This window comes from Lepidochelys kempii, chromosome 25 (assembly GCF_965140265.1).
Source record: "Lepidochelys kempii isolate rLepKem1 chromosome 25, rLepKem1.hap2, whole genome shotgun sequence".
Lineage (NCBI taxonomy): Eukaryota > Metazoa > Chordata > Testudines > Cheloniidae > Lepidochelys > Lepidochelys kempii.
This window is the reverse complement of record NC_133280.1, coordinates 5,766,834-5,837,255: the sequence shown is the minus strand read 5'-3', so window position 1 is coordinate 5,837,255 and position 70,422 is coordinate 5,766,834. Positions and strand designations below refer to the sequence as shown.

General features: G+C 52.0%; 1 protein-coding gene across 1 annotated transcript; it reads left to right on the top strand.

Moving 5' to 3' along the window:
* The first annotated feature begins 25,518 nt into the window (after positions 1-25,518).
* ATP8B3 (ATPase phospholipid transporting 8B3) lies at positions 25,519-69,683 on the top strand. The gene is made up of 27 exons (XM_073324681.1): positions 25,519-25,573; positions 26,479-26,570; positions 27,815-27,928; positions 30,335-30,433; positions 32,671-32,732; positions 33,573-33,645; positions 33,773-33,843; positions 36,858-36,940; positions 38,143-38,301; positions 41,189-41,277; positions 43,948-44,141; positions 45,446-45,654; positions 47,886-47,914; positions 49,988-50,144; positions 51,856-52,047; positions 52,617-52,729; positions 56,056-56,220; positions 56,792-56,903; positions 57,279-57,354; positions 58,432-58,564; positions 59,886-60,150; positions 60,646-60,869; positions 62,238-62,321; positions 64,586-64,825; positions 67,005-67,143; positions 67,624-67,754; positions 68,678-69,683. Exons 1-27 carry the CDS (start codon positions 25,519-25,521, stop codon positions 68,954-68,956), a joined length of 3,639 nt encoding a protein of 1,212 aa, XP_073180782.1. The 3' UTR covers positions 68,957-69,683.
* The last annotated feature ends 739 nt before the right edge of the window (positions 69,684-70,422 follow it).

Genomic DNA, 70,422 nt, shown 5'->3' with positions numbered 1-70,422 from the left:
TTTTTTTCTGGTTTCCTGGAAGTTCTGAAGAAGGAAGAAGAATCGGTTCAGCTCAAACCACATCCAAAAATTGCAGAACAGGTTTTGGCAAATGAAGAACATCTGCTTTGGGCTGATCGGAACGAACTACCGGCAGCATCGGCCTCCCACATAGCCTGGAGCCGGTGTTGGGGCACTCACCTGACGCGGTGGAGGGATTTGAACGTGGGCCATTCTTAGCGGCAATTCATAGGACTGCAGAATGACCCTGACTGGTCACTGGGCCTGGCTGCCTGAGTGAGAATGACTCTATGGATGGGTGGCTCGGGCACTTGCCTCGGAGCGGGGAAGCCCCAGGCTGACGTCCCTGCTCCAGTGCCGGCTTAATTAGCTATAAACAGGGGCACAGCTTCACCAGGAAGTGCCCCGTAGCCCAGCCATTGGGGCTCACGCCTGCCTTTATAGGAGACCCATGTTCAAATGTCTTCTCCCTCTTGCGATGGTGTAACTTTTCCTGGAATAACCAATCGATCAAAATTTCTCCAGGCTTGGGTCTCGTCCGAACTGGAGCTAGAAAGCGGGTCCCCTTTTGATGGTGTCACGGCTGGAACCAGACAGTTGGGTGGTGCCTGAGAATTCCCAGGTGAATTCCCTCCCATCTGAGGAGTTCAGATTGCCAGTCCTGGCTGTTTGGGTTTGGACCTTTATTTCCACCTGGTAAAAGGCCCCATTCTATCGTGGGCAGGGGAGGCAGATGGGGCAGGAGAGGGAAGGAGAGAGAACGGGCCCAGATGTGCTTGAGAAGCACAGCGCACATTGATTAATGACCTTAAAGGGCAGGCAAGGAGCGTGCTTCGATCTGGCCTTTGGAAGGGTGGCTCTGTGGGGAGGAGTGGGTCCTGTCGATACCTTGGAGGGTTTAGGAGTTGCAGCTCCTAGCTTGAGAGCTTTTCTTGCCCTTTAATGCTCCTCCCTAGCTAGTCTCCATCCTTTCTTGGTCCCTGCCATGCCTGTGAGGTTCCAACCAGCTGGGCTGGGCAAGCAGAGAGACATTTGCTGTGATGTTCCTTTCAGGCATGGCTGTGCAGTGATTGCCTCACCAGGCATTTTCTTCCCAGGGCTCGGTTAATTACATCCCCGGGTTTCTTTGGTTAATTGCAGGGAGTAATTGCTTGGCAGAAGTTTCATCTCATTGGCCCAGGCCCAGGGTTGGTAGGACGACCTCAGAGGTTTTCCACAACATTATTGGTTCGTAAACTCGCCTGTCAGAATTGCTTGCCATTATTTCCCCCCTCAGGCTATTTAACAAAAAAGAGCAAGGGGGAGGAAAGGAGATAGCAAGTGATTTTGGTTTCCCCTGCATCCTACCCTGTGCTGCTCCCAAAGGCTAAGGAGTGGGGAGAATGGCTTGGATAGTGAGGGGAAATGGGGTGAGAGGAAAGGTCCGTACGGGGCTGCCTGTTCGTGGGTATCTGGCAACTTCCCACCATCTGGTGCCTGATCATCTTTTGCATTGACTTGGTTTTTTAGACTCCTAGACTTTAAGGCCAGAAGGGATGATCATGGTCATCCAGTCTGACCTCCTGCATGTCGCAGGCCACAGACCCTTGTCCCCCCGCCACTCCTGTAACAGACCCCAACCTCTGGCTAAGTTACAGAAATCCTCAAATCACGATTTAAAGACTTCAAGTTACAGAGAATCCACCATTTACATGAATTTAAATCTGCAAGTGGCCCGGGCCCCAAGCTGCAGAGGAAGGTGAAAAACTCCCAGGATCTCTGCCAATATGACCAGGGGGAAAATTCCTTCCTGATCCCAAATATGGCGATCGGTTAGACCCTGAACATGTGGGCAAGCCCCAACAGCCAGGCACCTGAGCAAGGATTCTCTGTAGTAACTCAGAGCTCTCCCCACCTAGTGTCCCGTCACTGGCCGCTGGAGAGATTTGCTGCTAGCAGTCGCTGATTGGCTACGTACCATTGTAGGCAGTCTCATCGTACCATCCCCTCCAGAAACTTAGCAAGATCAGTCTTGAAGTCAGGCAGTTTTTTTTGCCCCGACTGCCCCCCATGGAAGGCTGTTCCAGAACTTCACTCCTCTGATGGTTAGAAACCTTCATCTAATTTCAAGCCTAATTTGACTCCTTTAGGGTGTTTATAACTGATAGGCAGACTCGGCACTTCTCCTTAGGTTTGCAGTGTCTGATACCTCATGGAAGGTGCCTCTTCCTTCTCTGGGCTGTTTTGTTCCATGGGGGCGGAGAGGCGGATCAGAGGAGATGTGTGGGGAGAAATGGGAGCAATAAATTACAGTAGCTTTGCTCTCGGTAGCTCAGCCGTGAAGCCACGGCAGCATGGGCTGTCCAGCACCCGTCACGAGATGCTGCCTATGGACTTGTGCAGCTACTGGGCTGCCATGTCTTCATTGCCGTTGGTCCCCAAGCAAGCTAGATGGGAGCTAGCTTGGGTACGTCTACACATGCTGTGCCTTCCGATTGCAGTGTAGACGTATCCTAAGTGATGTCGACTCCCAACAATCACGTGACTTCAGGAGCTGGGGCTTTAAGAAGAACACCAGAGATCATGAGCCCTATGGGTCTCCGCACCTCCTCTTCCCCTGAAGCCCCGCTCCCACACCTCTTTTCCCCACCAAGACCCTGCCCCCTGTTTGCTCCTCTCCATCCTCTTGCCCCCCCCCCCGCCGTTGCTCACCATTATAGCTGGTAAAAAGTGGGAGGGCCATGGCCGCCTGGCCGCCCTGTTCCGGCACCCCTAATTGTAGACCATGTGGCTCAGTGGGAGTAACTCATACATCCAAGGCTGTTAGAAACTTGTCCTCTTGCTAATCCCACCTTCTCTGCAACAATCACGTGCTGCCAATTTTTGAACACCCAGATCCCACCCCCCTTAGCTGTGATACTCCTGGTGAGTTAGGGAGCAGATCATTGTATGCGCTGATTCATTTGTTTTCCCATTGAACCCACAAGATTTCCACATCACGGCCATGACTCAGGCAGCCCCGCTGAGCAAATAAAGTGGCATGAAGCTGCACTTCCCTGGCTCTGTTTCTTTTCCAATTCACAAGAAACCACTTGTGAATTTGCATAGATGTGCATGGATTTGCATAGAGACAGGCACAAAGGAGACCTTTTGCAAGTATGTGAAAGATTGTCTTGTAATTCAGGCATTGTCTTAGTTCAGGCGGTCACAGGAGCTGACTGCATGGGTGCTCTGAGGCTGGAGCACCCACGGGGAAAAAAATAGCAGATGCTCAGCACCCACCAACCACAGCTGATCTGCTCCGCCAAACAGCTGATCAGGGGCGTCCCTGCCAAACAGCTGCTTGGCGGCTTGGGGAGGGGCTTGGGGGAGGGCAGAGAGCAGTGAGTGTCAGGCAGGTGGGGGCCTTGGGGAAGGGGCAGAGTGGGGGCAGGAAGAAGTGGAGCGAGAATGGGGCCTTGAGCTAGGGAATTGGAGTGAGGGCGGGGCCTCAGGGGAAAGGGGTGGAGCAGGGGCAGGAAGCGGTAGAGCGAGGCGGGGCCTTGGGGAAGGGGTGGGGCTTGGAGCAGAGGGAGGGTGGAGCTAAAACTGAAGGGAAACTAAAACTAGGGAAAACTAAAAGTCCGCACCTATGCAGGCAGTGTCTTCCATCCCAAGCACTGAAAAACCACGAGTCAGACCTACTCCCGCTCCCCCAAAATCGTGAGATCAGTTTAAAAGTCATGAGATTTTACAATTCGCGTGCAGGAGCTCTGGGATCAATACTTCCTGTCTGACCGTAGCATATCACCTTGCCTCTGTTTCCCCTCCCACCCTTTGTCTACATTGAGTGGAAGCTCTCTGGGGCATCATGTAAGCCTGGTCCATCCACCATCTCTCTTTGATTTCACAGGCTGCTGTGGAGTGAGAGCGGGCTGGCTGTCTCGGCTCCTACGCCTGAAAGCCACGAAGCACCCGGCTTGCCGGGCTGTCTCGGCAGGGTGACTGGGGATGTCTCGGCAGTTTCATTGTAGGGGGGTCTGTATAGTTCCTAAGTCATTTGATTGATCATAAAGGGACCTGGGATGACACTTTCCCGTGGAAGAAGAGCTCTGTGGAGCTGGTAAGCTGGCCTCTCTCACCAACAGAAGTTGGTCCAATAAAAGATAATACCTCGCCCACCTTGACTTGCCCCCGGATACATTTTGCTCTCCACCTGTCTATCCGACATCCATTACCAGCGTGTCTGAGCTCTGCACAGCCCATCTGTTTATCCACCCTCCCCTCCAGGAGGCTGGGCGGTGCTGTTACCCCCCCGTGTGTAGAGAGCGGACTGAGGAGACAGACTGGGCCAGGTGACACAGGGGAGTTTGCAGCAGAGGAGGGAACTGAGCGCAGGTCTCAGTCATAGGCCAGTGTAACCCCTGGACCATCCTCCCTTGTGGGTGGTGCTATGGTCTCTCCTGCCTCCCCCCATACATGCAGCATTGCCAGACTCTCCCCAAGAACGGGATTCTGGCTCTTGCTGGAGCCTGTCTACCCAGGTGCCGGAAGCTCCAGCCTTTGCTGATTTTCAGACTGCCCCAGGGAAAACCCCTCTGATTGGCTGCCGTCCCCACTTCCCAGCCCCCTCGGGAAGAACAGCCAATTGCAGCTGCTGTGGCAGGCAAGGCAGGGCTCCGCCCTCCCCAGAGGAGCTGAAAGACGTTTTTGTGTCGGGGAGAGGGAGCAGCCAATGTTGTTTTCAGAGGGAGGGCGGTGCACTGGGCAGCTCCGCTCCCTTCTTGCCCCTCCTGTCTGATGCTGCAGCACCAGGGCCTGGCGAGGGGGAGAGGAGATTCCCCTTTGGAACTGCTCCGCCCCCCAGGTCCCCCAGGTGCAGGAGGAACATCGGTGCTGGGAGGCAGGGGGCAGAGGTGGGGCAGAGGGGTGTGTGTGAAGAATTGTTGCGAGGCTGGATGGATGCAGTTGATGTGGGGCTGGGGCAGATGTAAAAAGCTGGGCGGGGCCCCCAAAACTTATTTGGTTGGGGGTCCAGGGTTGATGTGGGAGCTGGTGCAGAAACTCAATTGATGGGGGGTGAATGCAGCACCCAAAATTGTATTTCTCATTATCATTTGCCACCACTAACTGCAGTACACACACGGGGGAGTTTTTTTTCAAAAATCTGGAGACAACTGAAAAAAATACGAATTAAAAACATTCTCCCGATTTTCGGGCCAACCCCGGGATCTGTCAGGTCTGAGCCGGTATTTGGGAGCCTTTGGGCTTGGCAAAAATAAACTGGCAGCTTCTAAGGCTAGAAGGGACCACGGGGATGATCTAGTCTGACCTCCTGGCCAGCCTGGGCCATAGCCCTTCCCTGAATGACCTTCCTGCTTGCACCGAACACAGTGCCATGCATGGAGCTCCCCATAACATTCCATCCTCCTCCCTCCAGCCGCGCCTGAAAACTCCCCTGCCACAACCTGGCTGCCTTAACCGCTTTGCTGCAAAGCGCTCGGCAGTGGTTAAGGCAGCCGGTGAACAGTGAACAGGCGGATTGCGATTGTCTTGCTCTCACCTTGTGCTTCTCCCCAGCCCATCTGCTATATCCAATTGCTGTCTCTTGCCTATGCTTAGACCAGAAGCTCTTTGGGAGCAGGGAGAGTCATTCCGTGATTGTACAGCGCCTAGCCTGACCCCTGATTGCAGCGTCTTGATGCTCACTTAGATAAAGCCTGGGTGAGGCAGAGGGGCTAGATCCAAACAGTCGGGTGGCCTTTGGTTGCAGGGGGGTGCCTGGCTGTGGGGCAGGGGCTGGGTGGTGGTGGCGCTCCAAAGGCGTGGCACTGAGCCATGGATCCCCTGTTACGCAGAGCATCCCGATGGGCCGGCAAGCTCATTGCCAGACCCCGTGGCTGCTGGCCTCAGGCAGCTGAACACAGCTGGGGAAAGTCTATTGCGTAAAGAAAAATCAACACCCATGTCCCAGCGGACGTTGGCTAGGGAGGGCGGGGGGTGGTTCTTACTGCGTTTGTGGAGTGCCACCACAAACCCCCTGGCTCCCTCTGCTCTGGCAGGAGCTCCAGCCCTGGCCTGGAATGAAGGAGGTTTTGTTTGGGGGCAGGTGAGCCGTGCAGGTTCGACAGCTGCCTCTGCTTTTGTACAGATTCTGGGAGGAGCCCGACACGCCCCGCTCTCTGCCTCCCTCTGACTCGCCGTTGCATTGAAAAGCTCTGGGTGCCACCGGGTATCTTTTCAGTTCTCCTCTTCCACCCAGTTCCAGGTAGCTTCAGAACACGGGAGGCAGAAGGGCTGCGACCCAGAACGGGACCCACAGAGACCCAGGAGCCGGTAAGAGCTGTGGGCCCGGTTGCTAGAGAGTCGTTCGTGGCTCTGTTGTGATTTGCGTGTCTACTCGATGACATCCAGCAGCCGCCGAACAAGGCCTGTGGGGAATGGAGCGGGGAGGTAGGGGCTGGGCCACCTGGCTGGTTTTCTACTACTATAGCAATCGTCTCAGTTGTGTTGGTAAGAGGGAATGTTTGGGGCCGTCTCTGCAGGAGCCTGGGGGATGTCACTCAGGGCGGGACACCCTGAAATCAGTGGAGTGAAATCAGAATTGCAGCTATGCCCGTGAGGCTGCAGGGGAAAGGGAAGGCAGCTACCGAAGAGCCAGAGACTGGCATTCACTGGGTGGTCATGTCAGCTTAGCCAGGGAGAGGGCAGAGAAGTCAAGGAACTCTGGTAAAGGACAGCTGTGTGAGAGGGTCTCACCATCTAATCCAGTGAATGAAGAGGTAACCATGAGCTGTCTATCATCAGACACATTATCTATCTATCTATCTATCTATCTATCTACACTCCTTTCTGTCTGTCTGTCTATCTAATCATCACCCACTCTCCTCTGACTGTACATTCGCCATTACACGTTCCTCTATATCTGTCTGTCCATCCATCTACACCATCTGCGATGAGGATCCTTGTGGTGGTATCAGAACACCTGAACTGACAAGTTTTCCGTCAAAATTTTCACTGACGGGTGGGGGGCTTTTAACAGCCACTGTCACCACCTGCCCCTGGCACAGGACAAATCGGGACGCGTGAGAGGGTAGAGGCTGGCTGAACGGTCTGACCATCAGCTGTGAATCGCCCGGACTCCCTGGCTACTACGGGATAAGATCGCTGTCGAGTTCAGTCGTCCTTTTATCCTCCCATGATGCTGCAGATCAGCCAAGTTCCGTGACTTTTGTCTTTTGGACAAGGCCATAAAAACCCAGGTGCTCTCTGTTCCTTGTGGGTGTTAAAGAGCCCCTGGCACTTTTAATAAGAGTAGGTGTTTTGTCCTATTGCTTTGGCCTTCCCGCCTGCAGTGCGACGCAGGCCGCTGTGCACCGCTTGTCTGCCGAGCTTGTGTTCAGGGTGCTTTAAATCCTATATCTGAGGTAGGAGTCACAGGGCATCCCTTCTGGAGCCGCAGTGCAGCTCACAGTAAAGGGTGAGCCATGTGGGGATAGGAGGGCTGGGTGAATGCCCTCCTCAGAGGTGTGGGTAGCGCAATACACTGGGACTCAGGAGAGCCGGCTTCTATTCCTAGCTCTGCGACTAGCCTGCCGGGTGACCTTGGGCAAGTCACTTTGTGCCTCAGTTCCCCCATCTGTAAGATGGAGTGATGATACTGACGGCCTTTGTGAAGCCCTTTGAAGTCGACTGATGAGAAGCGCTAGATGAGAGCGACGTTTTATTCTTATTTGTATTTTCTGGTCCTGTTATTCTGATAATGTGCAGGAACTCTGGAAATAATGGGGCTGAATTGTAAGGGAAAGGGAGTTGAGGGGAAGTTGGGGGAGAACTGCAGCTCAGTGGGGGGCACTGAGATTGCATTCATTTATTCCGAGCAGGAGAATCCCAGGTGTCTCTCTGGTGCTCTGCGTCAGTCAAGCTAGCCGTAGCAGAGATCCTGCCTGCAGTCCATCAGGTACCTGCATCTGCAGGTCCTTCCTCACAGGAGGCCTTAGTCATGCGAGTAGGAGCAGTCACCCTGAAGTTAACATACCTCCTCCCCGGAGCACCAGATTGGACCCTAAGAGATCCCAGCTCTGATGCAGAGGGCTTGGCGGCTGCCTGGGGACAGCCTGCTGCCCTGTGTCCCTGCCCTGGTGCTGCAGCCAGGATTACACTGGTTCCATCTGTTTTAAGAGCTAAGCCCAGATCTGTGTTGTTGATGCACCAGCATGTCAGTGTGACCGGTTTTCTCAGAAGCTTGGTCCCTCGGGCTGTGTTAACTCACCCGTGCGGCACACAGGAAGGTTCTGCGGGCTCATTCTACATTCCTCATTCTACATGTGACCCCCATGCAGTGGGTTAAATGCCCCCTTACTGGGCTCCCCGGACCGCAGGCCATAGCATTTGATGGAGAGCGGCCCGGGACTCCCTCACCCCTTTTGCAGCTGGCTGGGGAGGGCCAGAGCATGGGTGGAGCTTTGGCTGCTGAGACAAGACCTAAGGGTAAAACGCAATCTGTCCCAGGTACCGCATTGTGCAAGGTTCAGAGATGACGCGTTCAATTGAAAGGTTCTGGTGACAGGCCGTGGGGTCCAGGGCAGGGCTTATAAACACCTGGTGTCGCCTCTGCCTAGGTTCACTAGGCTGCACCGTCCTTGCTCTGGTCCCGGCCTTTCAGAGGGCAGGGGGCAAACCTAGCCCGAAATATGTGTGTCTGTGTTTGATACACTTGATAACATCAGAGGAGCCGTGCTATGCTTAGGCACCAGGGCCGTGTTTGCACCCACCATGAGCACCATTGAACGGAGTCCGATAAGAGACTGAAAAACCCACTGTCTTACTTCTGCCGCGAGCCGGGAAGGGGTAGGACGGGACCGGGGTTACAGCCATGAAATCCCATGGTTGCACCAGGCATCTGTAAGCTTTGATTTAAAGTATATCAGTTTAAACTCCTTTGAGTCTACCTAGCCCTCATTACTGTAGTGCTGGCACATGTCACAGTCCCCACAACAATCCCGTGAGGCAGGGCAGCATTGCGCCCATTTTACAGACGGGAAACTGAGGCATACAGCTGGTGAAGTGACTTCCCCAAAGTCACAGTGAAAGTCAACGGCTAAACCAGGAACTGAACCCGGCTTTCCTAAATTGCCAGCTTGTGTCCTAACTGCCAGGCCACTCCTCCTGTCTTTGGGGCAGGCACCACCTTTGTGCTAGGCCCTGTACATACGCAGATCTTACTCAGGCCCTGACTGGAGTCTCTAGGCCCTGTTGCAATCCAATAAACAATAGCAATGAGAATACAACCTGCTGTTATTACTGACTGGCTTTGCGTGGGCAGCACAGAAGAAGGAAGTGAGTTGTAAGGCTGGATCTGAATGCTGAAGTGTCTTGGCAGGTCTCAGCTGGCTGGGCACTTTGTGCAGAAGAGGGGGCTGGTAAAGGCAAGGGGAGGGTTGTGGGGACAGGGCACCGAGGCTGGCGTCGCTGGTGGAGCAGGACGTGCTGCGGTAGGAGACTAGGGATAAAATTTTTCAAAAGCACCCAAGTGACTTAGGAGCCTAAGTCCCAGAGTCACTTTTGCCATCAAAGGAAAGGGAGTGGGGTGTAGTGGGTAGAGAACTAGACTGGCATTCCGGAGACGTGGGTTTAATTTTGGCTCTGTCACTGGCCTGCTGAGTGACTTGGGCATGTCACTTCCCTCCCTCCCTTCCCTCAGTTTCCCCAGTTGTAGAATAGTGACAGTGATGCTCACCTCCTTTGTAAAGTACTTTGAGATCTACTGAGGAAAAGCTCCATATAAGAGCTAGTATTATTATAGTTCATTTAGATGCTTTGAAAATTTTACCGAGGTGGCTAATGCAGATAGTTGGGTCCCCTACCTATTCGTCATTGTCCTATGACCCCTTTGTGCCAGCTGGGATGATGCAAAGGGGCCACAGAGTAGGTGCAACCCCCTATTAAGGAACAGCCCCTGGCCCCATGAGCCTTGGTAGCCTCTGAATAGTGGGGTTCCAGCTTCCTCCCCTCTGTCCCTGCGCTGGTGTGAAGTGAATTCCCTCTCCCATCCCCTTTGTGGAGGGATGTGATCTGGCTTGGTAGATGGGCCACTAGACGGGGTTCAGGAGATGTGGGTTCTCTGCCATTGACTTCCTGGGTGAGGTTGGGTAAGCCTGCATTTTTCCTCCTGACTTTGGCCTGTCATGTCTGTGTTGTTTGTAAACTCTTTGTATATGTACAGCGCCTAGCACAATGGGGCCTTGGTCTTGGTTGGGGCCTCTGTGCACTGCTCTAAGGATAATGTTGGGTTCTCACACTTTCTACGACACTCCTGCAACAGGTGTTTGCCTGGTGAGATTTTCTTTCCTTCTGTTTATTTTTGACACATTCCTTTCTTCAAGTCTGCGGCATCTCTCTCCTCACTTCGTGAGCCGTTTGGATTTGCTGCTCATTGTTTGATTTTTCCGGCTGACAGGACTAGACTAGAGTATGTTTGAAATGTTCTGCTTGGTGCGATGCCAGGCGACGAGTGTTGGCCTGGGCCCGTCTATGTCGTCTGTTGCCTTAGCTCTGGTTAGCAACGGGCTTCTTTGGAACTAGTGAGGTGGTATGTTAGCACACAGCTTCTCTGGTCACGTGGGGGGATCCTAGATCCCAGCCATGTGCATCTGTGCAAACACCAACTCTCCCTCCACGGGGGACAGCCTGGAACAAGTACAAAGCTTAACAGGAGAAGGACGTTTGTGTCTAACCCAGCACTCGGTCTGCTGCCCTCCGTCTTGTGCAAAGGAACGTAACTTGCTCAGATTGAGGGCAATCTACATGCGCTGGGTGTCAACAGCCCCCAGTGCAACGCGCCTCTCTCCAGTAAGAACGTTCGTTAGGAATGAGCGGCTTTATATCTGGGAGAGTGCGCTGGAGCAGATCAGTGTTATTTATACATTAGATCAGCGATTCTCAAATCGTTTTAATGGGGTCACCGGGGCTGGCATTAGACCTGCTGGGGCTCGGGGCTGAAGCCCAAGTCCCAGCCCCACCACCGGGGGCCGAAGCCAAACCCCAAAGGCTTCAGCCCTGGGTGGTGAGGCTCAGGTGACAGGCCCCCCTTGGGCTTTGCCCCCCTGCCCGGGGTGGTGGGGCTCAGGCATTGGCTTTACGCCATTCCGGACAGGGGGCCTTGGCCAGGCTCAGGTTCGGTCCCCCTCCTGGGGTCATGTAGTAATTTTTGTTGTCAGAAGGGGGTCACCAGCATTGGATCCTAGAGACTCCAGTCAGGTTTGCAGTCCCATTGTGCTAGACACTGTACAAACACGTCGAGACAGAGGGTCCCTGCTCCAGAGAGCTGCTGTCAAACAGACAAAAGTTGGGGGTGGGTGGCGAGAAAGTGACTTGCTCACAACCATTCAGCAGATCAGTGGCAGACCTGGGAACAGAACACAGCTCTCCTGGTTTGAAGTCACATGCCCTAACCACTGGGTGACACTGCCTCCCCAGGTCAGATTGTGACAGATGGACCTTGTGCTGAAAATCCCCACACTTTCATGTTTTTTTTGGTCCCCTTCTCAACTGTCCTGAGAACATCCCCTCTAGATGTCAGACCAGGATTTTGGAACAGTCGAAGAAGAGATGGGCGCCCAGAGAATCCATCCCGGATGGATTTTACCGAGTCAGGACTTTGGCACTGAGACTATACAGTGAGACATTGTGGGGCAGTGAGTAGGGTACTGCCTTGGAGTCAGATGTCTGTTTCGATTGTAAGCTCTTTGGGGCAGGTTCTGTCTCTTACTCTGTATGTACAGTACTTAGCACAGTGGGAAACCATCTCAGTTGGGGCCTCTAGGTGTTACTGTCATATAAGTAACGCAGCGCAGGTCTGAGTGACAAAGCTCAGAGTGATGGTGCCTCGTTGCTGAGGCTCAGTGCCGTTGTTTCACACTTTTCCTCACCTTTATTTCCTTCTTTCCCTGCATAGGTTCTGTTGTAACAAATCCATTAATTGCAGCCATTACGCTGTAGCTCGCACACATGCTTGCTCTGTAGGGAGCCAAGGCTATCCGTCTAGCCAAGGTATTTCATTGCTCCCCCTTCCTCCATTACCATAGGAGCTGAGCATGTCGTAATTTGTAATGTTTTATCCCCATTGTACAGATAGGGAACTGGGGTACAGAGAGCCAAAGGGGCTGGCTCCAGGTCATGCAGGAAGTGTGTGGGAGAGCAGGGAACTGAACCTAGGTGGGCACCTAATCATGGGCCATTCTTCCTTACACTGTCTCCAGATAAAAGTCCAGCTCAATGCTCTGTAGCAGCTTGTGGCAGCTGTTGGGTCTGGGGTTTTCAGTAGGGCTGTCGATTAATTGCAGTAAACTCACGCAATTAGCTCAAAAAATGAATCGCGATTAATTGCAGTTTTAATCGCACTGTTAAACAATAGAACCCCAATTGAAATGTATTAAATATTTTGGATGTTTTTCTATATTTTCATATACTTTGTATTCTGTGTTGTAACTGAAATCAAAGTGTATATTATTTTTGATTACAAATACTTGCACTGTAAAAATGATAAACAAAAGAAATAGTATTGTTCAATTCACCTCATACAAGTACTGAAGTGCAATCTCTTTATTCTGAAAGCACAACTTACAAATGTGGATTTTTTTGTTACATAACTGCATTCAAAAACAGAACAATGTAAAACTTCAGAGCCTTCAAGTCCACTCAGTCCTACTTCTTCTTCAGCCAATCACTCAGACAAACAAGTTTTTTTACATTTACAGGAGATAATGCTGCCCTCTTCTTATTTACAATGTCACCAGAAAGTGAGAACAGGTATCTGCATGGCACTTTTGTAGCTGGCATTGCAAGATATTTATGTGCCAGATATGCTAAACATTCCTTTGCCCCTTCATGCTTTGGCGACCATTCCAGAGGACATGTTTCCATGCTGATGACGCTTGTTAAAAAAAGAACATGTTAATTAAATTTGTGACTGAACTCCTTGGGGAGAATGGTATGTCCCCGCTCCGTTTTCCCCACATTCTGCCTTATACTACAGCAATCTCGGATGATGACCCAGCACATGTTGTTCATTTGAAGAACACTTCCACAGCAGATTTGACAAAATGCAAAGAAGGTACCAATGTGAGATTTCTAAAGATAGCTACAGCACGCAACCCAAGGTTTAAGAATCTGAAATGGAGTCCAAAAGCTGAGAGGGACGAGGTGTGGAGCATGCTTTCAAAAGACTTAAAAGAGCACCACTCCAATGCGGAAACTACAGGACCCGAACCACCAAAAAAGAAAAATGACTCAGATAATGAAAATGAACGTGTCGGTCCGCACTGCTTTGGATTGTTATTGAGCAGAACCTGTCATCAGCATGGACGCATGTCCCCTGGAATGGTGGTTGAAGCATGAAGGGACACATGAATCTTTAGCGCATCTGGCACATAAATATCTTGCAACACCGGCTAAAATAGTGCCATGAGATGCCTGTTCTCAGTTTCAGGTAACATTGTAAACAAGAAGCAGGCAGCATTATCTCCTGCAAAACTTTTTTGTCTGAGCGATTGGCTGAACAAGAAGTAGGACTGAGTGGACTTGCAGGCTCTAAACTTTTACATTGTTTTATTTTTGAATGCAGTTATTTTTTTGTACATAATTCTACATTTGTAAGTTCAGCTTTCATGATAAAGAGATTGCACTACAGTACTTGTATTAGCTGAACTGAAAAATACTATTTCTTTTGGTTTTTTACAGTATAAATAATTGTAATAAAAATAAATATAAAGTGAGCACTGTACACTTTGTATTCTGTGTTGTAATTGAAATCAATACATTTGAAAATGTAGAAAACATCCAAAAATATTTAAATAAATAGTATTCTATTATTGTTTAACAGTGCGATTAATCACGCGATTAATTTTTTTAATCACTTGACAGCCCTAGTTTTCAGGTTACACTCGGATAGAAGCCATGAAGGGACAGATCATTACACATGCAATTGGGCTAGTATAGGCCAGTGACCTGTCTGGCCAGTGGTCAGAACCTGATGTTATGAGAGAAGGAAAAACATCTGGCTCTCATCATGACCGACATCTAGGTGAACGCCTGGTATTTATTTCAAATACAATTCAAATTGCACATAAGATTTGTCTGCAGATTGATTTTATGGCATAGGTATCGTCACCCCAGGGTGTTTTTTTGATAACAGAGGGGAAACCCTTTGAATGCAGATCTCCTGTGACCCACAGCAGCTGTCTGTGTCCACCAGCCTCAACACAGAATCCACTTTAGGTTCATTCCAACCTAGGTCAGCCCTGTGGGTCCTTCACCGTGAGCAATGTTACAGATGGCACCTCATGGGGCTTTTTCAGCTCTACCCTCTGTGCTTCAGTGTCAGGTTCACATTACATCATGGGGACAAATTCAGAGTTGATTCTGTGGATTTTAAACAAAAATGACAAAGGTGGCCGGCCACGCTCAGAGTGCACAGCCCCATCCAAAGGCTAGAGAAATGGACATTGTCCAGCTCTCTGCTTCTTCCCACTCCGGCAAGAAGAGGATGTTGGGCCTTTCAGTTAAAACTGATGCAGGAGGGCAAGCGAGCTGTAAGTGGAATAGCTAGAAGACGCTATGCGGATTTGAAAGGCAGCTGCTGTTTCTTCACATAGCCCTGGTGTTGGTGCGGTTTCCTTACTCTGTTATAAATCAAAACTTGACACACAGAAGTACTTTTTGAAGCTCTGCTGTTAGTAGAAGGGTAGGAGGCAAGTCCCTGCTAGAATCCTCAGTCACAAGCAATGGGCATCAGTGTGGAGAAAAGGTCGAAAAATCTCCGAACTGTTATTAGTGGGACAGCACCGGCCAGAGACCCCAAGGCACTGTAAATTGTAAGGGACAGTCCCTGTCCTGAAGAATGTACAATCTAAATAGCCAAGACAGAAGAGGATTACTATCCACCCTTTGCAGACACAATAAGGCAAAATGATTTAGGGGCAGTTCTAGGAATCGAACCTACCTCTCCAGAGTCCACCCAGTGCCTTAACCTCAGGATCAGCCTCCATTTTGGCCTGCATTACTGACACATGGGTGACGAGGCTTGAGAAATGTGAGCTGTTGATGAGAAATAATGACTAATCCATGATGTTTTCTGCAGAAGGATTCCCCTCCTGCAGCCACCCAGGGGTTAACGCAGATCGAACCAGGAAACTCTCTGCACCAGGAAGCAGCGGTTCCTCCCCTAATCTGGGGGAGGGTTGTGTAACTGATCCCCCCTGGGAGTGCTGGGGCTCACCTGTCCCTCTCGGTGTCTGGCCGCAGGCTAGGTATGCCATGCACGCTGAGAGTTCCCACAAAATGCTCTGGCTTCCTTTGCTAGGGCGGCTTGAAAATCAAAGGTGCATCTACCCTGGACACGGTTTCAGCAACTATCCACCCAACAGCTCCTAATCCGGCCCCTTAGGGGCAGCCCAGTACAGGGGTATAAGGGTGACAGCACCCTGTGGGTCTCTTCAGGCCTAATGCCAGGGGTACCCCCTGCAATCCACCCCTCTCCCAGAGGCAATACAACTGTAGCTTGCAGATCCCACTGGCCAGAGCTCAGGTCCTTTGTTCATAGTCTTGTCGTGGCATCCTCCTCCTGGTGCCCATGTAACTCCCCCGCCCCCCCGACCCATAGCTACTGCTGCCTCCCGGCTTCCCAAAGGCTGCTGCCCAGCCTGGCTTTTGGCTTTCTGGGCCCAGCGCCGAGGCTGCCCGCTACCTGGCCTTGCCCCCGCAGCTGGCTCCCACCTGGCTGGTCCCAGCCTGGCTCTCTCCCTGGCCTGCCCCCCCTTCCCTTTCCTGGGGATTGTGGGATCCTGGTTCCTTTCCCTCCAGCTCCTTTGGGCAGGGGGCAGGTACCCAGCAATGAGCCAGCAGGTGCATGCCATGTGGGGAAACCGTGGGGACTTGCCATGAGTTTTTGCCCTTACTAAAAATGGCTGCAGGCCTCCCCATTGTTCTCAATGGATGGTGAAGCTCACAGGCTGCCCACCATCAAGATGGCCACCATCAGCCCCCTGGCAGGTGGCAGAGAGGCTGCCCTGACTGAAGATGGATGCCATTGCCTGCTGTTTGAAGCCAGGCTGCCCTCAACGAAGATGGCTGCTCCTCCTTCACCATGTGTGTCCCATGCAGGAGACAGGGTGGGGTCCGGCGAGCATGGAAAGGCGGATGTGTGTCTGTGGGGGGAAGTGGGGCGCAGGGGAAGCTGTCGGGGCAGAGCTGTGTGGGGGCGGTGGGATATGGGGGCAGGGAGGGAGATTGGGGCAGTGGAATGGTGGGGTGTGCAGGGCAGGAGACGGGGGGGGGGGGCAAATGAATACAGGGAGGCCCGTCCAGGGTCTGGGGAAGGGGGAGGCTGCAGAGGGAGGGGAATGTAGGGGAAAGGGAAGGAGACAGAAGGCTGAGAAATGTGGGGGAGAGAGAGGTGGGGTGGGGGAGGAGAGACTTGGAGATTATGGGGGGCAGGAAGCGAGGTGATTTGAGGAAGAAAGCGAAGGATGAGAGAAGGAGGGGACAGGGAGGGAGGATGTTGGAGACAGGAGCATGCTGGGGGCAGAGACTGCAGGAGATCTAGGGAGGGGGTCCGGAGACTGAGGGAAATGGAAATGTGGACAGAATTTGATGGGTGGGGTGGGGAGGTTGGGGAGGAAGGAGGTTGATAGGGGAGGGCAATGGGCTGAGTAGGGGAAGGATCTAGAGGAGAGGCCTGATTTTTTGTGGGTTCCTTTAAGCCTGGATTTTCACCCTGAAATAGTCACATGCAAATTGTGGGTGGGCAGCTTCTCTCTACGGCAGGTTGCTCTCACAGCGATGTCTCACTGTTGCAGGAGCGGGGGCTTCCTGTGTGCCCCGCTCTGTTCAGTGTTGTTTTATCTTGTGTTCCTGCCTGTGTCCTATGCAGTTTCCACTCTGCGACACCGGCGTGTGGGGTTCTGTGTTTATCCATAGCAAAAATGATCCGTTTAGCAGCCGGCCCTGCAAGCCCTGGACTCTGAGGTCTTGTCTGCCCTAGAAAAACTAGTGGATGAATCATGCTCCCCTTGCCACCACTGGGGTTAGTTTTAGGGGTAGAAGTGGGATAAGAACTCAGACGTTTTCGCTGCTGTTCTGAATGGGTTTCCTGAGGCGGTGGTAAAGATGTTTGAGCCCTGTCTACATTAATAGCTAAGTATGTGGGCCTCTTCACCACCCCCCTTGCTGCTGTAATATGGGTACTAATTTAATTTACTCTGAAACCTGTCAATTTTTGTAATGTAATCTATCATCATCAGGAGTAAAGACTTTGCTGGCCAAATTCTATTCTCAGTGACCCCTGTACAGCCTCATTGTGGTGTTGCTGACTCTTGTGAGTTTATTGAGAGTCTTGTAATTTTCTGAAAGCCCTGGCTCCTGGAGTCCTGGGAATAAATGAGAATCTTGGTTTTCCTTAAAAAAGAGAATGGTTTCTACAGAGAAAATCTTGGAAATGTGACCCAAGGGTAACCTAAAGCTAAGAAACCAAAATCTCACCATTTTTTAATGATAATCTCCTGATTTGGAGTGGGTGATACTGCCATTGCTGTCAATGGGTTTGCACAGGTGTAGCTGGTCAGAACTTTCAAAACAATCCTGTTAATGCCGCATAAGTTGGCACCGTTGTTTGCCTTGATGGCATTGACAGATGCTGGCTCTGCTGATGACCGCTGCAGGGTCAACTGCGAATGAGCAGGCATTCATAAGCAGTCCGCTGCACAAAAGCTGGACCTGAGGAATCAGTGGGATGGGAAGTCTCCTTTCTGGAACCGTGCTTAGCAATAAGACCTGCCGGTATAGCCCCGCCAGTTCACACCAGGACTTACACTCCTAGAGGAAGGAGCTTCGTCTGTCCCAAAGAGCTGTGCCAGGCAGAGGGGGCAGCATGACAAGAAGCAGAAATGGGAAAAGAAGTGGAAGCAGGAAGGCAAGAGGATTGGGAAGAGCATAGAGGGGAGATGGAGGAAGTTCACAGATTACAAGGCCAGAAGGGACCATTGAGTTGATTTAGTCTGACCTCCTGTGTAACATGGACTGGGGAACTTCCCAAAATAATCCCTAGAGCAGATCTTTTAGAAAAACATCCAGTCTTGATTTCAAAATTGTCAGTGATGGAGAATCCTCCACGACCCTTGGTGAATTGTTCTAGTGGTTAATTAGTCTCACTGTTAAAAATCTATGCCTTATTTCTGGTCTGATTTGTCAAGCTTCAACTTCCAGCTATTGGATTTCTGCTAGATTGAAGAGCCCATTATTTAATATTTGTTCCCCATGTAGGTACTTATAGACTGTGATCAAGTCCTCCATTAACCTTCTCTTTGTTAAACTAAATAGATTGAGCTCTTTGAGTCTGTCACTATAAGGCAGGTTTTCTATTCCTTTAATCATTCTTGTTGCTCTTCTCTGAACCCTCTCCAACATCCTTCTTGAATTGTGGGCATCAGAACTGGACACAGGATTACATCAACGGTCGCACCAGTGCTAGATACAGCGGTAAAATCACCTCTTTGCTCCTATTTGAAGTTCCCTGATTATACATCCAAGAATTAGCCCTTTTGGCCACAGTGTTGCACTGCGAGTTCATATTCAACTGATTATCTACCACGACCCTCAAATCTTTTTCAAAGTCTGTGCTTTCCAGGATAGAGTCCCCCTGTCAGTATGCCTTGCATTCTTTGTTCCTAGATACACCCATTACACTTAGTCGTATTAAAATACATATTGTTGGCTTGTGCCCCGTTTACCAAGCAATCCAGATCACTCTGCATTGTGACCTGTCCTCTTCATTATTTACCACTTCCCCAATTTTTGTGTTATCTGCAAACTTTGTCAGTGAGGATTTTATGTTTTCTTCCAGGTCATTAATAAAAATGTTAAGTAGTATAGGGTCAGAACCAATCCCTGCAGGACCCCACTGGAAACACACCTGTTCAATTATGATTCCCTGTTTACAGTTACATTTTGAAACCTATCAGTAAGACAGATTTTAATCCATTTAATGTGTGCCATGTTAATTTTATATCTTTCTAATTTTTTAATCAAAAGACCATGAGATACTGGGTCAATTGCTTTACAGAAGTCTAAGTCAACACTATTACCTTTATCATCCAAATTTGTAATTCCATTCAAAATATCAAGTTAATTTGACATGCTTTATTTTCCATAAACCCATGTTGACTGGCATTAATCATAGTACCCTCTTTTTATCCGTTATTAATCAAGTCCCATATTAGCCTCTCCATTATCTGGCCCAGGATCAATGTCAGAGTGACAGGCCAAAAATTACCTGGGACATCCCTTTTACCCTTTGTAAATATTGACACAACTTCAGTCATGTGGAACTTCTTTGGTGTTCTAAGACTTATTGAAAATCAACGTTAATGGTCCAGCAAGTTCCTCAGTCAGCTGTTTTAAAAACTGTTGGATGCAACTTATCCAGACCTGCTGATTTAAAAATGTCTGACATCCTCTGGAGTTACTAGTGAAATGGAAAGAGTTTTATCATGTAATATATTCCCATATTCATTGAACACATCTGCTTTTTCTGCCTTTTTTTGGATAATTCTACCATTTCCATCTAATAATGGACCAATACCATTGTTAGGATTCTTTCTGTTCCGAATATACTTAAAAAGATCCTCCTTGTTGTCCTTAAGTCACTGGCCATAGACGTTTCCTTGTGTCCCTTTGCTTCTGTTTATCAGTTTTCTATAATTCCTAGCTTCTGTTTTATATTCATTATCTGCTTCCTATTTTTTCTACTTTTTTTATATATTGTTTGTTCTTTATAGTGGCCTTCTCCTTCCCTCTAAATCAGGTTGTTTTTTGAACCAATAAAGCCTTCTTCCTCGATTGTGAGAAGTGAGAGCTGAGTCTCGAGAGGAGCTGGATTATGCAAGTGGTGGCTGGGTTGTAATTTTTATTTGTAATTACCTGGGTGATGAATGATATTTATGGCAGGCTGAGAGTTTTCTTGGAACCAAACTTGCTGTGTATTTTTTTCTGTGGAAATATTTCATGGATCATTTGAACTTTGTTCTTTCTCCCCTGCCCCCACTTTTTTTTGGGTTTTGACTCCGGTTTCTTTTCCCCAGCAGCAAGATTTGTGTTGTGCCCATTCTGGGGGCTGGTAATCCCGATGCATTTACACGCGCAGACACCCAGCTTCCATTTCAATGGTGTGCCTCAAATTCTGCCAGCTGCAGGTGCTTAATTAGCTGTGCTGTTTGTTTGGGGTTTTTTGGCAGCAGCTTGGAACATCGGTATTTCTGAGCTGCTGAGCAATCCAAGCAGAAAATAATAACACAAAAATTATTCATTGGTACAATGGGGCTCAGAAATGCCAAGTGCATCAGGGAGATGCTATATATTAGAACTTTCTCTGAGCACAAGAGGCCCCTTCTGAAGGGGCCAGTCATGTCCAAAGCAGGAACCACATGGCCCTCCTTATGCATTCCAGCTTGAGTCAGTGAGATGTATGATCAGATCCTCTCTAGGGTTAGTTTATTTCTGGAGAAACCCATTTTTTTTAAAAAAAGAAGTGCTGTCTTTGCCGGTGAGATTTTTGCCATAGCCAGTGTCAGGAGTGGGAGGGGCAGGAGCAATTCTCCCCCTCCTCAGGGGCTCCCAACTGGGGAAGGTGGGCACTGCCGCTGCACCAGCCTTAGCAGGGCAACATGCCTCCTGCCGCACCCACAGCTGACTCTGGGCCACTAGGAGGACCACTGGGCCTCGGGTGCAGAAGCTGAGATCTGACAGCTGTAGGGATGAGGCAGGGCTGTATTGTATTCAAAGGGAATTCTTTATTGAGGCTGCTGGACACAGACAAGCCTTGTGGTTCTCTCTGGCTTTGAAGCGCCTAGCCAGTGCTGTCCAGTGTCACTGCACAGGGATCCCCTACACTGGGGTGTTAATTCACACCTTTGGGATTTTGGGGAATGCTTATTGTGGAGTAAAAGTGTCCTATTTTGGTAACAAAAGATATGACCTAAAACAGATTCACTTATTTGGTGCAAGTTTGTATGTACACCAGCCCTTGATCTGGACTCAGCAGCCATGCCCGAATTGGAGCTGCACTACAGAGAACTGATGTCCCCAAAGTTCAGGCGAGTTTGGATCTGGGGTTGTCAGATGTCGCCTTGCCTCAGGGGTGTTGTGAGTGTCTACCTAAAGTGTTTGGTGCTCATGTGTGTCGGGGCAAACAGCATCCAACTAAATTGCACTGTGTTGTAATCAGAGTGATGGGAAGAGGAAAAAAGGAAAAGAGAGAGAAAGAGACAGTGCAGGGAAAGAAGAGAGAAAAATAAGGAAAAAAGGGAGGTGATCAAAGGGAAGGCATAAAAAATAATGACAGGGAAGACTTCTGTGTGGGATTATTACCTAATGAGGTAATTAACGCTTCACGCCTCGCTAGTTCCTTTCATCTAAAGATCACAAAGCATTTCACAAACAGTAATTAAACTACACAACATACCTGTGCAGAAGGTCTTTGGATTACTGGGCATAAAGCCAATCTTGTAATTGACCAAGGCACTTGCTCTCTGGGCATGACAGACACTTGGTTGGGATTGCAGGAGGGGACAGAGTTTCTCCTACATAATGATGGTCCCGAACAATTTCTTGTAACCCTTTGAGGGGGGAAATATCAAGGAGTTGTTCTGAGCATCTGGGGCTGGACTAAGGTGGGGCTAGAAGATAATCCATGCTGATGCTGCTGTGTCAACTGTTAGTGCTGGCTTCATCTTAAATACAGGTTTGGTCACCTCATCCCAGAGAAAACCACATCAATGTTGGGCCAGATCCCGGAGCCCTTCTTTTGGCATTGGCCACTCTGATTTGAGTGGGAGTCCTGTCCCTGCAAAGTCTGAATAGCTGTAATGAATTCATGAGCTGCAAAGCTATGATTAACCACTGGAACGAACTCCCAAGGGCAGTGATGAACTCTGCATCTCTCAATGCCTTCAGATCCAGACTGGCTGCCTTTCTGGAAGAGATGTTTGCTCAGATCTAAATTATTGGGCTCAATGCAGGGGTAACTGGGTGGAATTTTAGGATATCCCAAGGATGTGACTTGGAGCACTGAAAGTCAACTTCTTCCAGAATAATCTGCTCATGCACTTGGGGAATCATTGCTAGATTTTGCTGTAAACATACAGGCCTTTACTACTTAGGCTAAGCTAGACTTCCTGTAATTGATGCTACTTGCAGGACCTGTGCTGTATCCGAGAGTGCTAAAGGAGTTGGCGGATGTGATTGCAGAGCCTTTGGCCATTATCTTTGAAAACTCATGGCGATCGGGGGAGGTCCCAGACAACTGGAAAAAGGCTAATGTAGTGCCCAACTTTAAAAAAGGGAAGAAGGAGGATCCTGGGAACTACAGGCCAGTCAGCCCCACCTCAGTCCCTGGAAAAATCATGGAGCAGGTCCTCAAGGAATCAATTCTGAAGCACTTAGAGGAGAGGAAAGTGATCAGGAACAGTCAGCATGGATTCACCAAGGGCAAGTTAGGCCTAAGTAATCTAATTGCCTTCTATGACGAGATAACAGGCTCTGTGGATGACGGAAAGCAGTGGATGTGTTATTCCTTGACTTTAGCAAAGCTTTTGACATGGTCTCCCACAGTATTCTTGCCAGCAAGTTAAAGAAGTATGGGCTGGATGAATGGACAATAAGGTGGATAGAAAGCTGCCTAGATTGTCGGGCTCAGCGGGTAGTGATCAATGGCTCCATGTCTAGTTGGCAGCCGGTATCAAGTGGAGTGCCCCAAGGGTCGGTCCTGGGGCCAGTTTTGTTCAATAACTTCATTAATGATCTGGAGGATGGTGTGGATTGCACCCTCAGCAAGTTTGCAGATGACACTAAACTGGGAGGAGAGGTAGATACGCTGGAGCGTAGGGATAGGATACAGAGGGCCCTAGACAAATGAGAGGATTGGGCCAAAAGTAATCTGATGAGGTTCAACAAAGACAAATTCAGAGTCCTGCACTTAGGACGGAAGAATCCCATGCACTGCTACAGACTAGGGACCGAATGGCTAGGCAGCTGTTCTGCAGAAAAGGACCTAGGGTTGACAGTGGACGAGAAGCTGGATATGAGTCAACAGTGTACCCTTGTTGCCAAGAAGGCCAATGGCATTTTGGGCTGTATAAGTAGGGGCATTGCCAGCAGATCGAGGGACGTGGTCGTTCCCCTCTATTCGACATTGGAGAGGCGTCATCTGGAGTACTGTGTCCAGTTTTGGGCCCCACACTACAAGAAGGTTGTGGAAAAATTGGAAAACGTCCAGCGGAGGGCAACAAAAATGATTAGGGGGCTGGAGCACATGACTTATGAGGAGAGGCTGAGGGAACTGGGATTGTTTAGTCTGCGGAAGAGAAGAATGAGGGGGGATTTGATAGCTGCCTTCAACTACCTGAAAGGGGGTTCCAAAGAGGATGGATCTAGACTGTTCTCAGTGGTAGCAGATGACAGAATGAGGAGTAATGGTTTCAAGTTGCAGTGGGGTAGGTTTAGGTTGGATATTAGGAAAAACTTTTTCTCTAGGAGGGTGGTGAAACACTGGAATGCGTTACCTAGGGAGGTGGTGGAATCTCCATCCATAGAGGTTTTTAAGTTCCGTCTTGACAAAGCCCTGGCTGGGATGATTTAGTTGTGGTTGGTCCTGCTTTGAGCATGGGATTGGACTAGATGACCTCGTGAGGTCCCTTCCAATCCTGATGTTCTATGATGACCCATTTGATTTCTGCAGGCCAGCTAGGTCACTCATTTACTCCTGCACAAGGCCAGTACATTGCTTCAGGACCTAAAGAGATATGCAGATATTTGATCCAGAGAAGAGATCATGAACTCTGGAGAAGTTGGGAAGTAGGCTTCGAGTCAGTTTGGAATGCTGCATCTAGGTGGCAAGGCTGTGAAAATGACTCGAGGCCTGAGTGAGAGAAATTAAAGCTGAGGAACTAGATTTAGTCCTGCCACAAGTAGTTTCAACCCAGCTGGACTGACATCAACTTAAGCCAGCAGAGAGTCTGGCACTGTGACTGTTTTGTGCAGAAAGGAGATTAATAGGAAATGTGATGGAAGAATGTAGCGTAACAAATGGGATTGCTGGCCCTCATTGCAATGAAAAGATACTGCCTTTAAAACAGATGGAAAGAAAATACTTTTTTATACAACACATAATCAACCTGCTGTGGAATAAAAACTGAGACAAGGAGTTAATTAAGGAGAATTGGACGTCAGTGTGAATAACGTGTATTTACATATGCTGGGGTAATAAAATCTAGCCAATATGAGGCTTCAGGGCAGAAGCTCATCACTGTCTGAGGTCAGGAGGAAATTACTCCACTGTGGAATCATAGAATCATAGAATATCAGGGTTGGAAGGGACCTCACAAGGTCATCTAGTCCAACCCCCTGCTCAAAGCAGGACCAGCACCAACTAAATCATCCCAGCCAGGGCTTTGTCAAGCCTGACCTTAAAAATATCTAAGGAAGGAGATTTCACCACCTCCCTAGGTAACGCATTCCAGTGTTTCACCACCCTCCTAGTGAAAAAGTTTTTCCTAATATCCAACCTAAACCTCCCCCACTGCAACTTGAGACCATTACTCCTCGTTCTGTCATCTGCCACCACTGAGAACAGTCTAGAGCCATCCTCTTTGGAACCCCCTTTCAGGTAGTTGAAAGCAGCTATCAAATCCCCCCTCATTCTTCTCTTCTGCAGACTAAGCAATCCCAGTTCCCTCAGCCTCTCCTCATAAGTCATGTGTTCCAGTCCCCTAACCATTTTTGTTGCCCTCCGCTGGACTCTTTCCAATTTTTCCACCTCCTTCCACATGGTATTGCATTCTGGGGTATCAGCCCCAGAGAGCTTAAAGAACCAGGGCAGCACAGTTAAAGTGAAGGAGGACTTGTGGCACCTTAGAGACTAGCAAATTTATTTGAGCATAAGCTTTTGTTAGTCTCTAAGGTGCCACAAGTGTAGGATTCATACAAGGTTCATGCGCTTGGCAACATTCAGGGCACACCCGGAGTGTTGTATAGGAGCTGTGCACACACAGCTCTTCTCAAGGGCACGAACCTTGGAATCTCGCCCAGATGACATGAACCGTGGGAAGCCTCCCAGAACTGGGCTCAAGGCCCGAGAGCAAGGAATGCGGTAAATAAAAATTGGTAAATCAAAATGTTAAACAAAGCCAGTGTATCCCTTTTATCTGTTGAAAAATGTAATGCACAAAAAAAAAATAAAATAAAAGGTAAAAAGCTAACAGGCAAAAGCCCGTTAGCAGACCAGCTCGCTTGCTTGCTTAAAGCTCTGTGCTGTCTTGTCATTAAACCGCCACACACAAGTCCTCCTTTTCTTTTGGCAAATACAGACTAACACGGCTGCTCCTCTGAAACAGTTAAAGTGAGTTGCCATCCCACGAAAGGAAAAGAGCTGTAGAACGATAAAACCTTGCTATGCTTATTGTTCATTATTGTAAAGATGTTTGGTTCCTTTGCTTTCTAGATTCCGGCAGCATGACTAACCAGGAGTCACTCGAGAGCCACCTGAATGGAAGTAAGAAGCAGTTAGGTCAGTGCAAGATGGCATGGCTGGGTTGTTTGGCATTGGGAGAGCATGGATTGGGACAGGAGATGGGGCAGGCGAGTATGATGTGTAGGGATCCATAGAAAGTGGGAGAGTTAGGAACCTTGGCTAAGAACGTCCCAGCTCAGCTGTAGCTATACCCTGCTACTAAAAAAAGGTATCGTAGGATCTATTTAAATAATTTTGGCTGGGGGACTATTCATTCACCAAGGTTTTGGTTGTGCCATTAAATCACCACCTCTGCCCCAGGATTGTTCTTGTGGGTAAAGGACTGAGACAGACCCCTCCTGCCCCCTTGGAAAGCCTGGACTGCCCATCCCATGCCAGCTCTGTTCGGCTTGATTTTCCCCAGTGGACTCCAACCCCAATGTAAGTGCTGGTTTCCCTCAGTCCTCAGGCACCAGAAATCCAAGAGCCGAGCTTGCAACAGGCTCCGGAGCCGGAGTGAGTGGCAAGGGAAGGCTTCCGGTGTTCTCTGTAGCCCACAAAAGCTTATGCTCAAATAAATTTGTTAGTCTCTAAGGTGCCACAAGTACTCCTGTTCTTTCTGTCCCCTTGCAGTCTCTACACCGGGCTGGGCACAATGTAGTGCTTAGTGAGGAGCAAAGAGAAAACCGGGGTTGGAGCTGTGTCTGGCTGATATGGACTCTTGCTCTGCTCCAGTTGCCCCAAAGGCCACCTCTAATCAGGCCTGTGGGATCCCAATCCCAATGGGTCCCAAGGTCCTGCCTCCTCGGGGAAAGCCATTCATGCCAGCAGCAAGCAGTACCTGAAGCTCCTTGTGGGTCTTATGGTGCTGTCATCTGTCCTGGTTCTGCCTCGTTTCCCCACGGGCCAGAGACTGTTGCCCAGAGATTGGCTAATGGCTCAGCATTTGGCTGCTTTTCCAGATTTCACCTGGGAGGTGAAGGCCAACGACCGAGCCTATCACAAACAGTTCAAGAAGAGAGTCGCCTTCTGCCTGACAAGGAAGAAATATGAGGTGAGTCACCTTGCTTCAAGCCGGTGCTTATTTTTGGCCAGTAGCGTCTCTGCTGATTTCCCAGCTGGCCGTGCAAGCCCCTTGGCTGTGGACAGGGCTTGAGCAGACAGGTCTCCAGAGCAGCTGACTGGAAGCGCTGCTTTCCTGAGTGTCTCATTCAACAAGAGGAGGGGGGACTGGCCTGCCATACAATTGCTGCAGTGTTTGCCAGTCACGGTCCGGAGCAGCGTTTTGGGCCATTGAGATTTCTCCGAGAAGGGAGTTGTGGCTTTGTGTGCTTGAGGGAGCCACGTGACCTGTAGTGGCTGGTCCGTAGAGAGCATAAGGGACCAGGTAATGCTCCCTGCTAACGGAAGGCTCCCTTAGCTTGAGTGGTAGAAGCCGCTGGGGGGGTTTTTTGGAGCAAGTTTCTTGTCCTGCTTCTTCAGAGGTGTGTGAGTTTTGTGCGGTGACTGGGTAGGATCTGTTACCGTGGGACCTGGCAGCAGAGGTAAAACCAAAAAGCCTGCATGTGAGAGAGGGGATAAGAAAGGGTAGGATGGGGTGTGTAACCCACTGACTGTGTTACATGCTCCCCTCTGTGCCTGATCCACTGAGGATGCGAGTCTGTGGCTAGACCTGGCTCTTTAGCTCAAGCTAGAGCAGCTTGTTTTTAGCTCTGGAGGTGCCTGTTTCGACCCCTAGTGTCAGCCACAATGCCAGCTGGCTGAACCCACCCAGAATAAGACTGGGAGATGAGCTGATAGGCCCAGATGCTCAAAGGTATTTAGGCTCCTGACTTCCATTGATTTCAAAGGGAGTTAGGCACCTAAACACATGTGAGGAACTGGACCATGAAGAGTAAGAGCCAGATTCCCAGTTGCCCTGCACCTTGAGCAGTCATTCACTGGCTGCAAAGCGGGGGTTGGATGCTTCCACTCTGACTTGGTAGTGCTTTGTACTGGCGTAAAAGATGACGCAGGGTCGCAGAGCCCGAGGTGGAGGAGTGGGTGTGGGGGGAAGGAACTCTGCTTCCACCATATACCCCCATCCCTTGGTCTAGATCCCTGGCACTTTCTAGGTCCAGCAGCCCCACTGCAGAGTGAATCCAGAATTTAGCCTGGGAAGAAGGGGATGCCTCGCTGGGATATCCTGTGCCCCATGAGATCCCAGTGGCTGGCAGAAAGCCCAGCTCTGCCCCAGCCCAGCTCTTGCTGTGTCCTGAGCAAGCCCAGCCATGGCAGTCTTTAAAATGCTCCTTCCAGGATAACGCCATCAGGACAGCCAAATACAACGTCCTGACCTTCTTGCCACTCAACCTCTATGAGCAGTTTCATCGTCTGGCCAACCTCTACTTCCTCTTCGTCATCCTCTTGCAGGTGAGATCTCGCGGGAGGTCGGGGGGAGATTGCTGGGCCTGCCACGCCAGTGCCCCAAGATGGGCACAGAGGGGAGAGAGAGGCTGTCTAAAGAAGGAGCCGTGTCTAGTACTTGGAGCTGGGGACTGCGAGTTAGGACTTCTGGGTTCCAACCCCAACTCTGCGACAGGATCGCTGCGCGATCTGGGGCAAGTCCTTTCACCTCTCTCGGCCTCCGTTTGGGCTAGAGCAGCCTCCCTCTCTCTCCGGTTTATGGGGATTTTGGGTTAGCCATTGGGTAATTTAAGAAGACTGTGTTTCAGTAGCAGCTTCCATGCAAGGACCACAAAATACTCTCCGCTCCTCACACTGCCCCCAGGAAGGACATTAGCTGCAGAGACTGTGACAAAGCGTCTTGCCCAAGGCCACACAGTGAGCTGCTGGGCACAGAACCCAGGAGTCCTGGCTTCCAGTCCTTTAATCACCAAGGATGGGATTTTCAAAAGTTCCTATGCGAGTTAGGAGCCAAATCCCTTGAAAGTCATTAGATCAAAGCTTCTTTGCTTTGGCCTTGTCTACTGTACCAGATTTTAAACCAGTTCAGCTAAACTGGCGCAAAAGGCCATGCGGATGCTCTTAGGGATTGGCCACATGGGAACCAAAATAACCATATGGGTTTTCATTCATCCCCTTAGTTATTTTAGCGTCCGTCTGTGTGGGGCTCTCTCATTTCACTACAGGAGTGTTCCATTTTGAAATAACTGGCTTAATTGACCTAAAGCTAGGAGAAGAGACCGTTATTTCGGTTGTTTAGGCAAGCTCTTATTTTGGTTTAGCCCAGCTTTGGTTTAACGTCTTGATGGGGGGATATTGACCAGAATAGCTTATTCTGCAGCAGCTATTCTGCAGTAGCTGTTCTAGCTATTGTGGAATATTTTGTTCTGCAATAGCTATTCTGATCAATTTCCCCATGTCACCCTGCCTGGAGTGGCTCACAAGCGTGAGGGCCAACCTCCGGGCAGACTGTCAAAAAGCAGGGCCGGCACCCCAGACCTGTCGTATGTTCTGTAATTAGATTTCACCAACCCCGCACCAAATGTGAACTCCTAAAGTCCTACAATATTCTTATAATGGAGTCGCAGATAGTCCCCGTAGATGCTTCAGTCTATCTTGCCATCCAGGCAGGCTGGACTAAGTGATAAATGGTCACTTACACCAACAATTACAAAATAATCAGGTAACACCCAGTCCCAAGAGACCAACACTCAGCCAGGGTGATTTGTATCCCAGATCTTACACCAAAGACAATCCTATAGTAAACTAACTAAAGGTTTATTAGCTACGAAAAAGAAATTAGAGTTAATGAGAGATTAAAGCAGGTAAAATATATATGTACAGGTGAGTCACACTCTATAATTGCAAAATCTAGCCGTGGCGTAGTGTTCTGCCAGTTTCCCAAAAGTCTTTCAGGGCTACCCAGAATAACTCAGGGGATCTCTGCCTCCTTGTTCAGTTTTCTGCCCTGTTAGAATCCAGACAGACAAGAGATGAAGATTGTTCCTTGGGTCCATATTTATAGCTTCTCACAGAAACCGAGCTGTCAGGACAGCCCCCACGTGGGTTCTTTCTTCATGGCAGGAAAAGAGGAATGCACTTGGAGACTTTGATCTTTGATCTGATACATAACGACCACTTGCTTTCAATGCGCAGGAATTAACACTCTCCTATTCAAGTTCTTCATTTGCATTACACAAGGCTCCTCTCAGTTTGATGAGTTCCTTAGTTACTGGGGTATATACAATGCAGAAGCTTGCTATTACATTATAACAGGGTACAGATAAAGGAAAACAATGCCTGCAACATCCCACCAGTTCTTAGAATCATAGAATCATAGAATATCAGGGTTGGAAGGGACCCCAGAAAGTCATCTAGTCCAACCCCCTGCTCGAAGCAGGACCAATTCCCAGTTAAATTATCCCAGCCAGGGCTTTGTCTTCATGCAGTTTAAACACTAAACACATTTTTGTACATTTCACATTTACTTTGAACTTTACTAACATGCAGATGAACTGGCCTGGCTTGCAGTTGTGAGTTTGTCAGTTCTCAGCTGATGCCTAGGCACCAGAGCTGGCACTTGCCACTTACCAGCATCACACTCCATGTAGACAAGTCCTTAGTTTGTTTTAGTTTCAATTGATTAGGAAGATCTTTAAGATAAACTGAAATAAGCTGCTCTTAAACCAATAGTCTGGTCCCAGGTGGAACCAGGAAATTCAGATGCTCCCATAGAAAGAATGGGGAAGTTACCCCACCTCTTCCAACACTCAGAAAGGGTCAGTGCTTCAGGGTGGGGGGTGAAGCTGTGTCTGGTCCCCTACCCGCCCCTAGCAATGTGATGTTCCTCTTCTCTCTTGCCTCCCATTTCAGACCGTTCCTGAAATCTCCACCCTGCCCTGGTTCACCCTGCTGCTGCCCCTGAGCTCCCTCCTTCTCCTCAGAGGCCTACGGGATCTGATTGATGACATTGTGAGTATGCCATCAGTTTACAGGGCTGGAAATCCACGAAGGGGCCCAGTGCATGGTGTGGCTTGCCGGAGAGCCCAGGACTGAGCTGAAAAGTCTGGAAGAAGCCTGGCGCTCCCTGCATCTTTAAGCCTCATAACCCTACGTGTATCCACAATGCCTTCATTGAGACAAGGGGCTGTGACTATCTACCATCCTCCCTTTGGAGCGGGGATGAGTAACTGGCCCCTTCCCCTGTTCTGGCCTCTCCATGATTGACCCACTCCCCTCCCCTGCTCTTTGGGGTCCCAGCCAACGGACATACTCCCTCTTAGATCCACAGATATATTGACCGCCCCCCTACTCCCCATGTTCAGACCCACTGGGCATGCCTTGTGTCATGCTGCGTGGACGGGCTCATGACTGTGAGTGCCTATATCTGGGCAGACACCCCTATAAGTAGCTGTTACTCACCCAGAACCAAATGTGAACTCCTGGATCACTATCACGGTCTTACCATGGAGTCACAGACAGTCCCTTTAGACCAGTGGTTCTCAACCTATTTACTTACTTGGGTCGCAGGTTGAGAACCACAGCATACCCCCGCTGAACCCCACCCCTACAGACCCCTATGCTCAGCACCCAAGCCCCCGCCCAGAGACCCCTCCACAGAGTGGGGCAGGAGCAGATCCCGCTGCGGGGCTGGGCAGCTGGGCAGCCCCGGACTCTGCAGGGCTGCGAGGCAGCACAGCCCCAACAGCCCGGATCCCACCCTGTGGGGCAGGGCAGTCCCGGAAGCCCGGACCCTGACACACTAAAGGCAGGGCAGCCTGGCAGCCTCAACCCTGCTGCCCCGGGCTGGGCAGCAGGGCAGCTGGGATTCTGCATGTGGGTCCTGCGGCCTTTAGCACACAACTGGGCCGCAGCTGTGTGCTAATTGGGCCACATACGGGCCGCAGGTTGAGAACCGCTGCTTTAGACTCTCCAGCCTATCTGGCAAACTGGACTTTATAAATGATGATAAATGGTCACTTACACAAAAAAAATCACAAAATATTCAGGTTGCTTCCAATCCCAAGAGACCCGTCACTGACCCCAGATCAGTTGGTACCCTTGATCTCACACCAAAGACAATGGCTGTAGCCAGTCCTGTAATAAACTATCTAAAGGTTTATTAACTAGGAAAGAGAAATAAGAGAGTTGTTTCCAGGCTAAAGCAAGCAGATATAGATACCAATTGAGTTGCAATAAATCCTAAGAGTGACAGAACTGTAGTGATCTGTCACTTCAAAGTGTCTTTCAGGGTGGACCCAGGGGTAACCCCTGGGGATTTCTGGCTTCAGTTTGGTGTCTCTGGCCGTCAGAGTTCAAACAACAAAGAGATGGAAAATGTTCATGTATCTTTGTTTTATTTCCATCGTTCAGCCTCCAAGTCCTTAGGATAAGTTTCCTTGGACGTAGTGTTTCCAAGGGGCGATAGACCCATTCACCAAATCTTCGTATTTTGATGTTCCTTGATGGATCATCTGATTTTGATAGTTCTTCTGGCCACCAGGGTAGAGGTGGAGGTAAACACTCTTCCCATCCGGGTTCACAAGTTTAGAGCAAACATTTTCAAAGTTATAAAGCAAAACTTACATATTTCCTGGAATACGGACATTTCAAATAAGATTAATGCATGCAGCAACTTACAAACATGCAATTGAGTTGTAATACTAGTAAATACATTCTTATAGGATTCGCAAAAAGAAAAGGAGTACTTGTGGCACCTTAGAGACTAACCAATTTATTTGAGCATGAGCTTTCGTGAGCTACAGCTCACTTCATCGGATGCATAGCTGCAGTTTCCACGGTATGCATCCGATGAAGTGAGCTGTAGCTCACGAAAGCTCATGCTCAAATAATTTGGTTAGTCTCTAAGGTGCCACAAGTCCTCCTTTTCTTTTTGCGAATACAGACTAACACGGCTGTTACTCTGAAATCTGTCTTATAGGATTAATACCTATTTTGAGCAACACTACCACATAAGTGAACTGGTCAGGCCTCCAACAACGAATTAGTCAGTTCTTAGCTAATGCCTGCAGCCTGGGCAAGAGCTGGCATCTGGCCTGCCAGTATCACACCTGTGAAGGGCAGATCTCCTCACTCTGGGGCTGGAACTCCCGGACAGAGCCCGGTGCTAACAGGGATGTTCTCTTGCAGCCCTGGTGAACAGGGAAGCCCGACATGGCCTGTCCCTGTCTTTTCTCCTATTTTTGCAGGCCCGACATCGGAGCGACTGGATGATCAACAGCAGGCCCTGCGAAATCTTGGTGGGGAAAAGGTTAGGGGCCTTGAGAAATGTCCAGCTGCGAGCTAGAGGATAAAACTCACTCTCTACAGTCGTTTTCTCCTCCAACATGTGTTCAAAGAAGCAGGGGGAGGGGTGGTGGCAGCTCTGTGGCATTGTCTGAGCCCTAGGGTTCTCCCAATTTAGCAGCTGTGCTCAGAGAAGAGATTGTGATGTGCCATCACCCCCAGGCTCCCCCACACAGACACACTTTGCCACAACCTGGGGCAGGCCTCATTTGCTCCATGCTTGGGATTAACACATCCCAGTCCCAGCTGGGATGGGGATCCAGGTGGCCCTGGCTCCATGGGACACCTCCTCCTGTCCTAAGGGAGTTTCCTTTCCTAGGAAGGGCATCCAGCGAGTTTCTGCCACTTCTGACTAATAGGGCTCCTAAAGTGAGGCCCTACAGCGTGACATCCCAGCTTGAGGTTGCTCTTATCAGGAGGCGGAAGGGTGCAGAAGGGACTGAAATGGGCCTCTAAGCCCAGCTCCCCAACAGCCCAAAGGCGCTGCCCTCGTCGGCTGCTTGGCGGCGTGCCTGTTAGGCATTGGTGGGTCCCATGCCGGTTTCCCATGCCATGAAACCACCCGCCCAGCTGGCCTCCCCACTGGCAGGCTCAGCGGAGCGGCCAAGGATTGGATGGGCCACAGAGACTGAAGTCTCCTCTCGTCCTGGAGGTCAGGGTTGAGGCGCAGAGGCTGGGGGAGGGTGGGAGTGAAACTTACCTTGCTGCTGGCCCCCGCCCCATGGAGAGAGGCCACCAGGGCTGTCAGCTCAGCGTGTCTCAGCAGGGCTGGGCCCTCCCTCAGTGGCTCATTCTTCTCTTGCAGCTTTAGCTGGAAGAAATGGCGGGACATCTGTGTCGGTGACGTCGTCTGCCTCCGCAAGGACAGCTTCGTCCCGGTGCGTGAGGCCCTGCATGCTGGGCCAGGCCCCTCACTCCGAGGCCGTAATGCTGGGGAGCGGGGACGAGGGGGGCCTCATCAGGAAAGTCTCTCTGAGGCCTTTTCTCTTTCACTTGCTTTTAAAGGCTGACCTGCTCTTGCTGTCCAGCTCAGAGCCCAGCAGCCTGTGCTACGTGGAGACAGCGGATATTGATGGGTAAGCAGAGGGAGAGACCGTTGGGAGACCACAGCCACCGGCTGGGGCCCAGAGACACCATAGCCAACGGTCTGAGGCCTCCATATTTGGGAGTCCAGCTGGAGACACCTTGGCCAGGGTTTCAGAGGTGCTGGGTGCCTGAAACTCCGGGTAAAGCCCCTGGCAGATGCGGGTGCTCAGCACCCTCAAAAATCAGGCCCTGAGGGATTCTGAAATGGGACACCCAAAATTCAAAACCTGGGGTGTATTGCATCTCCAAAGCAGCGGACTACAAGTTTCATCAGCCTCCTCTGTATACCCCCTTTTTCCTGGCTAAGCAGGGACCATATTTCCTACCGGCCCCATTCGCTTTGCACTTCCCATTCCCCTGACTGGGTGAGAGGAATGGTCCTGAACCAGGCGGGGCTCGGTTTGGGGAGCAGGAGCCACATGGCAGAAGGGGGCTGGAGAGAAGCCCAGGAACCATGTGCACAGCCACAGAGTCAGCATGGATTTGTCAAGAACAAACCATGTCAAACCAACCTGATAGCTTTCTTTGACAGGGCAACAAGCCTTGTGGATGGGGGGAAGCGGTAGATGTGGTATATCTTGACTTTAGTAAGGCTTTTGATCCTGTCGGGCATGACCTTCTCATAAACAAACTAGGGAAATGCAACCTAGATGGAGCTACTATAAGGTGGGTGCAAAACTGGTTGGAAAACTGTTCCCAGAGAGTAGTTATCAGTGGTTCACAGTCATGCTAGAAGGACATAATGAGTAGGGTCCCGCAGGGATTGGTTCTGGTCCGTTTCTGTTCAATATCTTCATCAATGATTTAGATAATGGCATAGAGAGTACACTTATAAAATTTGTGGACAATACCAAAGCTGGGAGGGGTTGCAAGTGCTTTGGAGGATAGGATTAAAATTCAAAATGATCTGGACAAACAGGAGAAATGGTCTGAAGTAAATACGATGAAATTCAATAAGGACAAATGCAAAGTTCTCCACTTAGGAAGAAACAATCAGTTGCACACATACAAAATGGGAAATGACTGCCTCGGAAGGAGAACTGCGGAAAGGGATCTGGGGGGTCATAGTGGATCACAAGCTAAATATGAGTCAACAGTGTAACGCTGTTGCAAAAAAAGCGAACATCATTCTGGGATGTATCAGCAGGAGTGTTGTAAGCAAGACACGAGAAGTAATTCTTCCACTCTACTCTGCGCTGATTAGGCCTCATCTGGAGTATTGTGTCCAGTTCTGGGCACCACATTTCAGGAAAGATGTGGACAAATTGGAGAAAGGCCAGAGAAGAGCAACAAAAATGTTGAAAGGTCTAGAAAACATGACCTCTTAAGGAAGATTGAAAAAACTGGGTTTGTTTAGTGTGGAGAAGAGAAGACTGAGAGGGGACATGATAACAGTTGTCAAGTACATACAAGTTACAAGGAGGAGGAAGAAAAGTTATTGTTCTTAACCTCTGAGATAGGACAAGAAGCAATGGGCTTGAACTGCAGCAAGAGCGGTTTAGGTTGGACATTAGGAAAAACTTCCTAACTGTCAGGGTGGTGAAGCACTGGAATAAATTGCCTAGGGAGGTTGTGGAATCTCCATCACTGGAGATTTTTAAGAGCAGGTTGGACAAACACCTGTCAGGGATGGTCTAGATAATACGGAGTCCTGCCATGAGTGCAGGGGACTGGACTAGGAGACCTCTCGAGGTCCCTTCCAGTTCTATGATTCTATGTTGAACCGGACTTGACTGCCAGATGTGACTGCCAGATGCAGGCCTGTCTGGGACTTAATGTGGGAGCAGCAATGGCTGGGCAGGGAGCCACGGTGGAGGGGCCCCAATGAGAGGCACTAACTGAGCCTGGCTTGGAAACCTGCCAATGCCCGTTTGCAGGAATAGAGACTGGACTGGAGTGGTGCCCTGGGCACTAGGGCTGACCAGCCCTGACCCTCGATGGGACTGGCCGGGGCCCGAACAGGACCCGCTGTCGCTCAGTGTGACTGTAACTGTGTAAGTTTCTGTACCAAGGGTATCTGCAACCTTCCCCGTCCTGCCAGCCCCAGTGACAACCTGCCCTTTAGCCCTGTGTCTGGGACCCATCGGGGCTAGCGCCCACAAGGCCTCACTGCTGAAGCACCTGCAGGCCTTGCCTCTGAGATGCATGCACTTGGCATGCTCCTAGGACCTAGGCTTTTGGGGTACAGAGTAACCCCAATAATTACAGGAGCCAAAAGAGGATGATTTGGTGGTTAAGGCACTGGCCTGGGAGTCTGCAGAGCTGGGTGAAATCTCCCACTCTGCCCAGACTCCCTGCCTGATCTTGGGCAAATCACATCATCTCACTGGGCCTCAGTTCCCCATCTATAAAATGGGGATAATGTATTTAGAGTGTAAGTTCTTCAGAGCAGGGGCTGTCTCTTACTCCGTGTATAAGCTACACCCAGCACAATGGGGCCCTGATCTCAACTGGGGCTTCTAGGTGCTACTGTAATGTACATAAATCGTAATAATTAATAATACCCCTCTCACCCCACACTTCTCCAACCCTTGGGCACAATAGGGCATTGGTTCTCAATCAGGGGTACACATACCCCTGGGGGTACGCAGAGCTCTTCCAGGGGGTACATCAACTCATCTAGAGATTTGCCTACTTTTACAACAGGCTACATGAAAACCACTAACAAAGTCAGTACAAAGTAAAACTTCATACAGGCAATGGCTTGTTTACACTGCTCCATATACTGTACAGTGGAATGTAAGGACAATATTTATATTCCAGTTGATTTATTTTATAATTATAAGGGAGAAATGAGAAAGTGAGCGATGTCTCAGTCCTAGTCGCTGTGACACTTTTGTATGTTTATGTCTGATTTTTTAAGCAAGTCGTTTTTAAGTGAGGTGAAACTTGGGGGTACAGTAGTCTGGAAAGATCGAGACCCACTGCCCTAGGGGAGTGACCAGCACCACCCTGCTTTGTGGCTTTTCCTTCAGATTGTTTTCAGACCTGTTCTTGTTTGCAGGGAAACCAACCTAAAGTTCAGACAGGCCCTTCTGGCCACGCACCAGGAGCTGGTGAGCGAGGCGAGCATGGCTGCCTTTGATGGTGAGTGTTCGCCTCGCTGGCTCCAATATAAACCCGGAGCAACAGGGATATTTATTTAATTACCCTGCCAAAATGAAACACTCCAAGGCACGTGAGTCTTCCCTGGTGCAGAGGGCAAAAGCCCAGACATGTGACTGATGCAGAGCCCCCTTGGGAGGCTGGTGTTAGTGCTCTTGGCCCATTGTATAGCAGAGGAAAGTGCTGCAGGGGGCCAGATTCGCACCTCTTTGTGCCAGGGATGGGGGCTGGTGGAACAAGGCAGTATCATTAGTTGGCTTCAGCGGATTCCAGCATGGGAGGCTGCAATGGGTAAAGAGTGCATCCCTAGTCTGTATTTGCCACCACCCCTCTCTGGGCTCCCCCAGGTGGCCTGCAGGCCCCTTCCCAGCAAAGTTGCTTTCAGAGGCTGCCGTGAAGGGACCAAATAGATTCCAGGCCAGATAGATGGAAGGGGAGGTTGTGGCCACCTTCAGCATTCTGCCCCTAGGACCACTCTGCCAGGGCCTTAGCCCTGGGGTGAATTTACACCAGTGTAATTGAGATCAGAATCTGACTGATCTATTGTATACTGGGATAAAAACAACCAACCCTTGCCCCTCCCTCCATTCCCCTTCCTCCCCTCAGGACTTAGGTCTGTGTTCTCAAGGATTGTCCTCAGCCGTGTCTCCAGCTCCCTGCTCTCCATTCTTGCCCATGCTTCCACCAAGCAGCTATCAATGGCTTGAGGGTCAGGACTCCCTAGGTTCTATTCCCAGCTGCCCCACTTTCTGGGCTGGACACAGGGCTGCTCATTCGATCGTGCTGGGCCTCACTTTGCCCAGCCATGCAATGCGCAGGGTGATGCTGAACTACCCCAAAGCTGGGGCTCTGAGGATGAAGGGGTTAACGTTCAACCATAAAGCCCTCCTTCATTGCTCCCCAGGGAGGTCACTGGGCTAGCTCATCCCATGTCCGTCCCCCAACCCACCATCCCTTGGCATATCTCTCTCAGGTCACAGTGGCCTCCTGCGATTCCCTGACGAACCCTGGGCAAGCCCCGTCTCTCCCTGGTCTGCGTTTCTTCCACAGAAGCTGTGTCAGCTTCCCCGATGAGGCAGGAGGGGCGGAAGGGGGTGAAGGATGGGAGGAGGGACCCCCTCTCTGCAGTCTCTCCCCAGAAAGCCAAGGGGTGATTCAGACCCTCCTTGCTGTTGGCATCCCAGGGAAAGTGACCTGCGAGGAGCCCAACAGCCGCATGCACAGCTTCATCGGCACACTGGAGTGGAGGGGGGAGAAGTACTCACTGGACAGTGAGAAGATCTTGCTGCGAGGCTGCAGGATACGCAACACCGAGACCTGCTACGGCCTCGTTATCTATGCGGGTGAGTGCCAACGGCTGCCAGGAGGAGGCAGGGACGAAAAGACGCAGGGACACAAGGGGCCAAATCCCCAGCTGGGGTAAATCAGCTGTAGCACCATTGAAATCAATTCAGCACAGCTCCCTCGAAGTTAATGGGAGCTCTGCTGATTTATGCTGGAGGAGGCTCTGGCCTGGTGGGCCAAACGGACACGTGGGGCTGCTGCCGGCGAGCAGGGTGACGGTGTCATGCCCCTCAGCCAGCCTTCACCTGCCTTAACCCATCCCGGCTGAAGCTGCTCCGTGTACCTGAGTACGGAGACTGGCCCAGTGGGAAGCAGGCCGCCACCCAAAGGGCAGGGCAAGCTGCTCACTGGATGGGCGCGGCAGGAGGCCTGGTTCTCTTCCACGTGCATTAGGTGTAACTGGCCAGGTGCACTATGGTGTTGGGGGATGGGTTGCCTCCCTGTGAAGCCTCAAGAATAGACCACTGCTGGAGGGAGGAGAGGGGATGCTGGACTTGAAATAACGATCAGCCCCAGGTACAGCACAGCCTCTGTGTTTAACCCATCAGTAAAACGTCACTCCTTTTCATACGGTGTCAGCACCGATCACAGCCCAGTTCACAGATCACCCCATGTATGACGTCCACACATGCCTAGGAGTTGCCAGACCATTGCACAATGTGGGTATTCCTTCCTGATGCCTAGCTTATGCTTGTAAAAAGAGTAACTGCAGGTGCTGTTCTGACTCATTTGAGCAGCATTGTTGGTCATGCAAACAAACACCTGCAGATTCACTGCTTAGATTCACATTCTCAGGCTCCCTTCAGATTTTCCCTTACAGTGAAGGACTTAGGAAACTCAATCTGTTTGTCATGGAGAAGGTTAAGAGGTGACTTGATCCTGGTCTATAGGTACCTACAAGAGAAGATGTCTGACAGTAGAGGGCTGCTTTTGTGTAGCAGACAAAGGCATGACCAGATCCAGTGGCTGGTAGCTGGTGTGAAATCAATTCAGGCTAGAAATAAGGCACATTTTGAGTGTAATTTACCATTGGGACTGCTGACCATGGGATGCAATGGCGTCTCCATGACAGAGTCTTTAAAGCAAGATTAGGCGTCTTTCCAAAAATATGCTGGAGCTCAACCACAAGATATGGGCTTGGTGCAGAAATTACAGATGGGCATTCTATAGCCTGTGTTATGAAGGCGATCAGACTAGAGGACAGAACGGTCCCTCTGGCCTGACTCTGTGAAGATTCTTCAGCCTTTTGGAGAGCTCATTAAACCCCTACCATAAGGGCAGAGGACGAGGCGACACCTGGTCTTGTTAATGCTCCTGCCACTGTCCCCGGATGTCAAAAATTCCCAAGGTGGGATTTGAGGGCTCCATGTGTTACGAATTACACCTGGTAGGACATGCATACAACTGCTCCGAATTATACCTGATAGGACACACACACCAGTGCTACGAATTATACCTGATAGGTCACGCACAGTTCGAATCTAGGCCGAGGCACAGAAACAAAGTCCACAACTGCAGAGTTCCCAAAAGACACTAAGTTTATTACGCTCGAGCATGGTGCCCCCCTGCTAGCCAGGGGGGGACCCTGAATACAGATTATACAAAGGTTATATACTTTTTAGCAAAGCATGTTGGCCTCGTGCATCGGAAACCTTAGCCAATAAACAAACCCTTGTCTTATCTACCACCTATCCCTGCTTGGTGCATTCCTCGTGCTATACCAGTATGTTAATTACACAGCATGGTCCTAAAGCCATGCATCAGTAACTTTTATTATCAGAATGGGAGGCCTCACATCAAGGCCAAGAGACAGGGAGTTAGAGACTGACAAAAACCAAAAAGAAAAGGAGTACTTGTGGCACCTTAGAGACTAACCAATTTATTTGAGCATGAGCTTTCGTGAGCTACAGCTCACTTCATCACTTCATGTAGCTCACGAAAGCTCATGCTCAAATAAATTGGTTAGTCTCTAAGGTGCCACAAGTACTCCTTTTCTTTTTGCGAATACAGACTAACACGGCTGTTCCTCTGAAACCTGACAAAAACCAGATATTGGGAGTCAAGGCAGGCTGGAGACAAGGAGGAGGATTTTTACAGGGATTCAGTATCTAAGGATCACTCCTCCTGGTGTATAATGTGCTGGCATTTAAACAATGGTGGGCCCCAAACCAAAATGGAGTCACATGTGCTAACTTTTCCTTAACACATGTGGCCTGAGGTTTCCAACTCTGTAGCTCTTTGCTAATTTCGGGGTGAGAACAGTTCTGATCAGTGGCAGGTGTCTACTGCTGGCAACATCAGCCAGCAAGCGATTTCTGTTTATCTAAGCAATACCATTGGCATGGATATACTAGAAATGCTGTCGATTCCTTGGGCCAGATTCTCATTTACATTAAGGCCCCTTTGCACCATTCTGACAGGAATGAAGGAATAAATTACACGTATGCTCTTGGCAAGTTGCCTCTGCAGCCCTTGAATTGCAAAATTGGCCATCCCTGTGCAAGTGACACTCCTAGAGTTCCCTGCCCCTGGAGCTCTCAAAGGGCTACACATAATTATACCCTGTTTATAGATGGGGAAACCAAGGCACAAAGGTGAATTGAATTGCTCAAGATCACAAAGTAGGTCGGAGGCAGAGCTGGGAATGGAACCTAGGAGGCCCCTGGTCTAACCACTAGACCACGCTGTGGGATGGTGGAACAGGCTTCCTTGGAATGAGTTCCTATCACAGTGTGATGACACCAACATCATGGGGCATGAGAGACATTTCTCCCCAGTCTGGAGAGCAAAGTGGGTGTGATGCAGCCAGCATGATTCTCCAGCAGCTAAACAATTGCCAGGGTCAGGTGTTTTTCTGTTTTCCTTTTTAAAATGTGTCTTATCCAGGATTGGATTCCAAAATTATGAAAAACTGTGGGAAGATCAAGATGAAGAAAACCAAGCTGGACCGCTTGATGGACAGACTGGTGATCGTAGTAAGTGCATCCCTTCCACCAGAAATGGGCTGGCCAGCTGAGCTCTCACTGCCTGACCTCTCACTCCACAGGGGTGTAGCTCTGTCTCTGGTTCAGCATGGAGTGGAAGGCAGTTGTGGGACTGGTGTTGAGAGCATTTTATCGGTGGGGGTGTGTGCAGGCCCCGCCTCCGCAACTCCCATTGGCTGCAGTTACTGTCCAATGGGAGCTGCGGTGTCAGCATTCGGGGCGGGGGCAGCGCGCAGAGACACCCCCTCCCTGGGGCCATAGGGCTGTTCCGGCCACTTCTGGGAGTGGCGCAAAGCGAGGCTGGGCAGGAAGCCCCCTTAGCCAGGGGAGGTGCAGGGGCGGCAGGTGGGGCCGGGGGAGAGACCCGGCCCCGAACATTGTGGAGCCAGGCCCCCGGACCCTGAAAATTCCTGGAGCATGGGCACCCCGGGCCCATATAACTCGCCGCCTCTGAGTGCAGCTGGGACACTTGCGTTGCTTTTCGTTCTCAGCAGCGGTCAAAGTGGCACTTTCCCCATGGCCCCTCCCCTCCCACCTTGTCCTGGTGGGCTCTGCCCACCCACTCTGACAGAGAGACCAGCCCCTTTCCCCAGCACTGCAGTTTAAATTAAATAAGAAGACCAGGTCTTAAGCAAGTATAAATCGACCTCGCTCCATTGACGTCAAAGGGGCCAGATTCTCAGCTGGTGGAAATTGACCGTAGCTTCCCTGTAGAGCTGTGCCCGTGTACCCCAGCTGAGGATCTGGCTTGGAGAACGTAGTGTCATGTTCCATTGGCCCTTAGTGTAGAGCCACTAAAAGGTCCTCTGGCTGTAGATTCTAATTTAAACACTAATTCTTGTCCTGCTGTCTTGAAGAACTGTGGCCACATATGTTTGCAGAGGAATCAGCAGGCAGATGGGTGAACGTGGCTGTAGGACCATGGTGCTGATGATGCTGTGTTGATAGCTACAAATGAGCTGTAGCAGTGGCTTGCTAAGCTCCTGCTTTCAGGTGTTTGTAATTTTCCAACCAAATGACCCATCAGGCCTATTTACCTCAACCCTAGAAACAGCAACTATTCCTCGTGGATATCTGGTGAGATACCAGCTACCCCTGGGGCCTTGTATTGTGTTTATCTCTGAGATAACATGGTCCACGGTTATTTATAGTACCATCTCGGGTGTTCAGCACCATTGTACATCAGAAACGGGAACGAATTAGGTTTTGCCACACAGAGAGTGAGGAATTGACTTGTCCCCAAGGTTTCGGGGGGGACGGGACAAAACCCAGTTCCCCAGAGTCATCTCCCTAGCCACAAGACCATCCTGTCTGCCCTGAAGTCTCTATTTAAAGGCAGCACTCTCAGTTACCCGTTCTAGCTACGATGCCTTGTTGGCTCCGTCCTTCCATCCTCTGTCGGTGGCTCCCACATGATGCTCTGTGGCCCTTTGGGGGGGAGGTCTGTGGATGGTCATGTGGCACCGGCTCCTCCTCCTGCTTTCCAGGTGCATTGAGAGAAACGAAAGGTGCATTAAGTACGTTCCTAACGGTGCTTTGCCACTGGCTGCACCTGCTGCGGGGATGTTATGTGACTATGGATGGGCAGGGGTGGGTCTAAGCCATAGCAATTGGGAAGGGAGGGGCCCATGAGATGTATCTATATTATTATTATTGACTCTGTTATGTGTAATTATTATTACGTTATTATTAATTTTATTCCGGTGGCACCGAGGAGCCCACTCATGAACCAGAGCCCCAGTGTGCTAGGCGCTGTACAGACAGAGGACAAAATGACAGTCACTTCCCCAAAGAGCTTCCCATCTAAGTATAATATGCTCCCCCAGCAGGGCAAAGCTGGAGAACTCAGGCTCTGTGTCGAAGGTCTTGTTCACATGGGAACATTTTACCAGTTATCCAAATCTAGTTATACTGGTATAAACCTCCGATGCGTGGACACTCTTATTCCGGTATAAGAGTGGCTCTTTTCGGTTTAGTTTTAAACCCCTTCCCAAGTGACATACAGTAACCTGAAAAAAGGCCCAGAATAACAGTGTCCACACAAAGGTTATACCAGGATTCATGGTTTCATCCAACTTCTAGTCTGAGCTCCCTGCATAGTTAATTTTCACCCAGAAACCCCTGCACTGAGCCCAAAGACTTTAGTTAGACTAAAGCATTTCAGTCCTCAGGAGCGAGAACAGGAGAGACCAAGGTGCCACCCATGCCCAAGGCCCTGCAATGGCAGGGAATTGATTAGGTGACAGATGCCCAGATGATCCCAAAAGGGGATCCACACTCCTGGCTGCAGAAGAAGGTGAAAAAACCCCAGGCTCGCCACCTAGGGGGAAATTCCTTCCTGACATCGAATCTGGCCATGTATGACCAGGGCATGTGAGCAAGACACACCAGCCGAGGATCTAGCGGTTTAAATTCACACCAAAGAAGGGCCTGTCTGCACCCGTGTAACTACCCTGCTTCACACCAGTGTAGCCCATTGTCTACCCGGGGAGAGCATCAGTTTAGCTACACTGCTACTAAAATGGCTAATGCAGACAGGCCCTCACTCCTGCCTCTCTGGAAGCCTGGGTGGCGCTGCTTGGCCCATGAACCCTCTTGGAGAAAAGCCTGGTGGAATCCTGCACAGTGCCTTGAGAGGTGGATTTCTTCCCCTGCCCCCAGATCTTCGTGATGCTGGTCATTACGTCATTATGTCTCGCCTTTGCCGCCGGATTCTGGGCCGTGAAGTTCCACACGCAGCACAGCTACCTCTCCGCTCTGTATGTCGGCACAAGCCCTGCCACGCAGGCCTTTTTCACCTTCTGGGGCTTCATGATCCTTCTGAGCATCATCATACCGATGTCCATGTACATAACGTAAGATCCTCAGAGTGGATTCTGTGCTGCTTATAAATAGTCGCTGTCTTTTACTTCGCCCTTTTGTCCTCCTGGGTCAGCCTGCCATTCGGTGCAGCGGGGAACATCGGTGCCTCTGGGACTGGGAGTCAGCATGTCAGGGGTCTGTTTTTTACTCTGCCTTGACCTCGAGCAAGTCACTTCTGTTTGCTTATCCGTGGAAGGGGGGGTAATATTGACCTAGGTCAGAGGACGGGCTGTGATGCTCAAATTCATTAATGTTAGTAAAGTGCTTTGGGATCCTCAGATGAAAGTCACTAGAGAAGCGCCCAGGAGGCTGTATGGTCTGGAGTTATGGCTAGGCTGGTGGCGATAGCTTGATGACGAAGATAATATTTGGTCACTAAATGTCAGCGTGGTGATTCTGATGAGGACACAACTGTGAGCCTAAATACAGATAATGTGCTGCACTGTGGATGTGCAAAGCACTTTACAGAAATTAGATACTGAATCCTCCCCTGTCACAGTGAGGTCAGTGTTCTTAACCTCACTTTACAGAGTGGGGAAACTGAGGCACACAGGAGAGAAGTGACTTTCCTGAGGCACCAAGTCAGGATTAGCACTCCTGGCTCCCACTCCTTTGCCTGGGCCTCCCTCGGTAATCATTAGTACGGTAACTGGATGTTAGATTGAAGGGTGAGGAGGATCGAATGGGATAGCTGGTTAGGGCTAGGGATAGGAGAGAGTAGACTCTCCCTCCCCCTCTAAACCTGACCTGAGCTTTCGCTGAGTCTGGAGGAGTTTAACATTCTCCTCTGCCCATTACTTTGCACATTCACTCCCCGGGGAAGTAGGAGCGATGAAGATCTTTGGGACATCTCTGTTTCCATCCTGACCAGAGACAGGAATGATTTGAAATCTCTTGCTCACCCAGTGACTTGAGATTCTCAGCCCAGCTAGGAAGACACCAGAGGTCTGATACGTCAGAAGCAGCTTCCAAACTTTTTGGCCCTTACCTGAACCTTCAGACATTTGAGGTTTGTCATCAAGGGCCAGATTTTCAAAGGTGCTCAGTGACAGATGTTCTCAGCACCTTCCATTAGGGGCAGATTTTCAAAAGAGCTTAGCCCCCAACCTGCTCCCAACCCAGAATGCCGAGCCATGAAATTCTGACCCTGAGTGATCTGCACTGTTTTGGATTTTAGCAGGCTCCGAGCTGTAAGACAAAGAGAAAGGGCGGGGGGTGTCAGATTCCCAAATGCCCCTAGCTCTGTGGCTAAAATAACTATCATGCCTGTTGTGTCTCTTTCCCCTGGGTCTCCTAGGTTTGAATTCATCTACATGGTGAACAGCTGTTTTATTGACTGGGACCTGGAGATGTACTACCCTGCGAAGGACACTCCAGCAAAAGCCAGGAGCACCAGCCTCAATGACCAGCTTGGCCAGATTGAGTACATCTTTTCGGACAAGACGGGCACCTTGACGCAGAACATTATGACCTTCAAGAAATGTTGCATCAACGGGATCACCTATGGTACCTCTGAGTGGAAGCAGGTTTCTATAGGTTCTTGGGGGAGGCTGACCTTGAATAGTTGTGGGGTGCACTGCAGGACACCTGGGTTCTATTTCTTGTTCTGCTACAGACCCGCTGTGCAACCCATAGCAAGTAATTTAATCCAGTTCATTAATTTTAGCAAGGTGCATTGAGGTCCTCAAGTAGCAGGTGCTGTAGAAATTCAGCATGCAGTTATGTCAGATGTCGTTGGGCAGCTGGTTTGCTGGGGCTGCTGCTTTTCATGCTGGTCAGTATTGTCCCATTGTTTGCTCGTGATCTTCCTAACTGCGTGGTGCATCTGTGGCTTAGGGTGACCATACGTTCCGTGTTGGCCGGGACAGACCCTTTTTAAAGCCCTGTCTTGGCTGTCCCGACTTTTTTGGCAATAGTGGGCATTTTTCCTGTTTGCTCTTGCCAACTACGGGACAAAGGCACATTTGTCAAAAAAGCGGGGTGTGGAGGAACGTGCAGGGGGACGGAGCGGCGATGCCAGCCCCTCGTGGTGGGGAGGCAGGGCTCGGGCGAGCAGCAATGCCCGCCCTGCATGGGGAAAGGAAGGTCAAGGCTTGGGCCAGCCCCACACGGGCTGGGGAATGTCTGTCAGCATACAGTCGCTAGAGAGGGCCCAAGCCCCGAAGCTCTGCCTAGGATCCACCTCAGCACCTCCCTCAGAGAGAGGGGAGCAGGGGTGCGTTTCAGATTTGAACTTCCTGTCAGACCCATCAGCAACTGGCTGCTCTCCGTTCTGGCACAGCAGCCTTCGGCTGGCCTAGTGACACTCGATGAACTGAGGCATGACGTGTGACCTGATTAGGGCAGGCTGCGGGGAAGGTGGCAGGCAAAGGTGCTCATTGAAAAAGGAGGTAGGCCCACTGGGAGCTGAATAGAGCTGGAAACATATCTTATTTCCCACAAAACATTTTGAGAGGAAATGAATTTTTTCACAGAATTTGGGGAGGGAGGGGGTCATTGAGATCCTGCAAACCCTGTGTTTTTCAGTTCTGGTTTTCGAAAACTCAACAGTTTTTGGGTTTCAGGTTTTTGACAAACTCCCCTCCCCCGGAAATTTCAACAGAAACAGAAATTTCTGCAATTTGCTTGAAAAGGCCTTTTTGGTCAATGTTGTGTCCCTCCCAGCTGGAGTGCTGAGGGGAGTTTAGCACAGAAATGATTGCTTTTTGTAAATTCCTTCCAGCCACCTGCAGCTCTCCTGTGACACTCCAGAATGCATTCATGTGCCTTCCCCTGCTTTACTTCAAGAGCTCTTCTGAAATGTGGCCTGCAAAGGAGGGAAAGAAAAGTGGTTGTTCTTTTATGATGAAGAAGCCCCCCCATTTTCTTTTTTAAAGTTATTTTTATGCTTTTTTTTACCCTTAGAAATATCAGGATTGTCAGGTCTTGTCTCCCCTTGTATTGCTGGATGACTAGTTGGAAGTCTCTCATGGTTTTGGGAGCTTTCTCTGGCTCCACTCTTAATTGATGAGACTTGCAGGGCAGGGAGTATTGAATCTTTAGCATAGAGAGCTTTTCTCCTGACTGCATATAGTGCATTTGTGTTAAAGGTTTGTTGACAAAAACAGACAGGGGGAAAGCCCCAAGTTTCCCAGGGAAAGTAGGTCAGGTGAGAACTGAATTTCTCATGCTAAAAATATGCAAAAAACCCAAACCCAACAAAAAACTTCAACCAACCAACCAAAAACGCCCCTTATTTTTGACCCAATTAAAAAAATCCAAGCGAATAACAGGACAAAGTCCACAGATTTTTCCTTTTTCAAGTCACCTTGAAACTCTACAGCTAGTGGGTGGAGCTTAGGGATTGGCTGTTCTTTGGATCCTTCAGCCGGGTATTCGGGAAGGAGATTAAGGAGGAGCTTGGCAGTGAGAAGCCAGAAGAGATCAAGACTCCCACAAAGCAGTGATGAAGGTGGGAGAACTGGGAGGGCAGGTGGCCAGTGCTGGAGAAGATTGTTCTCTAATGAATTAAGGAAAGATTTGCAAAAATGCCTAGTGATTTTTGGGCGCACAACTTGAGATGCCTAAAAGGGCCTGATTTCCAGAGGGTGGACGCAGTTCGTTTTTTGACAGTCAGGTCAAGGTGTCGTCAGCTGGGTCCCCAAAATCACAGGTCACGTTTGACCATCTCGGCCTGAGCACCCGCTAAGAAGCGTTCAGTGCAGACTATTTATTAACTGTTTTTTTTTTCCCAACAGGATCTGCAAATGGTGAAAACAAAGCTCCGGTGCGTAACTATCCGATGCGTAGTTTTAGTAGTTATATGTGCAGAGCCGAGAATCCTCTGCACAGCAGAGCCGTACACTCCTTATTGTGCTAGCTGTTCCTTTGCCCAGTGTTTCACACAGTAACAGCGAGCCATTGTCCACTTCCAGGGAATGGGAGGAAACTGGGCCTGTCAATCTCAATCTCTGAGGATGCTCCTAGCCCAGAGGTGGGCAAACTACGGCCTTCGGGCGACGTCCGGCCCGCAGGACCCTCCTGCCCGGCCCCTGAGCTCCTGGCCCGGGAGGCTCATCCCCCCTCCCGCAGCCTCAGCTCACTGCGCTGCCGGCGCAATGCTCTGGGCTGCGGGGCTGCAAGCTCTTGCCGGGAAGTGCAGCTGCAGAGCCGCGGCCTGACCCGGTGCTCTGTGCTGCACGGTGGCGTGGCTGGCTCCGGCTGGGCGGCATGGCTTCCTGTACCGGTGCCATGCTGCCAGCCACTAGTGCTCCAGGCAGCGTGATAAGGGGGCAGGAAGCAGGGGGGTTGGATAGAGGGGTGGTGGTCAGGGGTGTGGATAGGGGTCGTGGCGGTCAGATGATGGGGAACAGGGAGGTTGAATGGGGGCAGGTGTCCTGGAGGGGCAGTCAAGAAGGAGAGGGGGGTTGGATGGGGCAGTAGGGGGCAGTCAGGGGCAGGGTTTCTGGGGGTGGTCAGGGAGAAGGGGTGATTGGATGGGGCAGGGGTCCCTGGGGGGCAGTCAGGAATGAGAGGAGGGGGTGGCAGGGGGCAGTCAGGGGACAGGGAGGGGGGATGGGGCAGGGGTCCCGGGGGGGCATCAGGGGACAAGGAACAGGGGGGGTTGGATGGGGCAGGAGTCCCAGGGGGCTGTCAGGGGGTGAGAAGCGGGGGGGGTTGGATAGAGGGCGGGGGACGGGCCACATCTGGCTGTTTGGGGAGGCACAGCCTCCCCTAACTGGTATTCCACAAAATTTCAGAAACCCGATGTGGCCCTCAGGCCAGAAAGTTTGTCCGCCCCTGTCCTAGCCCCACATTGGCCAGCACAGGAAATAACTGTCTCCACACACCTGGTTCATCACGTGGGCTGATGGTGGTTTTGGACTGGTCAGTAGTCCTGGGGTGCAGAGAGGGCTTGGAAACGCATAGCCGGTTTGGGGCCTGATTCCCCATCCCCCTGCACCTGGTACAGTCATTTACACCTGTGAAAATGCCCCTCAAATTGTACCAGCTCAGAATGGCAGCGTTTTACACCCATTCTGCGCAGGGGTGAACGATGACACCAGGTGCAAAGCAATGGAGAATGGGGCCCATTGCTGTAAATATCTTCTAATCACAATGTTGTGCTAACCAGCATCACACTTCACAGTAAGGTTCCATTTATTAATGGTTATAAAGGGTTAATAAACAATGAATAGGTGTCATAGGCATGTTACATGTAACAAGCATGAGAAGTGTGGATTATAAAATGGTTATAAACCACAGTTATAAGTTATTGATCAGTTGGGCTCTAGAACGCTTGATTAGTCGGTTATTAAAACCATCTCTTAATCATGTATTAATGCGTTATAAACAGGTCCTTAATATAAAGGGTGAGATACTGGCCTGTTTCGCCCATTAGAGGGGAAATGGATGGTAGGAGACAGGTTGCTAAGGGAGATGGAACCAGTTTAGGGTCCATCTGCACTTGGAGCCGGGCGGGGGGTGGTGGTGATTTCCTGCTCAAAGAGACGTACCTGCATTAGCTCTGATTGAGCCAAGGTGCTGAAACCAGAGTACGGACTCGTTTGCCCCAAGTACGTACCCGTCTGAGACTTCAGGCTCGTGCTCAGCGTGGCTAACCCGTCCCGCTGCTGGAGCTGCCGAAGCTACGCTCCAGTTTTAGGACCTTAGTGCAATCTGGTCTAGCGCAGGTGTTTTCTCCTCGGGCTGGGTATCCCAGCCCCAGCTCCTAGTGTAGACAGGCTCTTCCATTTTTCCTTCTGGAGAAAGGTGCTCCCTGCAGTGCTGAGCCGGGTTTGCCTGGCTGTTTGATTTTGCTCCTTCCTCCTATGAACGTCTTGGCCTGCCCCTCTTGCAGAAAGCCAGTATGAGCTGGAACCCCTACGTGGACAGGACGGCTGAGTTTCACGACCCCTCACTCCTGGAGGCCGTCCTGCAGAACGACGATCCGGTGATGAGGGAGTTCCTGAGGCTGTTGGCCCTCTGCCACACCGTCATGGTGGAGGAGAAAGACAGTGAGTTGGGTCTGAAAATGACGCCCTGCTGGCCAGGGAGCACCGCAGAATTCTGACAGGGCCCCAGGCTCTGACCAGGCCTGTCCGTCTGCCCAGACTCAGCCGCTTTCAGCAACCGTGTCCGAAGCCAGAGGCCGGTGCATTTAAAGATGAGCCTGGACTGCGGTCGAGGAGATAATACGTTGGGGCAGGAGCTCGCGTGGCCTTTTGCCTATGTGCAGGATGAGGGGCGGGGGCGGGGAGACAGTCAGCACTGGTGTGAGTGAGTGGCGAGTTCTGATTTGTGCTTGTTTCACACACACCACGCCCCCCATTTTGCACAGATCTAAAGGAAGACCCAGTGTATCCCCTGGATCTTCACCTTAGGCCCATTCCCCCTGTGCACCAGAGCTCTGTGTGGGGTGGGAAGGGGTCATGGGGGGCATGGCTCCAGGTCCAACAGCGCCTGGCCCCAGCTGAGGGCTTAGTGCCTCCTTCGGGATAAGAGATTCCTCAGGGCAGATCAGAGGGGGAATGCTGCCGCAAAGTGGGGGAGGAACGGTGGGAGCCCTCCCCTTGCCTGGGTGGTGGGTGGGCTTTGCCCAGGTTCCTCTGATCGCGGCAGTCACTCATCACCCCCCACACCAAATACGGAATTGATGCCAAGCCTAGCGAAAGGGGAAACCACCAGAGCATTCTCACCCTGGTTGGATTTGATTAGAGCTGGTACTTTCTGTGCACTGTTCCCAAACACACACCGTTCAGCAAGAGCATGCAAAGGCAGGGGGTGTCTCCAGAGACTTAGAGGGCAGGTGATTCGCCTCGGCTTGTGAAACGGGGCTCTGCTCTGGACTGAGGTTCCTGCTGCGTGGAAGAAAACAACCAACTCTTTTTCTAGCAACAGTCAAGAAAACCCAGACCTTTTCCCCCAAAGCATCACAGCATGGCAGTGTGAAACGGGGTAGTCTGATCTTGGGGTGCAAGGCACATTAACGCTTGGGCGTGGCTCTTGGGCAGGTCACATCTATGCTGGGGGGTGGCGCTGGGTCAGGTCACCTCTATTCTGGGGGGTGGCACTGGGTCAGGTCACCTCTACATTGAGGGGGTGCTGGAGCAGGTCACGTCAATGCTGGGGGTGGTGCTGAGGCAGGTCACGTCTACACTAGGGGGTGGCACTGGTCCAGGTCATGTCAATACTAGTGGGTTGCACCAGCATCAATGTAGCCGCTCCAGTGGCCCAAAGCCTTACGTAGCCTGGGCCAAGGGCCTGCGGGGGCGCTCCTCCGAGCAGCAGGAGCAGCGAGCTTTGACCAGGAAGCAGCACAGTGCCCGGCATGTGCCACGCTGCATTTCTGCCCACCTGAAGCAGGGGATTAGCTCCACACTGGGGTGTTCATTTAGAAGTAACGAGCCGGGGAACAAAGGCGTCGGGGGGCAAATCCTCTGACTTCTGGGGAACCATCATGGCGTGAGGCCAAGTGAATCCCTGCAACCCTGAGCAGAACTTGCTTTACTCGGGGGGGTGGAGGGGGGAGGCAACCAAATGGTGCCATCCAGGAGCCAGGGGAATGAACAGGCCAGACACAGCCGTTCGCATGGAGCTTTGAAGCCACTGTAGCCCTAGCTGAAGATTGACCATGGCCCTGTAGGCAAAGCCAGTCTCCTTCTGAGTGCTGACTCAGCTCAAGCCTAATGGGAAGAGCCTTGTCTGTCTCTTACTCTCTTCCTTTAGCAGGTGAGCTGGTTTACCAGGCAGCTTCGCCGGACGAAGAGGCCCTGGTGATGGCAGCCAGGAACCTTGGGTATGTCTTCCTCTCCCGGACACAGGACACCATCACCCTCAGCGAGCTGGGCACAGAGCGGACGTACAGCTTGCTGGCCATGCTGGACTTCAACAGCGTCCGCAAGAGGATGTCCATCCTGGGTGAGCCGGCCGGCTGGGGGCTAGGTACTTGCTGGTCACTGCAGATTGCTGCGGGCCCAGCCGCTGGAGGGCAGCATCGCTCCCACCTGTGAAGACCTCCGAATGGGAGTGGCACTTTTCAGCGGTCATCCTAGGGGGTGCGGTGGGGCAAAAGGCGCCAGGCCACCGAGAACCAGCCCTGAGAGTCTCCCTTCGCTTTGCTGGTTGCCTCTGGTGCCTTTATGCAAACCTGGCCTTTAAGGGTGCGGGGGTCTGTGAGCTGCCACTTCAAGGGCCGAGATAGCCAGAAAGGGGCTGCCCCATTGGAGGAGACTGATCGGAGCAAAGAGGGGTCCCTGGGACCCATTTCCCCCCTGCCCCGCCAGCGACAATCAGGAGTAACTCGGGTGATGTCGTTGCGTTGCCAGTGGAGGAAATAATCTCAGGGCGGCGCCGTCTGCTCGCTGCCATGTCTCCCCAACCCCCATGGTGTTGCCCTCCGCCCCCAGGTTCCTCGGCAGCCGGGGAGGGGCCGCAGGGCAGGGGGAGACGCAGAGTGCTCCGTGGTTAAGCAGGCTCATTCCCCGCAGTGAGAGACCCCGAGGGGAAGATCCGGCTCTACACGAAGGGGGCGGACGTGGTGATCCTAGAGAGGCTGCATGAAGATGGGCCTACCAGGGCTTTCACCCAGCTGGCACTGGATGTGAGTGCGGGACCAGCCCTAGAAGGGGTGGGCTTACGGCTGCTAGTGCTCTCTCTTTTTCCCTGCGGCCCGGGTGTGATCTCACTCTCGCTGTCTCCCTAGCTCCATGTGATTTGATTCAGCCTAATGTCTCAACCGTGCATGGTATGAGGGCCCCAAAGCTGCCAGTGCGATTGAGGCCTAGAAGCCTCTGCCAGTTTGCTTCTGCTTCCCCAGAGCTGGCTCCTGGCTCCCCCCGGTGCGTCCACGTCCAGGGGTGACAGGTGCAGTTACCCTGGAACTCTGACAGCAGCATCACCAATTCTTGTGACTTTATGGCAGCTCTCGTGGTATTTGGTGTTTTCCCGGCTCCTGGAGTCATGTGATTAGCGGAGACACTCAGAGGCGGATTAAGCTTTTGTCGGGCCCTGGGCCAGAGCAAGTGGGGGCCCCTCCTCAACTCTTCTGCCTGCAGTCCCCCCTCCCCACGCTTGTGCTGGGGAAATGGGGTCGGGGTGTGGGGGCTTGCCCCATCCCCGTGCCCGGCACCCCCGCCGGGAGTGGGGTCTGCACGTGGGGCCTTCCCTGGCTCCGCCTGGCTGGCACTCCTGCTGGGGAGCAGGGTCGGGGCACAGGGGCTTCCCCTGGTCCCTGGCAAGAGCACCAGGTGGGTGGAGCAGGGCAAGTCCCTGTGTGCTGACCTCGCTTCCTGGCAGGAGTGCCAGGCGGAGCGGGTCGGGGTATGGGGGTGCCCATATTTCCGGGCCCCCACAAGTGGCTAGGGCCCCTGGTCATGGGCCCTGTTGGCCCAGTGGCTAATCTGCCACTGGAGAAGCTCCGCTTTCATTTAAAAAAGAAGAAGTTTTTCTAGTCTTCCTGGTTGCGGATAAAAGCTTGAAAACGGGGCCCTGAAGGCTCAGACCCAGAAGGCACATGAAAGAGAACCCCAGAGTTACTGGTTAAAAAAATCTCATGACTTTGGAGCCACGCTCGTGATTTTCCGGGGCCTGACTCAGGCTGTTCGGACGCCGGTGGGGTCAGAAGGGTCCTTCAGCATGGACCTCTGGAGCATCCTGTTGTACAGTAACTCCTCACTTAACGTTGTAGTTTTGTTCCTGAAAAATGCAACTGTAACCCTTCTGCCCGTCAGAGTTGGCAGCAACAAGGGCTGGGTTCAGTATCTAGGGCTTCCATTCCAATAACACAATGCAAAACCGGCTCGAGCCCCCACCCAGTGACCTGGGACAAATATATACCACCTCCGCTGGGTGCCTCCAAGAGGCAATACTTCCCCTCTGGCAAGCACAGAGTCTGAGTGTAGCAAAAAGCCTTTTAATAACAGAGATAAACAATGTGGCATTATGTTGGGGAAACACCACGAACAGGATTAATAACACAACCCATGAGCAAAAACCCACCCCAAGCAAATTGGGGCATGTCCTTTCCCTTGGGTTCTTGAGTCCAGCAACCCCAAATCACCCAAAGTCCCAAGGCCCAGAAGTCTCTGTCCCTGGTCAGGGCAGCCCCAGAGTTCGAAAGTTTATCTGCAGAGTTTTACCTCCCAACCTGGGTGGAGATGGGGGGGGAGGAAGAAGAGGTAAGGGGGCACCTTATATCTGAAGCTGACTGCCCCACAGCTCCACAGGGCTTCGCTCCGCTTCGTCAGCCAGTCCACAAACTGCTCCGCTCAGCATTCCATAAGCAGCTCCCACCGTCCCATGAACTGCTCCGCTAGCCGGACCATGAACGGCTCCGCTCCGCTCTGCTCCCCACAAGCAGCTCCTACTATCCCATGAACTGCTCCACCAGCCGGTCCACAAGCTGCTCCAGCCCTCCCCCAAACTGCTCCACAATATATAGTCAGGCTCCCCCACTACTTAACACAACACTCAGTGATTTCAGCTCTTAGTCAGTTTTTAGCTCTTTTGTGATTTCAGCTTGTAGGAGGGGAGCCTTAGCGCTGGTGCACCATTAGCCCAAAGTGAACTCAGCTCAGCAGCCTGTAACTAGACTCCTAATGGAATCAACATTAGCTCTGATATTCTACAGTGGAGAGAGGAAGAAGTGCAATTAGCCTGTAAAGCCCTCACAGGGGGAGGGACACTATGCCATCATGTATAAATACCTATCCCCAACCTCTCTCAATTCACAGAGTTTTGGAACCCATGACCCTTGCCTAGCGAGTGCTACTTAGTTGATGGCGAGTCCCTCCATCATAACAAAAGGCCCAGTACAGTTCCAAGCACAGTTCCCATAATCAGGGTAATAACAATTTAGTCTTCCTGCCCCAATAACAGAGATGCTGGGGATCCCACAGCAGCCAAAGTGACCATTTGGGCAGCTATGGCCTCATTCTAGGCGGGGTGGGTGTGCCTATGCAAATGAGATCAGCCCCTGAAGTTCTTTTCCACAACTTGCCACACCTCACCACCAGATGTCAGGGTGGAGCTCATCCTGACTCTGCTTACACAACTTTAAGTGAAAAGATGTTAAACGAATCCAGTTTTCCCATAAGATTTAATGTAAATGCATGGGGTTAGGTTCCAAGGAAATTTTGGGGGGCCAGACAAAAGGCATTATAGACTATACTGTGCTGTACTGTGGTTGGGAAGTGCCCCGGCTTACCTCACGCAGGCACAGCCCGCTTCAGACAAGGACGCTAGGAAGCACCTTCGCAGCAGCAGTGGCAGCTTACCTGGAGAAGAACAGGGGCTGACTTTGCTGGGGGATGCTCCAGACCCGCCTCTTCCCGTCGCCACTCCACTCCAGGCCCACCTCTTCCCACCCCCACTCCACCTCCTCTCCGGAGCACGCCGCATCCTCACTCCTTCCCGCCCCCAGAAAGTCCTAAGCGCCACCAAACACCAAACGGGGCGCTTCCCTGCTCCTCTCCCTCCCTCCCAGCACTTCGCGCTTAGGACTTTCTGGGAGGGGGAAGGAGCGGGAGCAGCGGAGATGCAGCGCTGGGAAGCTGGGGGAAGCGCTGGGAGGGAGGGGGAGGAAGCGGAGAAGAGGAACTTGTGCAGTGCGCCCTTGTAAAGTCGCTGCTCTTCCACAAAATCTTACAAGCAGTGGACAGAGCAGGCAGCCAAACGACATTATAAGGGAGCATTGCACAACTCTAAACGAGCATGTTCCCTAATTGACGTAACTTTGAAACAACGTGAAGCGGGAGGACGCTAAGTGAGGAGTTACTGTACCTGAGCAGCCTCCTAGAGGTCTCAGCACTGCAGCTGGCAGTGGTGATGTGGTGGCAGTCATGTGACGGCCACCGTCGCCTCGTTAACGCTGATCTAGCTGCAGTGTAACTGACCTGCCTGCTGTATTCCCGTCTGTCCCCTCTGCAGAGCTTCGCAGAGGAGACCCTGAGGACCTTGTGCCTGGCCAGCAAGGAGGTAAAGGAGGAGGACTACATTGAGTGGAGCAAGAAGCACCATGAGGCCAGTGTCTTGCTGCAGAATCGTGCCCAAGAGCTGGATAAGGTGTACGAGGAGATGGAGCAGGATCTCCAGGTAGGATCAGGCTCTCTGAGGGCCGAGAACTCAGTGGGGGCCTGGTAGGGGAGGGAGGAGGCAGGATCCAGGGCTGGCTTGGCATGGCTGTTGCAGAGTCTTACCCCAGGTGTGACTCCACGGGTCTTGATGGTGCCACAGTTTGCCAGCGTAGGGCTTAGGGAGAAAGGCCTCCCCTGCTTGATGCTGACCTGCAGGGCCTACCTGGAGGAGGGAGAGGGACGCTTGGTCTCCATGGCCCTCTGCCCACAGCAAGGTCAGTCGTCATGGCTGTTTTTTGTGATGTTGGGCATCTGCCCCCTGGAGACTGGGCTGAGAATCCACCAACTCATTTCATGTAGGGGCCACCGAACAGCCACCAGCTGGGAATGGCTTTTGGTCAGTCCCCACCTGGGCTGGAGTCTGCAGGACGTGGCAAGGAGAACTGTGATGGAGAGATCATTTCTGGGTGGGTGGGTAGACCAGGGAGCAAGCCCCACCCCTGAATCCTGGTCCCCTTCCCATCCTGCTCCACCTCACTCCATCCTGCGTGCACAGATCATTAAACCCTCCTGCGGTCCTCCTTCTCCAGCTCCTTGGAGCCACAGCCATTGAGGATAAGTTGCAAGATGGGGTCCCCGAGACCATCCAGCTGCTAAAAAAGGGGAACATTAAAGTGTGGGTGCTGACTGGAGATAAACAAGGTACGAGCCACATGGAACCTCAAAGCTGGACTAGAACCCCCTGTTCTTGCTTGGGGCAGGATACTCCCCTACAAGGGCCCCCACTTCCCTGAATTTCTTCTGCATTGCTGGTCTCTTTCTGGGACAGTAACATGTAGCACTTTCCATGGGTACAGAGGGGGAAACTGAGGCAGAGGGAGCAACCTGCCTAAGGTCACTCAGCAAGAGCAGGACTAGAACCTATGTCTCCTGCTGCCCATGCAAGTGGCAGCTGCTCAGCCATGCTGGGAGTGGCATAGCAAGCGCTAGGAGTGTGAGTGGGGACAGTGCTGGGGTATTCCCCTGCTGCCAGGGGGCCCCTGTTGTAGCCGCAGCTTGGTGACTTGTGCGTTTCAGAGACAGCGGTGAACATTGGCTTCGCCTGCCGGCTGCTCTCGGACGACATGCAGATCCTGGAGGAGAAGGAGATCTGGTGAGTGGGTTCCCGGCCCCTCCCAAGGCCTGTCTTGTGGAGTGGCAGGCGGGAGATGAAGCGCTCACTGGGTGATAGGAGCCACACTCAGAGCCATGGTAGAGCATCTCCAGCCTCTGTCTTGTTATTGCAGCCCTGGGCTCCTCCCAGCCCCCCCAGCCCCCCCAAGCTTTGCCAGTTCCCCTCAGTCCTGACCCCGGCTAGCCCCCTGCTAGCCCAGCCCTGGGCTCCCTGCCAACTCCAGAGCTCTGACAATATCCCTCAGCACCCTGCTAGCCCAGCACTGGGGTCCCCCCACCCCACTCCACAGCTCTGCTAATGCCCCTCACTCCCGCCCCCAGCCCTCTGCTATCCCAGCACTGGGGTCCCCCCCACTCCACAGCTCTGCGATGCCCCTCACTCCCCCCCCCAGCCCTCTGCTATCCCAGCACTGGGGTCCCCCCCACTCCACAGCTCTGCGATGCCCCTCACTCTCAACCTGCAGCCCCCCTGGAGACTAAAGCCCACTATTCTCCTGCAGAACGTGAGCAGGAAAAGCAGCCACAGGGCTCCTACCCCATGAGCCCACATAACGCCCAGCCACCCCTTCCCCAGGGGCTAGGAGTTACGTCTGCATGGCCTGTTCGGGGCGGGGCTGCGTGCCAGGCAGGGGGCTGATTCTGGAGAAGGGGGCATCGTGCCGACTAGGAACTGCAGCCATCGCCTGCCTTCCCACGGGGGAGCACTTCAGACGCGGACGTCCGCCCTGGAGCGGGAAGGTGAATTCCCCGCTCGGGGAGATGGACCCCGGCTGGCTCCGATGGCGCCCTTGTGCGAAGCAGAGAGGTGTCGCTGGAGTGGTGGGAGGGGCTCGCCAGCCAAGTACAATCCCCTCCCTGGGTAATACTTGGGGTGGCTGGTCTCCCCTGCAGCTCAGACCACCCTGGCTGCCAGGTTACAGTCACAGCTAGTGTGGGTGTAGACGTGGAAGGTTCAGCAGCCTATGCCCAGAGCTGCCCAGCCTCCCCTGGGTGGCCCCCGGGCTTGCCTTGGCTTTGACCCCACGTTCCATCCCCTCCCTGCCCCTTTCTTGCACAGTGAGATGCTGGAAGCCTGTTGGGTGAGCACCAACAACCTGGGCAGCAGTAGGGAAGCCCTGTGCAGGTTCCAGCAGCACTCGGGGGGCTTGCACCAGGGGAAGATGGCCTTAGTCGTCACCGGAGACTTCCTGGTAGGTGATGCTTCGCCGCTCCCTCCCCTTTGCTGTGCAGTGCCAGATGGACCGTAGTTATCTCACTGGAGTCCAGCAGGGAGGAAAGCAGGGGGTAAAAACAGCCTAAGCGAAGCCTGGGGGAGATGGAACCCAGGAACCCAACCCCAAGTGCCCTGCGTGGATTCTGGGGTGGGGCCCATGGCGAACGCAAGGTTATTGCTTAATTTATGCAAATCCTCCCCGTCCCGAATGATCCCAGGATCACCCCACCTGCCACTGGAATGCAGCTCCCTCTGGGGCGCAGCACTGCAGCTGTTTAGCAATGCACAGCAATGCCAGCCAACAGTTTAGGGCTGGAAGTGAAGATGGGTCTGGCCCCACCGGGCCCTGCAGCGGGAATGGAAGGAAGCCAAATGTAGTTATGTTTACCAAACATTTATATGACGGTAGCACCAAGCGGTTCCAATCAGTCTCAGCATTGTGCTGGTGATGCTCCGAACACACGAGAAGGCGTGGCTCCTGGCCCTGCCCTGAAGAGTTCACGCTTTAAGAAGAGCGGAGGGGTGGGGATGAGGAAGAGGGAGGCCAATCTAACTCATGCTTATAGACACTAGCAATTAAAAAAACTAGATAAATAAAGGTTTCAGAGGAGCAGCCGTGTTAGTCTGTATCCGCAAAAAGAAAAGGAGTATTTGTGGCACCTTAGAGACTAACCAATTTCACAAAAGCTCATGCTCAGATAAATTGGTTAGTCTCTAAGGTGTCACAAGTCCTCCTTTTCTTTTTGTAAATAAATAACGTAAGTGTCCAGCAGCCCCTCCAACCACCGGTCCCTGGCAGATTTTTCCTCGGCAGCAGGGGAGAGGGGGTCTTGAAGAGACATTTAAAGGAGATGCTGGCAGTGGCTTGTGGATTGGACACTTTGTGCTTCCTATCGTGCCTCCAGTCTGAGGGTCTCAAAATGCTTGCTGAATGAGGGGGAGAGTTTGCAAAGTACCCAAGGGGTTTAGAAGCACAGATCCCATTGTACATTCGTGGGCCTCACGTTGCTAAATTGCGGGGTCACTTTGGAAAATCTAGCCCTTCTGCTTTATGGTGGGCAATTCTTACCCTGTTTTAGAGGAAGTGACTCTCTGGAGGTTGCGGAAAGACTTGGTGTTGCAGCTGAGAATAGAACCCAGGAGTCCTAACTCTCGGTCCTTAGCCTCAGAACCTCATAATCATCCTCCCCCGTCCCCACCAGCCAAGTGGGGTTTGGCTCGGGCACAGGGCTAGCACCCCTTGCCCCTGGGGCGCCGCTGGTCTGAGGCCATCTCATGTGTCTCTGCTCTGTCCTCAGGAGAAAGTCCTGGGCACTGCGGAGAAGGTGAAGAGGAAGGAAGGTTTCTGGGCGCGGCTGGTCTGCTGCAAGGCTCAGACCCAGCCAGTGGCAGACAGCTTGGTGGAGAAGGCTTTTGTAGACCTGGCCACCTGCTGCCAGGCCGTGATCTGCTGCAGGGTCACCCCCAAGCAGAAAGCCCTCGTAGTGCAGCTCGTGAAGAGGCACCGGAGTGCTATCACCTTGGCCATCGGGGACGGAGCCAACGACGTGAACATGATCAAGAGTGAGGCCTCAAGCTGGCGGGTCGGGGATTGTGTGTGCTCAGGGAGCCCTGCATGCTCAGCACAGATACCTCCTCCATGCAGGCTCCTACCTTCTCCGGCTCCCTGGATAGCAACCCCTCCCACAAGTCATCAGCCGGACTTCACCCTGTAGCCTTCTGCAGCTCAGCACAGGTCACGGTCACTCGAGTTAGAGGGGTGACTCTGTCAGATGGTAACAGTCGTGAGCTGTTCTCCTCTAGTGGCCAAGCCACTTTGCCAGTATGTTACAGCCACAGGCTGAATCCGTGCTCCTCCAGGTGGTCCTGGGGTTCCCCTTTTGTTGCTGATCGGTCCTGAGCTCACCCGCAGGGGCTAGGTCTCAGGGCAGACGCAGGTCAGTCAAAGCAGTCTAACCCAACCCCGCAGGACCTGGGCTGATTTCCCCACCTGGGGACGTGTATAGTGTTTACCCTGAGGCCCTTAAGCCCTGCCTCTCTCTCTTTCTTCCTCTCCAGCGGCTGACATTGGGGTTGGAATTAGCGGGCAGGAGGGGATGCAGGCTGTCCAGTGCAGCGACTATGCCCTGGCCCAGTTCCGCTACCTGCAGCGGCTGCTGCTCGTGCATGGCCGCTGGTCCTACCTGCGCATCTGCAAGTTCCTCCGCTACTTCTTCTACAAGACCTTCGCCGGCATGATGGTGCAGATCTGGTTTGCTTTCTACAGCGGCTTCACGGCCCAGGTCAGGCTGCAGTCCTGGCTGTGCTGGGAGGGTGTGGTCACGTCGTGCACCCTCTCTCCCCCTCCTACCCTTTGCCACCCTAGCCAGCCCTTTCCCTCTCCTCACAGGAGGATGGGCTGTCATGCCATGGCTGAGGCTGGCATCACTAGCACCTGCGAGGGGGTGGACGTGTATCCTTTGTCTCTGTCCTGGTAATGTGCCCCTTTCTGCGCTGCCCAGCTTTGCTGTAACAGGGCACTTGGCTTTGTTGCTTTACTACTCTGCTGCCGGTATGGAAAGGTGACCCAGGACAGTTTCTGGAGTGGGCTAAATGTTAGACCTGGAAGGCAGCTGACTGAGCATCCAGCAAAGGTACCCACGGGCAACATCTCAGCAGTGAAAAATCCCCTCGGGGTGAAAGCCTCCCTGAATCCATTCCAGGTGGGCACAGAAATCCAGGCCAGGTTGTGCCCAGGGTTCCATGTGGCCCTGGAGTTTCTACAGCATTCAGCATCTGCTACAGAATTGTCCACTAGGAATCTCTGCTTCCACTGGAAAACAATAAGGCCGAAGTTTACAAAAATGACTCCTGAACTTTGGGTGCCCAGGTTGGGATGCTGCAGAGGGTCCTGATTTTCAGCAAGGGCTGGGCACCCGCCCTCTGGAAATCAGGCCCCTTTGAGGGGGTCTCAGGTTGGGCCCCCAAAACCACTAGTCCCTTCAAAAACCTTGAGCTAAATTTCTAGCTCTTATGGTCATGAAGAAAACCTCCCAAACATGAACAAAGGGCCCGTTGATGCAGTGAGGCCCGCAGGGAGTCTGAAACAATAGCTCTGAGAAGTGAGAGCTGCCCCATTCAGCTCAACGGGTGTGTTGTCTCTGAAACCTAGTGATGACCATTTATGTACCAACATTCTTAATCCTGATCCAGCTAAAGTGCTAATCCCACAAAGCCAAACGGCGTCTCACGCCTTCCCAGAGGCCAAACCCGCCGCCTCCCCCACTGACAACTTCTACCAACCACTTCTGCCTTTGAGTCCAGCATGCTGCGGCAAATTGAAAATTAAACATTTAGGACCAGGATAAAGGAAATGGAGACCAGTCTCAGATCATACAACCCTGGGGCCTCTGGCTGCACTGTCTCGTCAATTTCATAGTTAATCCTTAATTTTTTAAATGTGTCAGAAGCTAGTGCACAACCTCCATTCTGCTACAGATTTGCAGGCACTTTGGGTTTGATCCAGAGTCCACTGGGACTTGGTGCTGATTGCAGTGAACACTGGATCAGACTCTTTTAGATCCCTCTGGCTGTGGGGCCCATGAGACTCCTCTTACGTCCCTCTTGTCTGGGTTTGTGCTGATTGCTTTCTCCCATCTCTCCCCCTTTAGCCTTTGTATGAGGGCTGGTTCCTTGCACTCTACAATGTGTTCTACACTGCCTACCCCGTGCTCTCCATGGGACTGATGGAACAGGTAACGTTTTCCATCTTGCTGCATGCTGCCAGGGACAGCCCTGCAGCCGGGCTGTGGGGTGGGGGTCCTTGGTTCATTCCACCCATTCTTTGGATCGAATACGTGTGTTTGCCATTGCGTAGCGCAGATTGTGAGCAGGCTGCTCAGCTGCAGTAAATCAGTGTCTCTGGCGCTGACTTCAGTGGGTCTGCATCGTGTGGGGATCTGCCTGCCCACACTTGACTGTGTTCAATCCCATTAAATACCCCTGCACATTATGCATGCTAGCACATTTGCACATTATGCATGCTAGCCCTCTGCCCTGCCTATCCAGCCACAATGGCCTCTGCGTGTGTATCCCAGAGAGGCCAGCTCAGCTCCCAGCAGCAGTGCACTCTGGGATTGGCATCGTAAGATATCCCAGGAACACCAGGGGAATCATGGGATCAAGCTCCCATAATCCCTCCTTTCCTGGGCATCGTAGTTCCCCAGTGTGTATCTCACAGGAAGGTGCAGGGGTGACCTTCGCTGTCTCTGGTTTAAATAGCAAACGCTGGTTGCAATGTTACTCGTGTTTTAGACGTTTACACTTCTTTCCACCACGGATGGATTAGTCCCTGCTAAAGGTGACCTGCAAAGGACATGGCTGATGCTGGCTTAGTGCCCTTACCTGGCTTACAAACAAAGACTGAAATGTTTTTGATTTTTTTCCCTAATTTTTTTCCTGCTTGTTTTTACGTTCTGATAGTACCCGGTTCACAGTGACGCCCATGGCGCCAGGCCCACATGCAGAAGGGGCCCCACCCCCCTGCTCCACCCTGAGGCCCCATCCTCTCTTGGCCTCTTCCCCCGAGGCCCCGCCCACGCTCTGCCCCAAGGCCCTGCCCCCTCATGGCCTCTTCCCCCTTCCCACCCCTCTGTTCCTCTCTGTCCCTCCCCCCTTTGCGAGCGGCAGGCGGGGCCTTGGGGGAAGAGGCTGAGCAGGGAAGGGGCCTCTGGGCAGGCAGAGTGGGAGGGTGGGGCCACCGGCCGGACGCTGGGGGATTAATCCGGCGCTATATTCCGATGTCAGGTCTTGCCTCCCCTGTTTTTCCTGAGAAGCTCTGCAGCTGCCTGAGAAGCTAGCCGGGCATGACAGGGCAAGAGCCAAGGAAACGGACCCTGGGTGATTAGGGAAGGGAATTGCGGTCAGAAGGAGGGATTTCCAGAAACCCTCAGTGCCATCCTAAATCCATGCTCACTGACATCAATGGGAGTCTGAAAATCGCACCTGGACTGAGTAACACGCGTTGCTTTTGGTTGATACTCTCTTTAACTCAAACACCTAACCAGCTGTTGGGAGGAAAGCACTCTATGGTAAAGATTCAGCACCTCCTGCACCTTCAGTTAAGGGCCAAGAAAACTCCTCATCCCCATTTCTTGGTCTTCCTATGAGACCGCCAGAAAAAGCAGAAATTTCCTAAAGTGAACAGCCAGGCAGAAACCCCCCACCTTGTTTTGAAAAGCACCTTTCAAGTCTCCTGACTGGCAATCTTAGCGAAGCAAAGCAGGGCACAAACTCAGATCTTTCCCTTTGCGGGTCACTTTTGAGGAGGACACAGTCAACCTGGTTATGGACCCTCCAAGGAGGGGTCAGCTCTTTGCAGCGTCGCTGGCTCGGTCTTTCCATCTTTCTTTCCTCCAAGATGCTCCATGGGACTTAGAATCTCAGAAAGGTCGTGCTGGAAGGGACCTTGAGAGGTCATCTAGTCCACCCCACTGTGCTGAGGCAGGGCCCAGTCTACCTTCAGGCTTGGCTGTGTCCCTCTTAAGTGTCCTTGATCAGATTGTGCATGGTACTTCCATGCCTCTGAACCTCTCCCCACTAGGAAATGGTAGCAAGGGCTCACGCCACCCCGTTTGTGAGCGGGGGCTGCGCTCCATCTCCCCTGTGCCTCTCAGCCTGCTTCTCCTCCATCTGCTGGGGTCTGGGATCTAGGCCTCAGCATTCTGAGCTCCTAGCTGTGTATGAAGGCCACACACAGAGACTGCACATGTGTCCCTGGTGCTGCAGTACCGCAAACTCTCATGCCCTCCCTCCGGCACATGTGGGTGGATGGCTGGCTCCCCCACCGGCCCCTCCTTTATATCTCCTCCCCCCTCTACCAAGCTCATGTGGGTGGGCTCCTCCTCACCCCAGGCTCATCACGTGTGCGTGTAACGTGGCTGGGAGGGTGACCTCATTAATGTGGGTGGCATCTGCATGTCAGAGACCCCCATCTCCCTTTCTTCTGGCTGCTCGGCAGGACGTGAGCGCGGAGAAGAGCCTGAAATTCCCCGAACTCTACAAAGTGGGCCAGAGAGACGAGCTCTTCAACTACCGGGTCTTCTGCGTGACCCTCCTTCATGGCACCGTCACCTCCTTGGGGAGCTTCTTCATTGCCCTGTGGGCCTTCGAAGACAGGGTCGGCAGCAGGGTTGTCGGCGATTACCAGTCCTTCGCCATAACAGTGGCCACCTCGGCCTTCCTGTCTGTCCTTGCTGAGGTGAGCCACGGGCTCCCCTGCCCCATCTCAGAGCAAGGAGCCGGGGGTGGGGGGGGGCACCCTCCAGGACAAATGTAGCAGGGCAGAAGCGGATAAACTGCGCCTCATTTGGAGCAGCATCTCAGCAGATGTAGGACCTTGAGCAGCACCATGTGGGCTACTGTTGAGGTTGTTGGCCTAAAAAGCACCCCAAGTTTCCAGGCCTTGACACACGGGGACCAAACGGGTGTCGTTCCACCAGAGTCAAGGGCTGAAGCTGGCCTGGTCGGTTCTAACCATCTGTGGCTGGACGGGTTCCCTGGAGACAGCCACTGGCCACGTGGGGGGAGGCGCAGCAGTCTGAAGGGAGATTGGCTCGGCTTGGCATGAGCCATCACGGGGGGCTGGCGTGAGTTGGGGAAGGGGCTGGCTCTGGCGAGGAAGAAGAGGCTGTTTTGCAGCCAGGAGGCACCGGGTTAGGAAGCTGCTTTGTACAGCTGTTTGGAACCCAGAATTCTGGGCAAACGGTTTATTCTGGATCGGAGTGAAACACCAGCATTTCCCCTGGAATGAAAATCCGGAGAACATTTCTAGTCAGGGCCAGCGAAACGTTTCGTTCCAGTAACGGTCCAACGCTTGGGATTGAGAAGTACAGACGTGTCATTTCCACGTTACTGGTTATTGCTCGTTTCAACTCTAGTATATTAAATATAGGAACTTAGGGAGGGACTGTCTGTGGATTGATTCCAGGCCATGCTGTTGCAGGAAGCCCAGCAAATAACCCCATTCATAAACATCGCCAGCTCCGGATGTTTGCCCCCTCTGCTCCTCTTAAAAGGCGGTTCCAGAACCTCCCTCTGACGGCTGGAAACCTTCTCATTTCCAGCCTCAGTGCATCCGAGTCCATAGACACGTCTAATGTTAAATGTGACACTAGCACTGAACTTTTCATGTACTCTAAAAGTAAAACTGAAGTGAGGAAGTTGAACCCTTGTGACCGTGGCAAAGGGAGATGTTTCAGCGTTATTGAAATGAAACGAGAAAGTCAAAACGATCCCATTAGTCTTTTCCCGTAGAAAGTGTCACTGAAATGACCGCGTCCCCGTGGGACGTTTTGATTTTGGTGAAACGGCGTTCCCTCGTGGGCTCCTCTGTCGAAAACATTTTCAACCCCTTTGAGCCTCCCAGACTAGGAGATCATCATAGAATATCAGGATTGGAAGGGACCTCAGGGGGTCATCTAGTCCAACCCCCTGCTCAAAGCAGGACCAATCCCCAATTTTTGCCCCAAATCCCTAAATGGCCCCGTCAAGGATTGAACTCACAACCCTGGGTTTAGCAGGCCAATGCTCAAACCACTGAGCTACCCCTCCCCACATAAGATGAGCCAGATGAGCCTGTGTTCCGTTAGGGGAAGTGCTGGAGATCTCCCCTGTTGGTTACACCCCTGCCAGGGGGTGACACCAACACTTCCCAGCCATTGCTAGCCCTGGCCGCACTCTGCTAGCACCAGACAAGCCCCCCTGGCAAGCTCTGTGTTCTTAGGGAACAGCTACACTGGCCCTGGAGGTGTAATTTCCAACGGCAGGAGCTCTGATTGAGCAAGTGCAGCAGTTGGTGCTGCGGGTGGCAGGAAGGGGTGAGCGCCCCAGGACGAACCCCGCTGAGATGCTAGGCGTGTCCTCGGGGCGGCTTTCCCCTCCTGCTACCCCTGCGGCTGCCCCAGCGTTTTTATGCACTAGGTCACTCCAGGCTGCCCCGGGCATGTCTGCCTGAGCTGCATCTCTGATGTAGACCCGCCCTCAGCCTTTTCCAGAGTGGGTCTAATCGGCGCGGAGGGAGGTTTTCCAAAGGGCGAATTGGATTTGGGTGCCCCCTTGCATTGACCGTTAGAGCCCATCCCTGCTACCACCAACCGGACTGGCCCACTTGGCAGCAGTGACTTTCCTCAGCGCTCAGCCATGGCCTAACTGCTCCCCTGGCAATCAGCAGGAGAGTTAACGGGCCAAGAATTAGGCCAGGGCCGAGCGCAGGGGCCAGTCCCACCTGCTGTGTCAAAGGCCTGGGAGAACTCTCCTAGGTTGAAGGCTACGCGAGCAGCTCTGGGGAGTGGAGGCTGCCGGTTCCTGGACTCAATCCCAGAGCTGGCTGCAGAGTCTAAAGGGTTAACGGGCTGCCAGTTCTGCTTCTTCCTGGACAGATCATCATGGACATTAAGTTCTGGACCATTCTGTCCTTCCTGACTGTCGCAGGCAGCCTGCTGTTCTTCTGCCTCTTCTCCTTCCTCACTCAAAATTTCATGGTCTTCAGAGAAGCCCCTACCATCTTCCGCTTTCCAGGTAAGGGCACTCCCAGGGACCCCATGGTGGAGGGACTCGCATCTGGGGTCGCTCCCTCTCCCCACTCCCGCCCCATTTATCCTGAGCCCTCCTCTCTCGCCCCCTGCTCAGCGGTGTCAGAAGCAGGAAGTCGGACCCAGGCTTCCCTCCACATCCTGGGGGTGTTGTGAGTGTTTGGAGATGCCAGTCCTCTCTCCCCGGCGGATCTGAGTCATGATCCCATTGGCCTTGGGCAGAGCCCTAAATCCATGACTGATCCATTCCTGCTGTATCCCTGCCTCCGCATGGTCCGGTGGGCTGTGCTGGGAGAGCGGCGTACTGATGCCGTGTGAGCTGGGATGATGCATTGGACGCTGCAGTTGCCTCAGGGTGCGGTCTCAGACCCTCTATCCCCGCCAACCGGGCCCTGGAGATAGGTAGAGTCATTATGGTCTTTCCCATCTCCTGTGCGACTCACCCTGGCCTGCGTCCTATTGACAGATGCCTCCCAGAACGCCCTGACCGATCCGTATGTCCTGTCCGTCATCCTGCTGTGTGTGGTGGTGAACACCGTCCCCTCCCTCACCGTCCGCTTGCTCCGCGTTATCACAGGCACCAGCGCCATTCAGCATGTAAGTGTGGCTCTGGGCGATGGGGTGGGAGACAAGCATCTTTGAAGGCCCTTCCCTCGCAATCCAGGCCCTGGGCTATTCTTGAAGGGTCCATTGCCACGCTGAGCAGGCACGTCTCTAGCCTGGGTGTGGCTGGATTTATTAAAGGGATTGGCTGTTGCCGTACGTGCTGGGGTAAGGACAGTCCGCTCTCATGCTTCAGGGCACCAGATGATCACCTTGGTGGTCAGGAAGAAATGAGCCAACCCACCACGGGCACGGCAAGATACATTGATACAGGCTCCCCTGAAGTGTCAGGTACTGGCCATGATTGGAGCCCTGATGCTGGGCTGGAGTCTGATCTTGTTCGACATGTCCTACGGCATCTATGAAAGGGCCCTTTGGTTTTCTGTATTGCCAGTGTGATGCCATCCCGTCCTTGGCAACAAGATCCTGTATGTTCATTGGAGTTGAAATCTCCTGGCCTTTTCTCATTGCATTGTGGTGGGAATGGCCAAGCATTACCCGTTCACCCCCATTGTGCCTGAAGGAGCAGGAATATACATTGCCAGCACCCCCTGCTTTCCCCTCCTAGTTGGGGGTAGGTCTGATGGCTCCCCACTGGCCTAGAAGCAAAGCCAGCTGAATCGATGTCCCCCTCAGGCTCCGGGTTGAGCAGCGCTAGCGGGAGGCTGCCTTCCCCTGGTTCTGCTCGCTGGCCGGGTGGGAGGGAGCCAGCCTGCACTGCAGGGGACCTGCTCTGCCCAGGTGACAGATGGGAACCTGAGAGCTGAAGACACTTGTCCCAGGCCAGACAGAGAGGCTGGGGCAGACCCCAGATCTCTCAGGCTGGTGCCTTCACCCCTGGGCCAAGCTGCCTCTCTCAGCCCGAGTGTTCTCTCCCTTTGGTGGTGGTGACGTTTCTCTCCTTGGCCCCCCTGCAGAAGATTCGCTTCAGGGACACGCGGGTGGCGGAGAGCACCGTGGAGCTGAAGTCGCACTTCCGCAGGGGCTCCTTGCAGCGGCGCTCCAGCTATGCCTTCTCCCACAAGGAGGGCTACGCCGACCTCATTACCAGGGGCGCCAGCCTGCGGGTGAAGGACTCCAGGAACCGAGTCCCGGTGAATGGCAGCAGCTACCAGAGCATCCGGCTGCCCACCAGGGAGGGCGCCACCCCCAGCGTAGCTTCAGGCCCCAGTGTTTTCCTAAAGGAATACAATTAAAGAGATTTTAAGTTTCACGCTGCTTTTGGACTTAGGAGACTGCTTCCCAGCTGGGTCTGGAGGCTGCGGACCATGAGTGCTAGCCAGGCACTGAACTAGCTGCATGGCTCCTTTAAGGGTAATTTTTTCTATTTTTTGACTGCCAGAGAAGTACTCCTTTGCCAGCCTTTCTGAAGAGCAACAGTGACACCTGGTGGCCACTAGTGTTATTTGCAGGCATGAATTGTCTGTGGGATCCTCATTGATGTTCCAGGTTATGGTTAATCCGTCATGCCAGCTGCTGTGTCAGGGAGGAATAAGGGAAGGAAGATTAGCTACACTGATGTATCAGGCAAGGACTATTCATGCTCTGACCAACTCAGTCTTTCATACACTGTGCTCAGACTCTCTTAACTTGGCAGGAGTACACAGAGCGGAAGGATGGTGGTCTCTTTCTGCCCCAAATCTCTCACCTCTCGAGCTCACTAAAACAACCTCTGTGTTGTGAGGAACTCGCTAGTGCTTGTGTGCTCAGCGGCCCTCTCCTGGATGGACTCAGAATTGCTCCAACTATGGGTCATAGGCCCTATACTGTTAACAGGGATTCTTACTGACCTTAAAAGACTAAGGCCTGTGGCTTTGGAGCAGGAGGATATGGATCTTGTATCTGCTACAACTGTGAATGTGCAGACAGCCAGTGCGTGCAGCAGAGTAAGTGTGTGTGCGGGGGGTGTCTGGCCCCAGCTTCTTATGGTATATTCCGTGTTCTGAATTAATAAAGTACCCAGTACAACGGGTGTGGTGGATCTGGCTATTTAATGCCGTATGGGTCCTCTTGAAGGGTTGTCTGGGGAAAAGGCCACTGCTATTCTGTGGTGCAGTAAAACCCTGGTGGGTCACGGAGAATAAAATACCTGGAGAAGCCCAGGTGGCGGTGCCCAGAACAGCCAGAGAAATACCGGTGGGGCACAGGAGACCCAGCCCACCGGTGCACCAGGTCTGGCAGAGGCAGAAAAAAATGGAGGAGGCTGGAGGTGAAACCGCTTGCAGGTTTATGACTCCCCTCTCCTCTGTTTGCATCCCTCCCCCATACACCCCTTGGTACCGGGATTGGTAGCAGGCTAGAGCCAGGACCCTTTAAAGATGCTGTCAGGGGTATTGTCTCTGGACCCAAAGGCCCGGGTGCTGCTGCTCACCAACCGAAGGATTAGAACATTTCCATGTTCTGAGTCTGACTCAAGGCCTGGATCTGGCACAAGGCCTGTCTGGGTGTCATTGAGACGTCATGTGGGGTGGATCCTTTCGCAGCATCGGGGCCTGATCTGACATTTCCCTGCTGAGGTGTGAAGCGGATGAGACTCCATTGTGCTCTTCTGCAGCTGCATCAGCTCCTCCGGGCTGATGGAGGAGCAAAGTCCTCAAACCTGGGCTGCTCTTCAGCCTCTCTCGTAAGACCAGGACAAGCAGGTGTCCCACGGAACTGGAAG

Excerpts from the sequence above, each read along its gene's own strand:
- ATP8B3 (XM_073324681.1), top strand. The coding sequence starts at position 25,519 with ATGACTAACCAGGAGTCACTCGAGAGCCACCTGAATGGAAGTAAGAAG. Across the intron at positions 33,844-36,857 it reads GAGACAGCGGATATTGATGG|GGAAACCAACCTAAAGTTCA; the intron begins GTAAGCAGAGGG and ends TCTTGTTTGCAG. Across the intron at positions 50,145-51,855 it reads CATGGTGGAGGAGAAAGACA|CAGGTGAGCTGGTTTACCAG; the intron begins GTGAGTTGGGTC and ends CTCTTCCTTTAG.